Genomic DNA, 72,089 nt, shown 5'->3' on the forward strand with positions numbered 1-72,089 from the left:
TTGCAGCCATGGGGGTGTGAGGAAAGCCCCAGCACAACTAATATGGCCCAGCAGCACCTGAGAGGGCCTGGCTGTGACCACAAGTCTCCCAGGAAACGCTAATCAGCACCCTGTCTGTGGGTGGTGCGCCACGCTCCAGCTCCACCAGTAGCGGTCTGCCATCTCAGTAGAGCAGCAGAGCTTGGCGGTGAGAGGTCGTAGGGTTGTCTTTGGTCCTGGGTGAGTGCTTCCCACATGTCTCTTGCCACAGGCAGAGGTGACCAGGGTGACAAGTGAGTTACAGTGATGCAGCTTCAGCTCGTTTCTGGTTTAATTCAGCTGGTAAAGCTGTTAAGGATGAGGTGCCCCATCCCTGGATGGCCTGCAGCCTGGGTAACCCTCAAACTCACTGAGGGTGGCTGGGCCCCATGTGGCTCGCAGATTCCTCATTTTTTAGAAGGGAACTCTCACACATAGACTCTACAGGGCCAAAGCACAGGGCTTTTCCTTCATTAGGATCCCAAAGAAGCTTTCTTGTCTCCTGCTCCATGTGTTTGTCTACTGCGGACAACAGATTGGGGGGACAGGTCTAGAGCCCCTTCCTTGGCAAGCTACACCTTAATAATAGATTTCTCCAATTAAAATTGTCAAATATGACACAAGATCAAGACCCAAATCTATAAAGACTAATTATAGTTATTTTATTGACCTGTTCTCCTTCTGTTCCAAAGATCAAATCACACTGTCTTCAACAGAAACAGGAGTGGACAACCACAAGTCCAAGCTTTCTTTCAGTGGCAGTTCTATGATCAAAAACTGAAAGATTTGGCTCATTAATAGCTTAGTTTTACTCATATCAAATTGGGGGGGGGGGGGAATTGCATTAGTTTTAATGACAGACTGACCACCTCACTCCCCTCCCTTTCTCCTACTATATGTACATGCATTTCCATTTATACAACCAGCAATGCAACAGCCCCATTTTCTTTCTACCTGTCATGAATAGAATTTAAATGTGTCCTCATGTCATTCTGCTCTTTGTACTTCAAGCTTGGATTATTCTAATTGCTATTATTGTTCTTAATTTACAAGTTGCTACATAAGAAATTAAGAAAATACATTTTTTCTAACATTAGCTTTTCACAAGACACTCTGAGTGGTCTCTCTGTCAGTATTACAAAATAAAATTACTAATGTGAAATGTTGCACATAACATTCCTCCTTAGAAATATACCAGGTAATGTGGTTGGCACAGATGTATTATTCAACAGAAGAGTACTCTTTTTTTTTTTTTCAGTTTCATGCTAAGAACTGTATGACACTTTACGAAACACTAACAAAGTCACAATTAAATTTAAAACAGACATTCTACTAAAATATAAAACTAACTCCTTGTAATGTATTTGGACTGTTTCTTTTTCTTAGTCTGCATTGTGTACACTGCCAATTGATATATGAATGCTAGAGGACTAAATTGAACCGCATTTATAATATAAACTATTATGAAGTTAAAAAGAAAAGGTAATAAAAACTGAGAGAACTGGAAACATTTCTGGTACCTGGGTCTACACTGAGATGTATTATAGATTTCACAAACACCTGGAGAAATATATTTCCCACTTCATTTTGTTTATCGGCTTCAGCCTGATTTCTTCTGAATATTCAAAGAGAGATCTTTCCCTAGGCTCAACACAAAAGCAACCCACATAATATGGAGTATGCTTATTAACGTTTTATCAGTCTCAAGCTAGAGAGTTGTAATAGTTGCAGGATACAAGCTTGCTTACACAGTTTATTTTCTTAATCACGTAAGAAGGTTTGTAACTTGAACTTCTCAGGAAATGATTAGCCAGTTTTATATGCTGAATTCAAGTTCCCATAAGAAAATTAAAATGTTTATCTGACTAAAATAACTTTTAAATGAACTAATTTTTATCTGAATCTTTTATCTGTATTTTGAGCATTGTATACCCTAGCAATGATATTAGTTCTAGTGTGGGAAAATATTATAATTGAGGTCTGGTAAGTTATTTGCAGATTTCAAGTTTTTCTTTACACTGTGCTGACATTTACTACAGCCCCAGTGAGGAAAACAATACTGCCATTCATGGCTCTAGACACAGATTTCAATTGACTTAAGCAGGCACAATGAAACTTGGTCATTCACTGATTACTCATACTGTGTTCTCAAATTTTCTCTCGGCAAAAGTATAATGACTCAGTATCGTATGGTTGCATAGACAAGGGCTCAGAACAAGAGACAATAGTTTTGTCTGATAGTGTGAGAAAGTTGTGAAGGGATCTTTTCTTCCCGATGGTGTTAAATTCAGCTGCCTTTTTAACATTGGCCTTGCACAGCAATCTGCTGCTCCCTTTTCACAAAGAATAAGCCTGGATTCCTACTAGTTAACATGCATGCTCACGCAACCTGCAACTTCACTCCAGCTGTTTTACAATGGAGTGGTATGCTAAATAAACTTGATCTCATCTCTCCCAGTGCTAAAACTAGCCTTCAAAGGACTGTTCAACTGATATTTACACTTCTTTTTACTTAAAGATATATATTGTTTTATTTTTTTCAAGTTTTAAGGAAACAGCATCTATCTTACAGGTCGATAATTTCATAGAAAATTATTTTTGGTATGTGAGTCTCTTAAAGCATAAACTCGGAGGACATGCTACTACATTTTAACATACTCTCTTTTCCCAAGCCATATGTACAGGACAAAAGGGGGAAGAAATAGGAAATTTTGCTTCTAAGCTATGAAGGAATAATAATAACATAAAATGTATTTCATTGATTGATAGCCATGTAACATCGGTTATTATTATATTATTGATATATTTCTTCGGTGTTTTTCTTAACAAATTTGCATAAAAGACCAAGACACGAGCAAAAGTTTAAGTAAATTGTCTCCATTGAATGCCGAAGTAAACAATAGGTTTCCCCAGAAAACAGCTTATTGCCTTAATTGAAGGTCTTCGAGAAAGAAAACCACAAACTTTGTAATGTAAATGTTAATTGTAGTAAACACTGTCTCTAGGTAAATAGCACTCCTGGACACGCAGTAAATGAAAGGCATGCAGGCACTCAACAATGAAAGACTGGTCGCACGGTGGTTCAAATGTAAATAAATAAGGGTCTTCTCATCGGTCACTACAGTAGTAAAACTTTGGCACGTGTACAGCAGACAAAGTGGAAATTTATGTAAATGCAGTCTGGCTGGGGTACTAGATGAATCTCAGTAAAAAGCCAAAAGTAAAGTAAGCCCTTTAGACTGAAAATTCTGTACAATATTTTGCAACTACGTGGAAGATGAGATGACTTTGGAAGCTAATTCTTTATTTTAAATCAACAACGCTTGTGCTGTTTCTAGGACCTGTTTGCTGGTTCTCTGCTCCCTTCCTCTCAAAGTATGTAACACAAAGGTAAATATTTCCATTATAAACCTCCAAACAATATTTTGTGAGCCGTCCAATTCCGAAGTTAAAATCTAATATTAAAAAAATAAAAATCAGCCTGTACAAGGTTAGCCCCTCAATTTATGAAGAACGCTGAGAACTGTTCCTTTATCTCTGATCTTATTTTAATCTACCTTGGAAATGTTCGATTTCTAAGATAGTATTTCGATTCGATTTCTAAGATAGTATTATACACTAGTGTGCCTCTTAGGTCAAGTCCAAAGGAAAATGTTACCCTTAAAAAGTAATCCTGCTCAATTTCACTGTAAAAGGTGCCTAAACTGCAATCATTATAAACATGGACAACACCTAAAAAAGTGTTTATTAAAAAACGTGAAATGTTTGCAAGGCCAAAACATAATGTCTGCTATTTTTTTTCCATCAGGTAGGAGATGTACAGTCTCTATAGCTGCATCTCCCCTCTGTCTCGCCTCTCCTAAATCATCTGCGAGACTTGAGTCGCGGAAAAAATAAATAAATAAATAAATAAATAAAAGACGAAACTTGCTCCCGGGGAGCTTGCAGAATTAACAGAAAGCGACAGTGTGCAGCCAGAGCAGTTGGTGTTCTCATTTAGGAGATGGCTGTGGGTGGAAAACGCCTCCACTTACGAAGGCAATGAATACGGTTATGGTGTAGTGCACTTGATGGTTTTTTTTTTCATCCTCCAGCCCCCAGCAGGACTGTCTGTCATGGGCTGCCGGGGCATGGCATTGCCAATTGCCCCGAGCGTGGGAATGGGAGCGCCCAGCCGTTCACATGTCCTGCAAGCTGTTTAACGGAATCAATTAGGCAAGACAGACCGTCAGCATCCCCACCCCCTTTCCATTTCTGTCAGGTCTATATACGTCCTAATTATTTCAGTTTGGGAAGCCAAAGCTGTTTCCTGGATAGATCTGATCATCCTTAAACAAAAAGAGAGGAGGCGCACACGTGGATTTGGAGTAAATGTCACTTTCATTTCCAATGCTATGTGCAGAGTAAGACAAAACATTGTTAACACCTTGACAAGGGGAGAAGCGATCTCGTCTCCATCACGTCTTTCTGCTTCAATAGCTTCCTCAAGGAAACCTTCTCGGAACGGAGAAGCATCTGTGCTCGCGTTTTCAATAGAAGAATAAAAATTAACCATCATTTTATTTTCATCTTTGTGCAGCTCCACCGAGTTCTCAGTAGATATTAATTGTTAAGCTTGCCTACACTTCAGTGTAAACTTTTTGTTTTGAAATACTATCTTCGTATTGTTTGAAATACCACCAAGCTTTTCTAAGATGAACACAGACTGATTTTTTTTTCAGTTCAGTCCACACTGTATCATCATTACCACCACCATCAACCATCATTTTCATCATAACCAAATAAGAAATTTATTTTTAAGGCCATTTCATTGCAATGAAACATTTTGCAAAATGAAACAGCGTTTCAAAATAGGTTTCCAAAAATCGTCTAAGCCTGGTTACACATTAAGTGATCTGGGTTTCTCTTTATTTATTTAACAGTAATAGTCGCACATGTATTGTTTATCATCAGAACCATTTCCTAATTGCAACATTTAGCTATTCATTCTGTGGTATCTGATAACTTCATATTTTATAATAAGTATGTCATTTAATTCCCTCCACTCCCACCTTTACCTGTAAAAAACTGTAGATTTAATAAGCTTTTTTCTGACCTTTCTCGTTTTTCACTTTCTCTTGTAGCAGTCTTTCATTATCACACGCTGTACGATGATCTTGAAGGAGTTTTTACTTTCGGTTATCTAGCTTTATGAAGACCAAAACACTCATACAGCTAGATAACCAAAGATAACAACTCGCTTCGGTCAAAGCTGTTTCTTTTTTGCTTGCTAGAATCCAGATTTTTCTGATAAACAGACTTGTAGTGTCCTTCAAGAGTATTAGTACTGCTTTAAAATATTCATCCTTTTATGTAATTGTAATCTGATTTGTGTGTGCGCGCACAGCTAATAACATCAAAAGGAGATCTGTTGCCTTCAAAGTTTATTCCGAACTTTTTCTTTCAGCCAGTAATTTCCGGCAGCGATAGCCAACAATTCATCTGTTAATATAAGAAAATAAAATCAGCATTAAGGTGCATCAAGCTGCGATGACTGAAAAGAATCCACCCCTTCACAAGCTTCCATTTGCATTGTAAATTGCTTCATTCTCACGAAAGACTCTTTAGACTACATATTTGTAAAGCCATCGACAATTTCTAGTGTAGTATAAGGAGGGAAAAAAAAAATCCATTTCAGCAGAAAGTCACATAATTCGAGGATCCGATTCTTGATTCTTTTAGATTATGCATGGTATAGAGCTTTTTACCAAATGGTGGCAGCTTGACTGCAAATATTTTGCATGTGTGTGTGTTTTAGGGGGAAGATCCTCGATTTCTCAGTGCCGAGAAGAAGCGTTGGTCTGTCTAGCCTGTTGCTGCCTCCGGTCTGAAAGAAGACGAAAAAGGTGATCATTGGAGGGCTTTCAATACCAAAATGTGGACCAGCCCGGCAAGGTCAGAGGTCCTGGACTGCGGGAAGATGATGATGTCATGAGAAATTTCAAGTACGCACGGTTATTAATATGCATGAGTAGACCAGCGATCTGCCTCTGCCGCCAGCCCAGGACCAAGCCCAATATTGCTTCCAACATCACTTCCTCTAGCACTCCTGGCTGCAGGAAAATCCCCCCGTCGCCTACCTTCTTGATAGTACAGATGGCTCTAATATCCAAAGACTGGAAGAAATATCTCTCTAAGGATAAATAAAAAGTCTGGGGAATGTCTTTGCCTGCATTTCTCTTTTGGCAGATTGCTCATGCAATGAGATGTGAGACACTTTGCTGTATCTTAAACCCGGGTTTTACTTTCTGAGACTGAGAATCAGGTGCGTGATATGCAGTGAGTCGATGTGCCATTATACTGACAATTTGCTCTGCTGTGATGTTCTTAATGGCTTCGCATCTAGGTCACGTTCAGTGTCTATAGTGATTTACAGGTATTTACACCGGGAGGATTGTGCACTTTCCTATATATGTTTATTCGGAATGCTGCAATCAGCAGGCTCTGGCTTGGCTCCAATGTATTTTATGGCACCTATGCTTTCTCCCCCCCCCCGTTCCCTCCTTTTTTCCCAGCGTGGGTGGGGTGGAGTTTGTGTGTTAGAATGCAACGTAGGTGAGTAAACACCGCAACAAATGGCTAAATGCTTTAATAAACATATTAATGTATTATTTTTTATTAACTTCGTAGTTACAGTGAAAAAATACATGCTTACATTAATCAAGAAATGGATGAAAGTGAGTCTTTCTAAATTGTTACCATGCATTGTGTACAGTTTTAAGATTTAAGTCTTTCAATTCCCCCTCCCCCACATTATACTATAAATTATTTTAAAACTGATTTGTATAGAATTTTTCTAACTCTGAGGTGTAAACAATAAAGGTCTCTCGACTATATGTGATACAACGAATCTTCAGAGTGAGATATACAATATTTATTGTTGAAATTAATAAATACACTTCAGCAGTTCATACACACTGTGGTTGGTATAAGATGCATATTAAAAAAATCAGCACAGAAATGGACTGCTCTGCACTTCTAAAGGAATTATGACTGAATATATCATGCTTTATGTTCCTATACAGTTATAGGGAATACATCTCACTGCATTTAAATATATTTGTTTGTAAATTTACACTGTTTGCATATAGTAACATTTAAGGGGAAATATTTAAATGTATGGAGTTAAATTGAAATTATTTTTGTTCTATGCTGACTATATAGCCTGCTCCCATAATAAAGCATACGTGTGCTTGTGTGTACATAGGGGAACCATGTATATATGTGTAGGTCTAGAGTTGTGTGTGTAGATATTTGCATTTCATTATATATATGGTTACACTGTAAAATTGCAACTATATAAACCAGTCAATTTTTTATAAGTTACTATTACAAAAGTATAAAACTGTGACAGTAATATCACTTACTAGAGAAGGCCCAAAATTAATACTGCCACCAAGAAGTACCACAAACATGACACATGTGCCAAACTCTGAATTCAGTAGTGATATTATTAATGAGGTCAATCATTTGTGCTTTCAGCTTATCAGCCTCTGAAATTGCCATTTTAATTTTTTACTGCATGTTAGATACTTCTGGTATAAGGAAACACTGCAGTTTCCTACCAGTGCTTGGTATATGAGACATACGAGCTACTTGTGCCAGTGCTCTTTGCGGATTATACAGACTCTCATAAAATGGTTAGAATTCTTATAACACTATTATTAGTAACTATACTTCTTCATTACCTCTCAGGATTTTCAAACACAACAGGGATGACAAATGGTCATCTGATACATTTAAATGCACATGACAATTTTAGTATTATGTCAAATTCTACTGACCATCTCTGAACTGGCAGATAGGAAGATTTTTTTTCTTGCAATAACTAGAGGCAGCAGTAGTAGTGGTTAGGCATGTGTTACATACAACAGGACTGTGAGCTTATGCATTACATTCAAAGGCATGAAAATTCAGATATTCCTTGTGTATGTGTGTAGGTCTATAGTTATCTATACAATACAAACACAGACATAGGCATGGGTGTATGCAGGTAAAGCATGTTGTATTAAAGAATTTGTAATTAAAGCAAGGCATTTTATTGTAAATTATTATGTTTCAAAAATCCCAAGTATGCCTTTAAAACATCAAGCTTTGTTTTTAAGACCATCTTACTTACAGACTGGCTTAAGAAGTAACTGCAATACACTTGTCACATTTTGTGGATTAATCATTAGAGCACCAGAAAGTCAAGAGCCAATGTGACAATTATAATCTAGCTGTTCATTAGCCATATTACCAATTTATTTTTACAACTGTCATCTAGTAGGGCCTTGAAACAAGCAGGTATCCAGTAAGACTACACAAATATATTTTCTTATTGTGAATATCACAAAAAAAATATATATGCATCAGTTGTAATATATATTTCCAGGACTTTAGTGTTGTCTGGCATGTGAAAAGTTAAAACAATGTGTACGGAAAAGATACATAATCCAAACATTTATTCTTTCATCCTAACTCCCTAATGAGTTCATATTAATGGCCTTTAAATTAGTATATGTAGATAATGTAAATTATTAATGTATTAGATAATGTAAATTATCCTCCCTTTAAAAGAGGAATGCTTATGATTGTATAATTACTACAGAGACTTGTTCTAGTACCAGTATCCCTATCTTTTGTATGAAATACACACAGGAACCTTATTTAAACTACTATGAAATGTATAGTATAAAATTATATGAATCCTCTTTTCATACTAAATTAGAATAGAATTTGCATAGATGTAAAACATGTAATGGCAATACAATCCAAGCAAGTATTTCCTGCATAATATCAATTTCTTTACAGCCAGGTAAGTCATTTGATTGGCTTGCCTTATAATAAAGGTGTTATTTCTGTTGTAGCTACAATTTAATTTTAATTTTACAGGCAACTGAAGATTATAGTTCAATGTTGAACATATGGTATACAAAAGGTTATCTAATAGAAATCCAAATTACTAAATAAGTAAAGGCAGACTATTGAGTGTTGAATATCTTGAGGAGGGGAGGGAAAAAAAAGAAAACAGTAATTTCACATGGAAGCACTGTGTGCTGTTAAAGAAAATATTCTATTATCTGGCTTTTATTATTAAACAAAAGTAAATAAAAAAATTACCATTTCTTGTCATGATTGTAATTTCCCGTGGTATTCTTGCATTGACTGAAGCTGAAAAATAGCCACAAAAAAAGCAAAGCATGATAATTTAAACTTTCACTGTTTTATTTCTGTTACTATGTGAGTATATAAATGTATGTATTCAGAAGCTCCTGTGTATATGGACATTTAAAGTATATTCAATAAATTAATAAAATTATGTATTCCAGGGAAATAACTAGCCTCATTTCTTGCATGTGATCTAATGATATAAAACACATATGAGTGTTATATTCCAGCAGCTGCAGGGTTAAATGTGGTAATTAATACTTACAGAACATAATATGAATACTAAAAAACAAATTCCATAATTACTTCTGGAGATTTATGATAAAAACTAAAAATATTTAAGGATGCTGAATAGAGAGTCAGAAAGCTAGAGGCAGATGTAACGTTTGCATACTATAAACCGCAATTTACCTAATAAAGGATGGAGGCTCTACCTAGTATTCAGTGCAATACTTGTAAAACGTTAAGATAGTATTTGCCCGATAGAATTTCTGAGTCTTTCAAATCACACATGTTCTGAAATTAGGAAGACATGGCCTATATTTACAAAGCTGTTACTATATAAAGAATTGTATGTGAAAATAAATATAATCTACTCACTTTCTTTGCATCATATCGATTATATCAGCATTAGTTAAAAAGCATACTATTTCTTACAAAGTAACTGTGTTCTACTGTATGATAAGTTATTTCTCCCATTTCACGAATCCTGGGCTAAAGTCTCTCTTGTAGAGAACTACAAGAGTACGCTACTTTTTTTACTGGGTGAGTGAGAGAGAAGACTACAATATAAGCATTATTGCATAAATCCCTCGCTTCAATTATGCTTTCTGTCTACCGGCACCCTGGAGGGGCAGGCTCGTGCTAGGGACAGAGATAGCCCCCGCGGCGACCAGGACTATGCCATGCCGCGCCGCAGCGGCCCTTTCCGGGTTCCGGAGGCAGCAACACCTAGAGTCGCGGCGTGGCGTAGCCCTCCCCCGCCAATAAATAAATAAATAAATAAATAATAATAATAATAATAATAATAAAACTGCATTTGAGTCGGGCTGAGCCTACGCCAGATACATCGCAACTGCCCCTGCCGCCTCAGCCAAGATGAGAATAATTACAAATTATGAAACGTATAAAACACCCCCACCCAAAGGGATATCTATCTGCATTTTTCACAATCCAAGAAATGATGGTTGTTTGCTTGAAGTGACCCACTAAGCAAAAAGACAGATTTATTAACCGCGGCGTATAAACGTTGTCGATCTCAAAGAGAAAAAAAAAAAAAAAAAAAAAAAAAAAAAAAAAAAAGAAAAGAAGAAAAAGCTTGGCTTTTTCCTTTCCTTTCCTTTCCTTTCCTTTCCTTTCCTTTCCTTTCCTTTCCTCGAAAATGTAGAGTCAAGAGGAGTTAGTTTCATATGATAATTTAAAACCAGGTGAAAACCGTTGTTTCTATGTCTATATGGGTACCTAGGCACCGATAAATTTTCCTCTCTGCGTACTTAAACGTTATCACTGCTTTTACGTAATAAATAAATAAATAAATCTGCGTAATTAACAGTTCCCACGCCTAACCACCCGCAAGACTAAGAAGTTTAGCATCAGACATACAAAATCATCTAACAGTATAAGCCGCCGTGTTAAGTCATAAAATCTTGCCTTATCAATCAAATTGCGGTCTCCTGTGGAAGTTCTTGGAACCCTACCAAGACAACCTGTTCTGGCTGACACGGCGAGGCAGCCCCTACTCCTGAATCTGACACAGAGCCTCTAACTGAACTCAGATTCACACGCACCCACTCTCTCAATCAGAAAACACAAACGAGCAATGAAGTTCAGCTCTCTCCTTTTTATAAGGATTTCAGGTTCTGTATATGCTCCTCGAGATACTTACATTTATTCTTTATATAAAGATACATTTGCCCACAAATCTAAATGTTTAGATGAATCTCCAGTAGAAAACAGATTCCCCAACACGGTCAAGCCCCCTTTAAAGCACAGAAAGTGAGTTTTTTCATATCTTCAAAAATTCAAATCTTTTCTTTCGTCATCTCTATTTTAAAGTGCCGCTTAGTTCTATGGTGTAATTATTGTACGATTGGTTTTAAAATAGAAGGAAAGTTTCCACCACCACCCACAAAAGGCGGGGGGGGGGGGGTGAAGAGAGACAAAATGGTGCCTTTAAAAAGAAAAAAACTTTTTCCATATTGCATGCTAAGCCCCAAAGTAGAAAACGAAGTGTTGTATGTGAGGCTTTGCAAGTGTTTTTTTTTTTTTTTTTTTCTTAAAGGGGGTGTTGGTCAAGGTCTAGTCCAACCCTCTCTGCTGAGGAGGACGTGCTCTGAAATTCAACCAATTTTTCCAGTGCTTTTATTGCTGAGGAACTGAAGCTCTATTGTTCATCCATTGCCACGAGCTTTTTCAGTTTCTACTATACAATATGCGTTGCTAGAGATAATGATTTTGCGCCAAAACCTCTTAGTTCCATTTTGACAGACAGAACAAATAGAAATGCCTAGTGTAAAGAGCATTGACTGCATTTTCATAGAGAAGGAAAGCGCTCATTTCTTTGGAAACTTAGAAATGCACCAGGTTGTTGAATTTTCTAAGCTGTTTTCCTTCAGCTAACTTCTGAAGGAGAGTTTCTTCTGATTCCTCCTTTTGGGAGGCACTACCATTTTGTGTACATTTTGTCAAAATTAATCAACCGGTTAACAACATCAATAATAATACTGATAAAAAGAATCTCTTCCAATTTCTGTTATCATGCAGACTCATAGCGCGACTTCTCATCAACAGTGATCGCTGGTTTTCTTAAAGCTTGGTAGCATCCTTCTTTTCCTTATTCAACACTTCAGGTTCAAAAACAGTGGCACAGAAACATTTCATCCATGACGACGCTAGCTCGTTTTATTTAGGGCGCAGGAATCGGGAATAATTTCATGGAGCGTTTGGGTGTGTGCCTGGGCACGGGGGGGAGGTGATTCACGGCAAGGTAGGGAGGCAGGACGGCTCTTTGATATGTGCCCTTGCCCGAGAGGACGCAGCAGATGGGGGGGATCGCTGTTTGGGGTGGCTGCAGGGAAACAGCGCCAGCGGATGAGCCCCGGAGGTGGTTCGGTTAGGGGGTCTGCCAGCCATCCTGCCCCTGTCTGGGGCGACTTTGCACGACGTCCGCACATGGTGTTTTCCATAGGGTGCTATGTGGGCAAGTATCAAGGAGTATATGTGTGAAGCGTGTCAGGAGAGAGGGGGGGTTGCGAAGACTGTAAACGGGTGTTATTATACATAATAAAAAAAATGTATATCTATATATGTAATATTTGTATGCCGCATATATATATATATGTCATCTGGATGGCCCGTTCGGAGTACGGATCAAGGGAGAGGGGAAGCAGTCTGCAGTGGCACGGATTGCCCACCAACGACTACTGGGAACAATGGTCCGGCCACCCCATCCCGGCCGCGGCCCTTCACAGGGCCCCGTCGCAGCGCACAGCGTCCATGGGTCCCCCTGCTAACGCAGCCCTTGACAGACAGAGAGAAGTCTATAAGAATAACAATGTAATCTCTAAACTAACGAAAGTCAGGAAAACCCCGGCTACACAAAACTGCTGAAAGGATTTATAAAAGTCCGGATCAGTTTTTCAAACAGAAATACGCTTGTTTTTCCATTTCCTGGTTTGGCTATTTAAGTTTAGCTAAGATGTTTGACTAGAGAATCAGTGCGCATGTGTAGCTGTAGCTTGCAGCTGGTTTGCTCTAAGAGAGACACGTTCTAGAACGTATCAAAACAGACAAGCACGAGAAAAAAGAAAAACTTACATCCTAATAAAGAATACCCTTCATTTTCAAAATATCGATTGAGTTTAATTCTACAGCCTCACCAGTAAAATCCCCCTAGCGCTAAAAGTTCTCCAAATATAATTATAAACTGAAATGTTTCTAAAGGGAGAAAGGGTACAGGGAAAGATATAAAGGAGACAACTTTAGAAAACTGCTCACATTTACCCTTTTCTACCTCGGTACCAACAATGAAATACATCTTTCCGCAATCACATATCCGAGAACCCTTTAATACTGCTTTACTTTCCAAATGGGAGAAATCAGTACAAAGACAGGAGTGGTTTTGAGCTGCAGATCAGAGCAGCTGGAGGAACGACCAGCTGGGTTTGTAAGGTTTTCGACTACAGCCTAGTGATTTTTCCATTCTCTGCCTTTACTTCCTCAAACCGGCATTTTTTTTCTTCAAACCAGCGAATCCTTTATATCAAACCTCTAACACTGGATCGATAGAGTCATTTGAAATGATGATTTACCTGCATTTGGCGGGAGTGAGTGGACTTTGTTTTGCCGCCCTGAAGGGAGAGAGGGCGGGTGAACAGCGTTAATGTTTATTTTATTGGGCATAAAACAGCCAACACAGGTGTGGACGGTGCCTGCCGGCGGTCTGGCCCAGCTCGGTGCAGAGTGGCTCCGGCGCTGCGCCTCCGTGTCCCCCATCCTCGCTTCACGTTAAAAGTTTAACAACGAGGTCACGTCCATTGACGTCAGCTCGAGGTTTACTGTACGTCCAACTGTATTTACATACATCAAGGAAATGAGGGCATTTAAAAATATGCAAATATTGGAGAAAAGATTGTAAATTCCTGGAACGATCGCCCCTATTATTGAAGATTGTAATTAATGGAACAAATACTCCGGCCTCCTCCCAGCATTAACAATAACAACAACAAAGTAAAAAAAAAAAAAAAAAAAAAAACACACACCACGAAATAATAAATATCAGTTAGGCACGGTAAGTCTGCGGCGAACCGGCTCTGCATCGGCTGTGACGCGGCATGGAAAAGAACCCGACTCAGAGCAGGCTTCCTACGCATAATCAGAGCTTCACCGCTGCGCCATTCTTCTCTATTCCTCCTCTTCCTGTTGGTTCCACCATGTGTTATTTTTAATATTGATGCATATGTAAAGCTATATTTGCGTTTTTAAATTTACTGAAAGTTAGAAGCTATCGCATTTTCTCTGATCTTTCCTTCCTTTACCCCCCCCCCCCTTTCTCCCCGCCCCGCCCCTTTTGGCAAGACTATGCTGTATATGTGTTTTGCATAGTTTCCTCATTGCTTCTATTTGTATAAGGTTACCAAATATGCACAGTGCTAATAATACAAATAAAGGTGCACAACATGCTTATTGGTTCTTAAGAGGAGAGGCGTATACATCATTGCCATATCCAGTTCTAATACCAATAAGTTGAAACTAGAAATTTGGTCTCTTAATTACCTTAATTTTAGGAAAAAAATATCGTTTTAAGGTATAAGGCAACATAGGTGATGCGTGTAATAGGGACTGTTCCAAAGGATTTATATTTCATTGCAGAATTACCACCTTACAAATGCACTTATAATTCTATTGACTTCAGGAATCTTTTATTTCATAATATTCTCTCAAAATGCATAGACCCAGGTATGGAGAGCTTTCTTTAAGGAAGACATTTTGTAGGTTCTCTCTTAACTGCTACATTATAAAATGTATTAAATTTCATTTTAAGTTGTAATTTTAAATTGACTACCCAATTCTTTACTGAAAAGGCATTTTAGAGGTTATTTAAAACAATGCCGTTATCAATGCAGTTACTTTATCTAAAAATCCATAGACCTAAATTACATGAAAAGCAATGTTAGCTTATTTCGATTTACCTTAACGGGGAAATTCTTATACAAGAAAGAGTAGTTACAATCTGATTAAAAATAGACGATTATTCACTGTCTATATTCTAGAAATATAATATTTTAAAACTAGTAATGTTATTCCACAAAAACAATACCCACACATACACATTTTTTCTTAAAATGTGGAGAAACGCACAGAGGTGAGTACCTAGACCAGTTTCGGGTGTGTGCGCAAGTTAGCAGACGGCACAGAGGGAGTGATGTATGTGAGTATCGTAGGTGTTGGTGAGCAGGGGTATATGAATGTGTTATATAATGCCCCTCTCCCCGCGGCACACCACACGTGTCTGTCTCTCGTGGCAGCGTAGACCTAACCGCACCTCCTGTCCACCGGCCGCCTTCCTGCCCCCGGCTCCCTCGGTGGCGCAGGGCGATGACCCCACGCCCCTCCCCTCCCTGTGCTGCTGCTGCTTACCCCCACCGCTGCCTCGCTGCGCACCGCCGCTATCCCCAACAGCACCGCACCCGGCGGGAGAGCACCCGACGGGACAGGAAGTGCCGCTGCTGGTGCGCTCTGCCCCAGCTGGGCTGCCTCAGGAACAGTTCCTGAGCACCCCCCCAGCTCCCCTCTGCCTCTTCCCCCGCCGCCACAGCCATGCACCTGCCTACTCGCTCTGTATTACCATACGGAGGCCGAGTCCTCGCAAATCACAGCGGCAGCGGGCGGCATTTGAATAAACCTCGCAGCCGGCATTAGCACCGGCTCCTGCAGTGGCAATGCTCTGCTCGGACCGTTTCCGAAGACCGCCCGCCCGCCCGCCCCTCCCCCGCTCTGTGCTGCAAGCAGCGTGGGGACAGTTGTCTTATCTCAATTACTTCAACACTAACTTGCCGAATAGAATATTAACAATAAATACCTCCCCACCTCTCCAAACTCATTACTTAATACTCAGCCTTTTAAAGCTAAAATACAGGCGCGTATATCTCGCTGCACATCTGCACAGCTCACGTGTTTTTAAAATTCCACTGAAGTCACGATTTCACGGATTTTTTTTTTTTTTTTTAAAAAAAGCAAAACACATTAATAATACTTAGATTCGGGGTAATCGTTACAACCAGGGAAATAAGATAGGGCGTCGGGTTGAAAATAAATACAGGAAATAGATCCCCTCCCTCGTGTATTTTTTTTCCTAACGCTTTTAATAGAATCATCTAAGTATTCAACATGTTACACTTAGATTTTTCCCTCTTTATCTACGATTTAATCAAGCCATAAATAATCAGATCTGCACCGATATTCTCTAGCGTGAACATAAATGTTTTGGCATTACATACTATTTTAGAAGAAGGAAGATTCAGGTACAGAAAAAACATTTTTTTTTCCCCCCGCAAGACTTAAACCCTTGAACGAAACCATATATTTTTAGGTAGAATAACCGAAACTTGAAATAAGAAATATATATATATATATATATATATATATATATATTTGTAAGGAAAAGGCTGAATTTAGTGGTTTTTGCCTTCACAAAAATCATATTTTGGACTTCCTTAAACAACAGTTTCCAGTGTAAATACACCTCATAATGCACATTCTTTGAGGAAAAAAAAAATCGAAGGCACACCAATCCCTGATTAATAATGTCTACACTGATTCGAGGTATAAATGTAGAAACTTAGAGGAGCATCGGGGGAAGAAGGGGCTAGAATTTTAATATTCAGGAATTTGAAAAATATTTAAAATAATTGCTAAATTATTTCTAGGTAGGAGAACGAGGGGGTAATACACTCTGATAGAAACGTTTTAGTGAGCATTCAATACATCATATTCAGCATCAGTGTAGTTATCCTACACTAGTAGCCAGTGCCGTTGAGTTTCCATACAAGAGACATTTATGGCTTTTAGCACTGACGGAAATAGCCAAATTATCCCGATGATTTTTCTGCTGTTTTGTTTTCATAAACAAATTGTACCTTAGCATAAAATAACCTATCAGTAAACTGAGGCTTGAAACGAACCGCTATTATGCTGGTTTCCATAATGCTGGCTCACGGGGAGGACTAAACCTGTCGTTTTTTCTGTTTGGATTCTTTTTACCCTTTACATTAGCTTGGCTCTCCAGAGCCCACTCCTGATCTCCTGGAGATCAAATGGATCAAATAGAAAAGGTTGGCAGGGCATGGGCGTCCTTTAGCTCCATGACTCCTCGAAAGGGTGTTTCCGACCCAAAGTGCCCCCTTGGTACTGTTCTGTGGCGGCTCCACGGAAGTTTTGCGCGACGGTGAGATCAGGGTAGTGGTGCCGCCGCTCGAGGTCGACAGCCTGCTGTCCAAGCGGCCTGAACCTGGCCAGGGTGCCCCCGACGTCGCAGTGTTCCAACTTCTGCGGTGCTCGCGTCCGGCAGAGAGACAGCGTCACCTACCGGTGTCCCGTATGGTCCCGGCGGGCGATCGGCGGGGCTAGGGCGCGAGGAAGGGCCGCACTGTGCTTCGCTGTCCCGAATTAGCAAAATTCCTCTCAAAACCAAGTGCGATTTTTACTCATTGCAACACACCTTCCGAAATAAGTGGGACTGATGTCCTTGCCACCTCATTGGGACGATAGTCCCCAGCTACAGAGACCGAAATCCTGCTCTCCCCCACCCCGCCAGGTACGCACACGCTCTCGCCTTCAGATCTGGGCTGTATTTCACAAAAATTAGAGACATGACCACAATAATGATAAACGCCTCACTGCGGACAAAGTTTTCCCAAATAAACTGGTGAAGGATACGCTTTGCGCTGAGAGCAAAGAGCAGCACCTGTGCACTTTCTCTGTCGCTGGCGTCTCACCCCAGATTCTCTACCCTTAGCTGTATTGTCTTATACACCAGGAGGCAATATTCCATACACGCATTTCAGCAGGAACAATTGCCTCATCCTCCGCGCTTTGCATTTTAATCGCCGGAATTAAAATACGGGTTCACTTTGTGGATTCCTGATTGAAGAAAAGAATGGTTTACAAATAATGGAAGGGAGGACGACAATAACATCGTAAGCACTAAGTATAATTTTAATATTTGTCCCTACAGAATGGCTCCCTTCTTTATTTAATTTTGTATTGATACTGTGTGGAAAGAACTTTTTCTTCAGAACTCTTCCGAGCTGTTCTTATTACTCTTTAACTTATCCCTATTCTCCTTTCCTCTTTTTAATTTCTATTTTTATTTATCACTGAAATGAAAGGGCTAGATTTATGTTACAGAAAGGCGGTTTTTAAAAGTACAAATGGCAGCGAATAGCATTAATGTTAAATTTTTAGGAGGAAGACAACCAAATTGGAGGCTTCATTTGATTGGATTAACCACCACTTTCTGTTGTTGTTATTTTAGTAGTTTATTATCCAGGTGTGCTTTGATAATCGATTTCTGAAAATGAATGAGTTCATCACTAATAGCATCACAAGTCCAAGATTCCTTCTTAGAAAATGCACGTCTATTAAAAGAAGACAATATAACATCTGAACAACGATCTCGCTTAGAGTGAAGGAAAAAAAAAAGTATTTAAAAATTAAAAATCAGCTTGCATCCTCAAGTACTGAAATGTTCTCTGAAGTACTGGTTAATCACACCTAGTCCAATATCGAGAATAAGACACAGCACTAACATTTTCTGTCTCATTTTCTTTGAAAGGTATTGTTCTTTTGTTTTAGTAACTCCAGGACTTGGTGATGATGATTTTGACATTAAAATAATAGTAATAGGTCTCTCGTTTTTCCCTTGACACGCCGATGTCCTCCCATTCCATCCCACCCCGCCGCATCTCCAAACGCTAGAGATAGCAGTGGGCCGAGCTAGCGGACGCACACCTCCGTGCCGTGCCGGCAGGACATAGGGGCGGCCCTGTAGCTGACTAACACTGCTACTTAGACACGTTCTTACGCTCTAGGAGAATCACTTGAGAGAGAATTGCAGGACCTTCATTAAACCCTTGTCATTTTGTTGAGACCCATGCACATACCTATTTGGCAAAAAGTTTCAGACATCTCCTAATATATTTCTCTCTTGTGTCTGCTAACACAAAGACTACTTATTTAACAAAACACCACAGGGCATTAGACAGCCCAAATGCACAAAATCATTATAGTCCCTTGACCTCCAAAGCCCCCCCCCCCCCCGCCGCCCCGTTTTCTTTCCCAGCTTTTCAGTAACAATTAATGAATTAAGAACTAGAGCTACTGATAGATAGAACAGCATATTCAAATAAGAAAGAATCAGAATCAGGACATGCAAACCTATCGTCTTCGATCGTCAAGTTGTGCTGGCTGAAACAGCAGCCCACAGCAGTAGGCATACTGCAGAAATCCTGGGAATGGCTAACAAAGGAGTGCAGTTTGTAGCCAACTAATAGACTCATAGAGTGGGATAAAGGAAGGTCACTTACCTTTCCAGGGCGTGCCCCCAAATTAAACTCAGCAAGAATAGAAAGAAGTACATCTATGGATTTTAAAACCTGCATATTCAATATAAAATACTTTCTGAAGCTAACCTACCCTGCCAACCTAACTAAACAGGTCTTTTATTTATTTCCTTCTACCTGCCTCCCTCACATGGACTGTACTATTTGCCGAATAGCATTTCCATGTTTTCTAACTATGGGACAGAAAAACAATTGTCAGTCTTATACACCCAGAACAATCAACAAAACAAACCCTCATCCTAACCAGCAGCAAGCCCTAATTTATTTTGATTTTTTGTCGAAAGACACACAGCTGGGAACTTGACAATATGCTCGCATCCGATTGCTTGCTCGCTCACTCTCTCACACGCACACAAATGTGATGTGGAGCGAATGTGTGTGTACATATTGCTGTACCAGCTCTGCTTGAATCGACGTGAATACAAATTTCCCTACAGATGTTGCTGCTTCTTGCTCAATGAAGCCCCCGATAGATGTGTGTTTAACAAATCAATAGGTAAATCTCTATCAGATGATCAGGCTTGCAAATCAATAAGTTTTTGTTCGGTTAAATAAAATATGTCATTAACAGTAAAAAAAAAAAAAGGGGGGGGGGGGCAGGCAGGCGGGCAAAAGCTAGGGGGGGAAATCCCCTTCTTGCTCCGGAGACATGGTCTCGTCAGTTTGCTCTGCTGCCGTTTGAAGTTACTGCGCCCGTCGAAACCTACTCGGCTGAGCACTAAACTTTCGGGAGACTAAAGTGCCGTAAGAAGTCAACGAGGGATCCGAGGAATCATAAGGCAGCAGCCGGATGTAAGAAAGGTGGGAGGGGAGCTGTGCCTGCTGAGCTGCACCGTGGCTTCCCCTTTGCTTTCGTCCTGGCATTTTCCACCTACTTACCTCCTTCCTCCCGCTCAAAATAAGAAAGCCGCAGGGGGGGACATCGACACGTCGGCTTCACGCTGACCGCTGGGGCTCCGGCGGGAGCGCTTCTTCCGCACCGGGGAGCCGGTGCTGCCCCTTGATCTTGCCTCAGCGCCCCGAGGACTTTGCCTGTGAGATGCAGCACCTAGGGGAAAAAAGAGGGAGGAAAGGACTGGAGAGACCTCGAGATCGAGGAATCCGCCCAACTGTGGGTCCCACGCCACACTTCAGGCGTGCAGAGCCCCCTGTTTCGAGGCTACTGCCCAGAACACAAGTAGGCTGCCGGCTCCGATGGACACCGCCTTCCCTCCTTCCTGTCGTTGTTATTCATATAATTATTATTCCTAATGATACTAATAATTAATTTAAAACGTCTTTGCAAATGCAAACTGAAAGTAGGTGCTGAGGAGCAAGAGTAGCAGTTTTAAACAATAGATTAAGACACTAGAAAGTGTCTTCACAGGGAATGGAGACTTTTCACTTCGTCAAAAGTAGGCTTTGCACGACAAAAGCCCGCTCTAATAATTTGGTGGAGCCGCTTAAAAGGCTGTCTGCTTACCAACACAGTGACTCCGTCAGTTCCCGTATAAATACAATAACGCAGGGCCTCATGGTTAATTATGCAGGAAGGTTTATGAATTGTTTTCCCTCCCTCTTTCACAGACATACTTGCAGCACGCCTATGTCTACTTAGTCAGAAGTTTCAATATTGCAGACATATTTGTCTTGCCGATTTCTTTTGTAAAAGATTTATTTGTCGAATTGCATATTTTCCCAAAAGATTCATCGACACAGGAAAACGTGTTTGTATTTATATCTGCCGGAGATGATGCAGCTTAAAAATTCCTGAGTATACATCGTCTGAAATCAAATCCCCGCATTTGTATTTTTTACATATACCACAACTGGTTAGCAATTTGCACACCAGAGATGACATAGTTTTAAGCTTCCTTTCTTATGTAATGTAAATGATGGCAAAATATGATTTGCCATATAACTAGTCGGAGCAGAGTAAAGTAATATCCTAAAAACCAAAATATTTTAATGAGAGACCATGTTAATGGTATTGAAGTAAAATGAATAAGTAAGAATTAAATTATATTTTTAAAATGGATTGCACTAAAATAAACATGTCTTTGATGCTTTAGGATAAACAGCCTCCTCCCCCAAATATATTGTAAAAATCCTGTATTTTGTTTAGAAACATAAAGTTATCTTTAATGTTGTATCAATTTTTGGTGTTATATAAAATGATTAATAAAATAAATAGAAACAGTTGTGTCAAACTAAGTAGACAGTTGTTATTTAAATTATCAAAATAAAATCAATGTTTTCCATTCTACTGGGCATGGAAATATTTCTAATTTATTTATTTTCAAGATGCATTAAAACATGTAACTGATTTCCTTTCAAATCAGAATACTTAATATTAGAGCAATTGTCTGCATAATTCTTCTATAACATGGCATTACCTGAAACACATAAATACAAATACGCAAGTTCTGTAATTTGCATTTTGTTTTCTTATACTGTCTATAAACATTGCTACATGATTACATGTACTCACTTTCTTGTATGGACCATCCATTATGTGGTGTCTACATCTTTCAGAGTGTAATCACACTCAGGTTTGTTCTTCTTTAAAGCAGTTACTAGATATATGATAACAGAATCACAGAATCATCTAGGTTGGAAGAGACCTCAAAGATCACCTAGTCCAACCTCTGACCTAACACTAAGTCCTCCACTAAACCATATCACTAAGCTCTACATCTAAATGTCTTTTAAAGACCTCCAGGGATGGTGACTCAACCATACATAACGTCAACATACATATAACTTACACAAAAATTGCTTTCGACTTTCAAAAAACAACTTTGGGCAAGTGAGTTCTAGTGATATTAGGCAGGATTTGCTGTCAAGCTCTAATAATTCAAGCGGGAAAAATGTATTAAAAAGTATGGAATAATCACCAAATTGGTTCTAAAGCCATTGAAATCAGTGGAATTGATTTCCAAGAAGCAGGATTTGGCCCAGTTGATCAGGTTATAAGGGTTTATGGCTATTGGTATAAAAAATGTAGTTTTCAAGTCCATCTCTTGTTAAACTTACAGGCTTTATATATAAAGGTGAAGGCAAACTATTCAGTAGAGTTTTCACAGGAATTTAAGGAGAGAAAAATGCTGAATTTAAATTTGTTTACTCCTCAAATTCATTGGACTGTATAGCATCAACCTCTTGGCAATACTTTTTCTTCTGAATATTTTATACAATTTCTACTACTGGAAAAACAAATGGAGATTAAACAAATTAAATACTGTTTAATTATTCTGGCAATGTGTAATGCTTTAATGCCATTTCTATCTTTTCTTTATTGACTTTCTCTCCTTAGAACTCTCCCTGCAAATAATATACCTGAATTTGTGAGCAGAAAGTAGGCCACACTGAAAATAATCTGGCCAAACAGCGAAAGTACCAAACCCAGAATCACAGTCCTCAGTCAGTACATGCCTTGCCACAGGAACAACGTGTCTTCAGGACTCCCTATGGAAGCCACTGGAGAATTCAGCTTAAAGAAAAAAAAAAAAAAGACACAATTTTCCATCTCTTCATAAGACTAAACCACTTGAAGTACTTGAAGCATAAGATATATTGTTTAAGAATTAGTTATTTGAAAAAAATAAGAAAGACTTCAGCCCTGCAATTCATACTCACAAGAAATAGAATAGTCTCAAAAACCAAGATAGAAAGTTTAGCATGTTCTTCGGAGGTGTTTTTTTTTTTCTTTTTTCTTAAGTTTGAACGTGACATTATTATTAAAAAGGTATTTAAGTAATAAAATAAGATCTTTTGAGCATGTCTTGACTGTACATGTTTGATTTTCTTAAACTCTACAAAATTAAGTAAGTTAAGATTCTGTTGCCACTGATGTAAAATGCAAAATCCTATTGTTTTCCGTGATAGTAAGAAGGACACTTAAATTGCTTTTGTTTATACACAGACACAATTTGGATATCATCTGCATATCTCTCCAAGTCACACCTGAAAGCCAGGACTCTGATATGTGTACTGAGTCATGTGGGATCTCCACAGCAGAAAGGATGAAAGGATGTTATCTTTTTTTTTTTTTTTGTATGAACGAAGAAGTAATGAGCTTGACTAGCTTCAAAAATTAGCATGTTTTTCCAACTAAAATTGTATCAAAAAATTGATTCTAATAAAAAATGCAAGAAGAATCAAACGATTATTTCATGAGCTTCATCACTGTCTTATTTTAGCCGAGATTGTTATTCATATAGGAGGAAAACGAACAGTTATATGAAGTTAGTTATTTTTTTTTTTCCAGGGTGTACTGGAACATGCCTTTCCAGGCATGTATAAAGGGGATTGTTTTCCCCAAGTGGTGCAGAAACGACAGGATTAATTTTCAAAAGATAGCCTGCTGTTTTCCTACTTTTTTTTTCTTCCCTGTCCTGGTTTCAGTTAGAACAGAATTAATTTTCTTCCTAGTAGCTGGTGGAATGCTGTGTTTTGGCTTAGGATGAGAAGAGTGCTGATAACACCCCGATGTTTTAATTGTTGCAGAGCAGTGCTTATACCAAGCCAAGGACATCTCAGCTTCTTGCTCTGTCCTGCCAACGGGCAGGCTAGGGGTGCAGTAAGAGCTGGGAGGGGACAGACCCGGGACAGGTGACCCAAACTAGCCAAAGGGGTATTCCATACCATCTGACATCATGCTAAACAATATATAGGGGTGGCTAGCCGGGGGAGGGGGGCCGGACTGCTCGGGGTTAGGCTGGGCATCGGTCAGCGGGTGGTGAGCAATTGCATTGTGCATCACTTCTTTGTACACATTATTATTAGTAGTACTATTATCATCATTGTATTATTATAATTATTGTTATTGTTATTATTATTGTTATTTTCCTGTCTTATTAAACTGTCTTTATCTCAACTCACGGGCTTCACTTTCCATTTCTCTCCCCCGTCCCAGAGAGGGAGGGGGGAGGGTGAGCGAACGGCTGCGTGGTGTTTAGCTGCTGGCCGGGTTAAACCATGGCAGCCTTTTTGGCGCCCAACGTGGGGCTCGAAAGGTTGAGATAACGGCAGATCTGACCAGAGTGTGTTAAACTAAAATTGGTATAAGTATTAGACCTGCTTAATAGTCACTTGTAATAATGCTGATTGCTTTAATCTCAACTCTGCTGCGCCTGTTTTCCAAATTGAGTATTATAGCACATTATTTTCCGTATGTGCTCTCTGTCATGTTGTTTATCCTCTCCGGGCCCTGGTTTCAGACCATTATGGTACTGTGTGTTGTAACAGTGGCTTATGAGACAATGAAATATCTGGCCATGATTCTAACTTGTTATTTGTATTCAGTAACATCGTCGACTCTGTACTTTGGAAACCGTATCTTGGAAACTATTAGCAATTATACCTGTTGCCTTTTTTCATTAGGGAGTCAATCTGTGGAGGGGAAAGGGGAAGATATTTTTTCTTACTTGATCACTCTCCCTTTCTCCTTCACCACCCTCTTATCCTCCGAGCTTGTTACAATAGCTCTCCAAGATACTGAATATCCTTGGGATACTCAGACCAGCATAGTCTTGTTGTTATGCCTCCTGAATGTGCTTCAGGTTTTGCTTAAAGTTAAACAACTACTTAGGAAGTTCATCCAGAGATCTGCTCGGAGGCAGTATAGTTGTGGGTGGCAGGGAGTATGGGAGGATATGGGCAGGCATCTAGAGCAGTTGGCACCCCCAGTGTTTTGGAAATTCACCCCTGAACAACTGCAAAATCCTCAAAAACTGGCAGAATGCTTGAAAAAAAGGTGTCATGATTCTGGCAGTTCCAAAGTGACACAAATCATTGTAACGTGCTTGGGCCTGGCTCATGCCTATCGAGCTGCAATTGATACTGCTATCAACTTAGTGACAGACCCTGCGGCCACTCCAAGCCCTGTGACAGATCCAACGGCCACTGTGACCCCTATGGTGGACTCTGCAGTCGCTCCAGTTCCAGCTCCTGCAGCTGCTCCAGTTCCAGTTCCTGTAGCTGCTCCAGCTCCGGTTCCTGCAGCCGCTCCAGTTCCAGCTCCTGCAGCCGCTCCAGCTCATGCAGCCACTCCAGCTCCTGTGGCTGGGTCAGAGAAACGAGCTGTAGCAGTGCAGGTTGACCCTGCAGAGGGTATTCCAACCCCTGTGGCAGACCCTGTAATGGGGTCAGAGAAATGAGCTGTAGCAGTGCAAGTTGCCCCTGTAGAGAAGGTGAAAAAATGGTATAGAGATTCAGGTAGTTTAGAACACAGAGAGTCTTCTGCCAAATCTAGGTATAGAGACGACGACGATGCTGGGCCATCAGGGATTCAGGAGGAGGAAGATGAGGATGCCGAAAAATCAACAGTAACTACCCGAAACCTATACGAGCGTGAGCTACGAGATGTACGAAAAGATTTTGGTCGTTGTATAGGTGAGCAGCTTGTCACCTGGCTTCTCCAGTGCTGGGACTCTGGAGCCAATTGTGTGGAATTAGACGGCAGGGAAGCCAAGCGGCTGGGATCCCTTGCTAGAGACGCAGGCATTGACAAAGCAATTGCAGATGGAGCACAATCTCACAGCCTCTGGAGGCGTCTCCTCTCAGCTGTGAGGGAAAGGTATCCCTTCAAGGAAGAACTTTTATGTCTACCAGGCAAGTGGACCACTATGGAGAAAGGAATCCAGTACCTGAGGGAATTAGCCGTACGGGAAGTGATTTATGAGGATCCAGACCTTGGAAAAACATCCACAGATCCAGATGAAGTCAGGTGTACACGACCCATGTGGCGGAAGTTTGTACGGAGTGCACCATCATCATATGCCAGCTCATTGGCAATAATGGCCTGGAAAGAGGATGAGGAACCCACAGCGGATGAAGTGGCTAAACATTCCGGCAGTACAAAGAAAGTCTCTCCTCTTCCTTACAGGCCTGCATCTCAGCTGTGGAGAAACTTTCTGAAGAGTTCCACCAACTTAAAGAGAATCTATCTTCCTCCCCACCTGAACCAACCAGTGTCCAACAACCAAAAGAGAACACTTGGGAGAAACTTTCTGAAAAGGTTCACCAACTTGAAGAGAGATTATTCTCCTCCCCATCTGTACAAAGCAGTGTCTCAGCTATCAGGGGTAGGCGTTCATCCACACAAGGAAGACGATATGGTGGGTACTCACCCCGTGCCACCCTGCGATTTTATTTACGAGACCATGGAGAGGACATGAGAAAATGGGATGGAAAATCTACCGCGACCCTAGAGGCACGGGTACGTGAGTTGCAAAAGAAAACAATCGGAAAAAAGGGTTTCTCTGAAAAGTTTGATGCTCCGACTTCCAGCAGACAGTCCTTCAAACACAGAAACGAAGAAGATTCTGACCAGGATTAGGGGGGCCCTGCCTCCAGCCAGGGGGAGGAAAGGGACAATCGAGTTTATTGGACTGTGTGGATTCGATGGCCTGGCATGTCAGACACACAGAAGTATAAGGCTTTAGTAGACACCGGTGCACAATGTACTGTAATGCCATCGAGCTATAAAGGGCCAGAGCCCATCTGTATTTGTGGAGTGACAGGGGGATCTCACCAGTTGACTGTATTGGAGGCTGAAGTGAGTCTGACTGGGAATGAGTGGGAAAAGCACCGCATTGTGACTGGCCTGGATGCTCCATGTATCCTTGGCATAGACTATCTTAGAAGAGGATATTTCAAGGACCCAAAAGGGTTCCGGTGGGCCTTTGGTATAGCTGCCTTAAAGACAGAGGGCATTAAACAATTATCTACCTTGCCTGGTCTCTCAGAGGACCCCTCTGTTGTGGGGTTGCTGAGGGTCAAAGAACAGCAAGTGCCAATCGCTACCACAACTGTGCACCAGCGGCAATATCGCACCAATCGTGACTCCCTGATTCCCATCCATAAGCTAATTCGTCAATTGGAGAGCCAAGGAGTGATCAGCAAGACTCATTCACCTTTCAATAGTCTCATATGGCCAGTGCGAAAGTCTAATGGGGTGACACAGCAGAGGAAGTAGCCCTTGGGCCAGTTCGAACAGGACCAGATGTAAAGAATGTGCTCTACACTGCAGCCAGGGAGAATGGCCCCACCTGGAGCCTCTGGCAGAAAGAACCTGGGGAAACTTGAGGTCAGCCCCTGGGGTTTTGGAGTTGGGGATACAGAGGATCTGAGGCCCGCTATACTCCAACTGAAAAGGAGATATTGGCAGCATATGAAGGAGTTCGATCTGCTTCGGAGGTGGTCGGTACTGAAGCACAGCTCCTTCTAGCACCCCGATTGCCGGTACTAGGCTGGATGTTCAAAGGAAGGGTCTCTTCTACACATTATGCAACTGATGCTACATGGAGCAAGTGGGTTGCACTGATTACTCAGCGGGCTCGAATAGGAAACGCCAGTCGCCCAGGAATATTGGAAGTGATTATGGACTGGCCAGAAGGCAAATACTTTGGGATATCATCAGAGGAGGAGGTGGGTCGTGCTGAAGAAGCCCCACTGTACAACCAGCTACCAGAGAATGAGAAGAAATATGCAACCCATCTGGGCTGCTGCATTGTGGCAAGATATTGCTGCTCGGGTAGAGAACCTGGCTGTCAAGGTACGCCACGTAGATGCTCATGTGCCCAAGAATCGGGCTACCGAAGAATATCAAAACAACCAGCAGGTGGATCAGGCTGCTAAGATTGAAGTAGCTCAGGTGGACCTGGATTGGCAGCATAAAGGTGAATTATTTATAGCCTGATGGGCCCATGACACCTCAGGCCATCAAGGTAGAGATGCAACATACAGATGGGCTCGTGATCGAGGGGTGGACCTGACCATGGACGCTATAGCACAGGTTATTCATGACTGTGAAACATGTGCTGCAATCAAGCAAGCCAAACGGTCAAAGCCTCTTTGGTATGGAGGACGATGGCTGAAATATAAATATGGAGAGGCCTGGCAGATTGATTACATCACACTACCTCAAACTCGCAATGGCAAGCGCCACGTACTTACAATGGTGGAAGCAACCACCGGATGGCTGGAAACATATCCTGTGCCTCATGCCACCGCCCGGAACACTATCCTGGGCCTTGAAAAGCAAGTCCTATGGCGACATGGCACCCCAGAAAGAATAGAGTCAGACAATGGGACTCATTTCCGAAACAACCTTATAGACACTTGGGCCAAAGAGCATGGTATTCAGTGGGTGTATCACATCCCCTATCATGCACCAGCCTCCAGGAAAGTTGAACGATACAATGGACTGTTAAAGACTACATTGAATGCAATGGGCACTGGGACATTCAAAAAGTGGGATACGCATTTGGCAAAGGCCACCTGGTTAGTCAATACTAGGGGATCTGCCAACCGAGCTGTACCTGCCCAATCAAACCTGTTACGTACTGTAGATGGGGATAAAGTCCCTGTAGTGCATGTAAGAAATATTCTGGGTAAAACAGTCTGGGCTACTCCTGCCTCAGGAAAAGGCAAACCCATTCGTGGAATTGCTTTTGCTCAGGGACCTGGATACACTTGGTGGGTGATGCAAAAGAACGGAGAGGTCCGGTGTGTACCTCAAGGAGATTTAATACTGGGTGAGAATAGCCCATGAACTGAATTGTACCATGTTAATTACTATATAATACTGTATGTTATCACTACCATGACTACTATAGGTGACTAATTAGAATGTATGGAAAAGAGTGTAACCTGAGCATGACATAAATGGTATGGAATAAGGGGTGGATAGATGTCCTGGTTTCAGTTAGAACAGAGTTAATTTTCTTCCTAGGAGCTGGTAGAATGCTATGTTTTGGCTTAGGATGAGAAGAGTGCTGATAACACCCCGATGTTTTAATTGTTGCAGAGCAGTGCTTATACCAAGCCAAGGACATCTCAGCCTTTTGCTCTGCCCTGCCAACGGGCAGGCTGGGGGTGCAGTAAGAGCTGGGAGGGGACAGACCCAGGACAGGTGACCCAAACTAGCCAAAGGGGTATTCCATACCATCTGACATCATGCTTAACAATATATAGGGGTGGCTAGCCGGGGGAGGGGGGCCAGACTGCTTGGGGTTAGGCTGGGCATTGGTCAGCGGGTGGTGAGCAATTGCATTGTGCATCACTTCTTTGTACACATTATTATTAGTAGTACTATTATCATCATTGTATTGTTATTGTTATTGTTATTGTTATTGTTATTGTTATTGTTATTGTTATTGTTATTGTTATTGTTATTGTTATTGTTATTTTCCTGTCTTATTAAACTGTCTTTATCTCAACTCACAGGCTTCACTTTCCATTTCTCTCCCCTGTCCCAGAGAGGGAGGGGGGAGGGTGAGTGAACGGCTGTGTGGTGTTTAGCTGCCGGCCGGGTTAAACCACGACATTCCCCAAATGAACAACTAGACTTAATCTTAAAGAATATTTAAAGCCTTCGGGTGTATTGCACTTGGACCTGAGGGCAATGAGATACCTGGAGGATGCAATCAACAATTTGTTGGGTTTAGCCTGCAAACCCACATTTAGATTTTATATGATGCTGCATGAATTTTGTGTGTCTGTAAATCTACAGATACCCATATAACATGTAATATGCATATAATCTCTGTGATTATATATAATATGTATACGCTATTATAAAAACATGAAAATACGTAATAAAAACAGAGCACCTAGATTATAAAAAGCACAACTGTATTGAGAAAGGACTCAAGACACTTCTGTAAGGAAGTTCCTGCAAAGTAAGCTAACCCATACATTCTGCACTGTGTGCTTCTCTTGAGATACACTATATCAGAAGTCAGGAGAACTTGCTTATTTTCTCCTGGGCCAAGAAAAGGCCGTTTATCTTGTATACTTGTTCCCAAGAAACTCTGCTGGGAAGGATCACAGAACATACTGCTGAAAATGAGGTACGTAACTTCCAGGGTTGGTGGTATCATTTGTTTCATTTGGTAAGAGCTAGGAGTGGACTATCCAGGAGACAGCGCCTTCCAGAGCAGACATCTGTGCAAGAGAGTGGCCAGCTCCTTTCATGACTGACTTTCACTTGGATGTGTTGGGTCTACAAGGCATACCTGAAATGAAGAAAACACCATTTAACCAAATTACCCGTGCATATATGGTACATACATCTCCATACACACATGCTGCAAAGAGCCTCTTATGTGCTATTGTTAAACCGTTTATACCTACATGTTTATACCTCTATCTCATTGCCTCCAAACCTGAGAGGTAGAGGTATCAGTTAGACTTCGCTTTGGAAACTTTAGCAGAGCGAAAGGAATAAGGTTAAAGAAACGGAAAGAAAAAACAACAACAACAACAACAACAAAACATGACTCTCCACGCTCAGTTGTGAATCTGCCCTGTACTGAGCCTCTTTGCTGACCCTGAAGTACGGGCTGTTCCCGAGAAGGAGAAATGTCACGAAATGACCTGACCGGGTGTTTGAAGCGGCACCAGTCCGGGACTGTCATCCCAGGTAGCAGCTTGTTACCGTTTCCTCTACTCACACGGCCCCTACGCACAAGGTAGTCCAGACCAACTTTAAGACGCTTTTTGGACAGCTGGCTGAGGGAGCCCCCCGAGAACAAATGGATCAAACCTCTTCCAAACCCGCAGGAGCTCAAGAATTCCACAAATTCAGGCATATATCCACCGTACCGTACGCAGGCACGCAGAGAACCGTGCTCACTTTCCTTTGCTGTTCCGCCGGCCTGGCCTGTCCCACCGTTGCCCCTGGAGGGTTCTGGGCACCATGCCGAGCCGCGGGGACTCTGCACGGCGCCTGGAAGGCAGGAAGGGTAAGCTCCCCTGCCAGGGCCGGGGCCCGTGCAAATACCCGCACAGTAGCCGTGAGGAGCCATAGGCAAGCCACAACACTGTACCTTGCCCCGGTCGCTCAAGCGCGCGCCTCCCAGTTTACAGGGTATGACGGGCTGTAGACCGTGGAGTCTGCGGATGTATGCACACTGGAACCAACCAAGTTACATAAACCCAAGAACGGTCGCAGTCATGCTAATTTGAGCTAGAGGCGGTGAGCGTGCAGATGGAACGGTAGGGGGCTGCCAGGGAGTGGGGGGGAAGAGGGGTATCGCGGTGCTGCTGTCCCCTGGCGGAGCTTTGCCATGCCGTGCCCGGCTGTGCCGTGCCATGACATGCCATGCAGGACCTGCCCCGCACCCGCAGAGCCCCGCTGTACTGGCTGCAGTCTGTCGACGCGCTGTGCAAGGGGATAAGCAACCTGCAGAGCCCCGCAATGGACAACTCGAGCTGCGCAACCCCCACGGACTAGCATGCGGGGCCCTCAGCCCACAACACCAGTCAAAGTAATTTCTGCTCTAAGCTGCTGGCCTGAACCCCGCGGTGTGGGGATGGTGCTAAGGGCAGGGGTGGCCTTCAGCCCCCGCCTTCAGACTGGCCCGGGTCAGTCCAGGACGTTCATGTGTCCATGAGGGGGTACGGCTACTCCCGAGTCCTTTGCAGAGGGGAGCTGAGGCCCCCACTTCCTCCCCGTGGGGCCGGGAGACGTCCAGTGGCTGCCAGGGTGTCCTGGGACCTATACAGGACTAGAGAAATGTCTACAAAAAGGAAATCATAAGAGGCTTGTATTAATGGTTCTTTGGACATGTAAGCAAAACGGCATCTTTCTCCTTTTGCCTTTATTCAAGTTGTTTTACAAAGGTAAGTATCAAGCAGCTGTGGGACACAGTCAAAATTCATAGTTCGTTTAAAGCTAAGCCTACTTACCATCTCTTTCTAAATATTTAACATTGCCCAGATTTGTCTCTGGATTTTTTACAAGTTTTTTCCCCACTGCTTTTGGTGTCGTAGTGAAGGGATGCAAGACACAGACTTCTGATGGCTCTTGAACAGAAGGCCTTTATTGCCATTTTTCACCACTACATGTATTTTCCCCGTAGCCCCATGCGCTGACAATGCACCTAAATCTGTCATACAATTGGTTAGAGACCTTCAGACATGTGCCTCAAGCCAGCCAGCACTTGGCCACTGCCCAAAGCTCATCTTTAACACTGTAGCCATGTTAATTTATCTCGACCTTGCTCAAGTTTTTGTTTCTACCACTTATTTCCTCATTATTTCTAATTCAGGGACATGTGAAACAGCGCAAAGCCACCTGCGAATTCCTTTCCCACAATTCCCCCTTTTTTATTTTCAACCAATCAAACGCTTTTTCTTTTTTTTCGCTTGATAGATTTTTCTATCGAGCACCGCAGACATTGCAATAAGCAAGGTACAATAAGCAGCAGGGTGAAAATCACAAGTAGAATTACTTGCACCTTAGGCACCGGGGAAGTCAGGGTCATATTAGTTAGCTGGTCAGTGCTTGCGTTACCCTTTGTAAAAGTAGCGTGTCTACTAGAATCTACATCAGTCAACAAGCCACTAAACGCTAGGGATGTTGCTTCTCAGTGATGCTGCTTCTCACTCGCACAGCACAATCACACAATCACGCAAAGTGGCCTCTTGCACTTCTCATTCATACCACAGGAAAATATCACTTTAATTATGTTATAAATGGCTCAGGATTCAAATTAGGATTAAATAAAAATAGGATTTATTAAAAGAATATAAAGGAATAGAGGTAAGCAAACAGCGCTGGGTGCACCGGGAGTCTCCGCTCCACCAGGACGCACACCAGTTACATCAAGCAGTTGATTTTTATGCACCTAGACTAATACATATTCATTACTACTTCTAAAAAAAAATAGATTATTATAATTAGCTTCCGGGGTCCAGTTCCTCCTACTGGAGCATGCGCATCAGTCTCCTCTGGGGGTCTCTAGGGGTCTTTCATGCTGAAGGCTCGTAGTCTTCCTCTCACCCTTTGTATTTACTCGGCACTATTCCAAGTTTATGGAACACTCTCTGTACACTCTCCACAGGTCTTGTCTCCCAACCGTCCTTCAGCTTCTTTTTTCTTCCTCTTAATCTCTTGGCCCCCCTGGCCAGATACCAAGGATCTCATAACAGTCACCAGCAGTCACCAGTTATTATCAGTTGTTCTGAAACTCCCAAACAGGTTGACGACTCACGAGCAATTAAAACATTCTTTCCCAGCTATTTACAGTCATCTACATAACATCTATAGCAGTGTTAAATCAATCTCGAAGAAGACAGAAAAAAAACCTGTAACTGTTAGAACTAGAAGTCAGGAATAACAAAAGCAAACAGGTTCATAAATTTAAGGAGTGTTTTCTGAAGACATGATAAATTGACTGGAATGAGGGGGAGACTGGGGCACACTGCATCTGTGGTTCAAGAACTAAATTGCCAGTGCAGGGCCCAGAGGCAGACAGGATTCAAACAGAATTGTTCTTTATGGACACGAATTTATGGACACGAATTGGAATTGTTAAAACATTCCTCACAATCCCTTATCTTCTTTTTAATATCCCCAATTCGTGTCTCTTCTGTTATTAATAATTGGATTTCATCAGTTTGTTCTTGGAGGGTCCAATTCTTAAGCATCATAATTGACATATTCCCTTCTTTTTTTAATGAAGTTATTACCAATGTACTATTTATCACCCGGCGTATTAATAATGTAAGACAAAGTATCATACAAGGTATAAACAATAACATCTTTACACCACATCACAATAAAAAATAACACTCTTTTAACCCATGGTCCACCAGGCAGCCATGAAAATAAATCCCATTCCATATCCTTCCAGGTTTGTGTTTGCTTGCTCACCTCCCCCCCTCTCCTTCTCTGGGATGGGAGAGAGAAATGGGAAAGTGAAGCCTGTGAGTTGAGATAAAAACAAGAAAATAATAATAATAATAGCAATAATAATGATGATGATATTACTACTAGTAATAATGTGTACGAAACAAGTGATGCACAATGCAATTGCTCACCACCTGCTGTCCGATGCCCAACCTAACCCCGAGCAGTCCGGCCCTCCTCCGAGCCTGCCTGCTGGCAGGACAGTGAGAAGCTGAATTTGGCTTGGTCCTTAGCTTGGTGTAAGCACTGCTCTGTAACAATTAAAAACAATTAAAACATCAGCATATTATTAACATTCTTCTCATCCTAAACCAGAACATAACATTCTATCAGCTACTAGGAAGAAACACCCTTTTTATCAATCTTTAAACAGCAATTACTAAAGCTAAATTTTCCACAGACTTCTCCTTCTTGTGCTAGTAAATAATCCAAAGCTAGGCAATTTTGATACAAAGCAGTTCTCATCATTTATAACTATTTCTATTACAGCTAATAACCTAATTATTCTATTAAGTATGTATACTGGGGTCCTATAGTCCCAGGATCTGTCTTCTGCCCACGTATCTGGATCATAATAGGCAAACGCCTTGAGGGTCGATTCAGGCTTGTGTTACCGTTCGGCCTGTCAGGGTGATCCAGCTCCTGGAAAACGAATCACAATTTTATATAGGTTAAAAAAAAGGGTCTTATGTTATTTTCTCGGGACAACCTGGACAACCTGATCTTAGTGTGGGAGAAGTCTGGTCGAGGCCCTCTCACTCGGCAGTCAATACCCATAGGGGTTGCCTCCCTCGGTAGACCATACACACCGCAGTGGAGGGTCCTGCCCCGGTCTTGCCTTCTCCCTTTCCTCCCTTCAGGCTTGTCTCCTTTATTTGGCATCCTTAATTCATGCAGAGCCTCGTTGCCAGAATATTAGTTCTTCCTTAGCTCGAGTTTCAGTTTCCCAGGAGCGGTCTCAACCCTCCAAGTTTCGGTAGTTACTGGTCCTTTTATTCTGGATGCATGGGTCCCTTTCTGCGGTTCTCACAGCTGTTTCAGTAGTCAGTAAAACAAGGTACAGTCCCTCACATCGAGGGTTCAGTGATTCTTCCCTCCCGTGGCTGCTTGTTGAAACACTTTCTTTTTTATCTTCTGACAAGTTAAATAACAGTTATCTAATTTGCTTTGCCGTATGGCCCTTTCCAGGTTCCTGTAGCAGGATTCATCTGATAGCCTTTCAGGTTGATACAGATTTGACTACAGATACCAGGGTTTTGGCATTCATCACTAACTCCACAGTTTCCCAGCTGGACAGTCACATTCATTTATGTTGCATTCCTTCAGGGGCTCATCACCCCAGTCCTTGCAGTCTCTCTGCTGGTTACACACTTTATTGATATCTATGCATTCTCCACTTTTGCTCTTGAATTTGCCAGGTCCAGAGCACTGAATAACATCGTTACAGTTTGCTTCATCAGTGCCATCCAGACAGTCTCTCACACCACGGCACTGTCTACCCCCATGGACACAGTTCCCATCTTCACATTTGAACTGGTCCAGGAAGGGCAGTTAATTTCATCACTTCCACCCTTGCAATAAGGATCTCTGTCACATCGCCACTTCTTGTAGATACATTCACCTGAGCCGCACTGCACCTCACTCACAGAACACTTCACCAGAGGTGCAGGCTGGCAGCCACACTGCTCCAAAGATTCATCCGAGTGGTCAGAGCAGTCACCTTGACCATTGCAGACAAAGCTTTTGGAAATATTGTCCACTACTGCATGTGGACTCTGCTGCACTACAAGTCACATTGCCACAATTCTCTTCATCTTCTCCACTGTCACAGTCTCTTTCACCATCACATTTCCACGACACTGGGATACACTGGGTTGACTGAGGACCACAGCTGATTTCATTTACCCGACATGTTCTCATATGACACAGCTCAGCACTCTCGTCAGACCCATCTTCACAGTCCAGATCCCCATCACACTGCCATCTGTTTGGCACACACTGACCACTGTTGCACACAAAGTCAGATTCAGCACACATCTTCTTCACACAAGCACTCTCATCACTGCCATCTGAGCAGTCTTCACATTTTACTCTAGCACTGTCGGCAGCAGTGCACAGTCAGGTGAGGGCGAGCAGCAGGCAGAGTGCCCTGCACCGTCACCTGTGTCACTTATACTACTCCTATTACCCATGCTGTTAGTGTCAGTGGCATCCTCCTTTTCTTTCTGCCACTGACCATTCACCACAAATGGATAAGACACATGATTACTAGTTAGGAAAGAGAGTGTAACGTCTGCTATACGGCTGCAGGCAGTGCCAGCTGCAACCTTAGGTTTGTGAAAGCGCCTGCCGGTGGTCATTCAGCAGTGTAATCTGCGTCTCTGCACTCCTGCCCTGCAATAGAGCTAAGTCGTCATTAGTAATAGTTATAACACCGATCTGGGGACTAATAGTCTTTTTTACATTGCAAGATAAACCTTTTATAAAAAGAATGCTAGAGTGAAGCAGCACAGCCGCTGCTGCCGCTGCCTCCATGGTTATGTCAGACAGGCTGCAGGGTCCTGATGTCCGCCCCTCTGCGATGTGCCGACTCGCCACACGGTGAGGGTCAGCTACCGGTGTCCACTGATGCCTCTGGTCTCCCGTAGCAACTCGATCTCGGATGTTCCGCAATTACTTCAATTTCCCTGCGTTTTGCAGCTTCTGTCAGGTCTATTCTGTGTCTCTCAGAGCCATCCGTGGCTCTGAACCGTCTCAGGGCTCTCTCCGTCCAGCGGTAGTCCCTCCGTAGTGTCTCGGGTCTCTCGGCGCCGCTCCGGTCTCTCGGCCTGTTCAGGTCTCAGCAAGTCCAGGTCTCGGCCTGTGCGGGCCTCATATGTTGCAGGAAGCATGTCATATCATGCTCCTGCCTTTTTCTTGTCACAGTCAAAACATTTAAGAGCAGAAATAGGATACACAAGATACACAAGATACACCGGGCCCATATATTAGGCACCACCACTCAAAACTTGGATAAAACAGCACTTCTTTTCAGTCTGTCAAGCACTTCGTTCGTCTCTGCCCACTCCCCTTGCGGAGAGTACGGAACAACGGATCGGAACTCTGCACTCGCTTTGCAGCAACGCTGCGTCTCACTCACACAGCACAATCGCACACGGAGGCCTCCAGCACATCTCATTCATACCACAGGAATATAATTTAGAATGATAACCAACCAAACAAGTATTGTCTCTGACTGTGTTCTTCGTGAAGTGACTTGTAACACTTTGTTTCAAACCCTTACATTTACACAAATACTTTCAACACAAAATACATACATAAAAACACATACAATTATTAACACTCCAGTTAGTATCCCTCCAGCAGCCGAAAACATACTGTTTGTCTGCAGTTTCAGGAGATCCTTGCTCCTGCAGTGAGCAGCTGAGAGTGGAGTCCCCTCCGAGCAAAAACACTCAGGGTGCACCTAGGGGCGTCCACGCTGCAGCCGATCCCACAGCCGAGCAGAGTGTCTCCTGCCTGGCTCACAGAAAGCTGACTCCACAATCAGTAGGATTGTAAAGTAGGTATGTTTACTCAGTTCCGTGCAGCACGGGGCGGGTAGTCCCACCAAAGTCGTGCACGCCTAACGTGGCAAATTGCTTTAGTAAAAAGTTACATATACATGAACATTCCTATACATATGCATAACCTGTCCCTTTGTGAACAGTCCTCCTTATCTTAGACCCCTTTGTTAAAGTCTGAACCATGAGGTTGTTTTTGATCTGGTTCTCGGGGCCCGAGAGGCTCCTGTTATCTGGAAGTATAAGCGCAGCACAGCACAGTAGCACATATTCATTCTTAATCAATTGCTCTCTAATTTCTAATTCCAATGTTTCAGCTTGCTCTTTTCCAGATCCACGGGTATTCTACTATTAATGTTCAAAGCCTGACAGACCCCGTCCTCCGTGGATCAAAATACATGGGGTCTTAAGGGTTCTTTTGGTCATTCTATCAAATAATACTGGATCATTTTCAATTTACTCTTTAATTTTCTTGGGCCCCTATTGTTCCAATTTCTAATCATTATTCCTTAATGGACTTTCTGGTGGTATGTCTGGTAATTTGCTCCCTTTCTTCTGGTCCTTGGTCTTCAATTCTGTCTGAACCATCTAGGAATTTTACTATGGCAATTCCCACAGCCCTTGGTTACCTTAGTAAGAGTGTCTTGCAGGGGGTTTAGGACCTATCACCCACCCACGTATCCCTCTCTTCACTGGCCCAGCCCCCCCGACAGGAGATTAGAACCAGTGAGAAAACAAAAAGACCTCCACGCTGACTTTAGAAGTCTCAGTTACACTCTCACACACAAAAACTGGCAACCGCACCTTTACCCAACCGGACGGTATCTTACGAATCAGTCGTCTTCGTCCAGAATCCAATCGGACGGTATCCACCAGCGTCTCTGCTGTCTTCGTCTGGGATCGAACCAGACGGTATCCAAACGACTGTCGTCTTCGTCCGGTTTGATCCCGGACACCGGAATCCAACCAGACGGTATCCAAACGACCCTGTCGTCTTCGTCCGGATCTTCGCGCGCAGAATTACGGGCAAAAAACAGCCGGCAAGGGAACTCACAAAAAAAATCAAATTCTTTGCTTACCTTTATTCAGGTTCAGGATGGCATTAGTCCCGATCTGACTCAAACAGGAGCCACCAAATGGTGGGGCGCCTCTCCTAGATTAAATCAGAATTCAGGAACTATAGCCATCCCGGACGAGCCCCCAAATTGTTATAAATGGCTCAGGATTCAAATTAGGATTAAATAAAAATAGGATTTATTAAAAGAATATAAAGGAATAGAGGTAAGCAAACAGTGCTGGGTGCACCGGGAGTCTCCGCTCCACCAGGACGCACACCAGTTACATCAAGCAGTTGATTTTTATGCACCTAGACTAATACATATTCATTACTACTTCTAAAAAAAAATAGATTATTATAATTAGCTTCCGGGGTCCAGTTCCTCCTACTGGAGCATGCGCATCAGTCTCCTCTGGGGGTCTCTAGGGGTCTTTCATGCTGAAGGCTCATAGTCTTCCTCTCACCCTTTGTACTTACTTGGCACTATTCCAAGTTTATGGAACACTCTCTGTACACTCTCCACAGGTCTTGTCTCCCAACCGTCCTTCAGCTTCTTTTTTCTTCCTCTTAATCTCTTGGCCCCCCTGGCCAGATACCAAGGATCTCATAACAGTCACCAGCAGTCACCAGTTATTATCAGTTGTTCTGAAACTCCCAAACAGGTTGACGACTCACGAGCAATTAAAACATTCTTTCCCAGCTATTTACAGTCATCTACATAACATCTATAGCAGTGTTAAATCAATCTCGAAGAAGACAGAAAAAAAACCTGTAACTGTTAGAACTAGAAGTCAGGAATAACAAAAGCAAACAGGTTCATAAATTTAAGGAGTGTTTTCTGAAGACATGATAAATTGACTGGAATGAGGGGGAGACTGGGGCACACTGCATCTGTGGTTCAAGAACTAAATTGCCAGTGCAGGGCCCAGAGGCAGACAGGATTCAAACAGAATTGTTCTTTATGGACACGAATTTATGGACACGAATTGGAATTGTTAAAACATTCCTCACAATTAATTTGTTGGCTGCTTCAGGAGGTCCTTGTCTACTCCTGCAGTGAGCGGTTGAGAGTGGAGACCCCTCTGAGGAAAATGCTTGGGGTGCACCTAGGGGTGTCTGCTCCACAGTCGATCCCACAGCCGAGCAGAGTGGCTCCTGGCGCAAGGAATGATGCTATTATAGTTTTGTATAATGACACCAAAGAGATGCATTGTGATAAGGAGAAAGTGTGGCGTTAACCATTTGTTTCATGGTTTGGTTTTTGCCCGAGCAATTGAACCTTACACATGCTGTTGCTGTTACACTTCCCAGGATATATAATTCCTGTGGCTCTAGGGGTGCTTGCAGCAAGTAGACAGTCCAGTCTTTGTTATCTGCCGGGTTCCCCACCAGACATATCATTAATGGGTTGTTAGCACTAGCCAGGGACAGCCACATCGCTTCTTGTCCTGTCATGTTGGCGAGGGTGACGCAGATGTTGCAATGTGGTTGGATGGAGACCCAGGGCTGGCAATAAATGACGACAGAGGCGATGTCGGTGAGGAGGAGGCCAACCATGGCCTTACCCCCCTTGCTGGTACCCATCTTGGTCTGTGACCTGTGGAGACACAAGCATACCCTCGACCCCAAGTTATTAGAGGCTAAGGTCCCTCCCAAAGACCTGTATTTAATTTTTTTAATATTACTATGGCCTGCTCTGATTGTGGCACCCATGACAGCGTGGAATTCATACTTTCATAATGTTTTATTATGGGCGGTATCTCTTTGTGAGGAAAGGGTAATGATAGGTGATTCATTACGTGAAGTGCCTTTCCCAACCTTTTCTGTGGTGTTTCCTGGGTGTCTCCCCATTTTTGTTTATTTAGCAGTGCTTTCAAGGTATGATGTGTGCGCTCAACAATGGCTTGACCCTTGGGGGAATGAGGAATTCCTGTGATGTGTCAGATACCCCAAGTTTGAAAAAAGGTTTGAAGGGAGTGACTACCATAGGTGGGGCCATTGTCAGTTTTTATTTCCTTTGGGATGCCTAGAGCTGCGAAAGTGACACAGAAGTGAACCTGGACATGGTGACTGGTTTCACCCACTGTAGCTGTTGCCCAAATAGCATGAGAGAAAGTATCTACCGATACGTGAACATATTGGTAAAGCGACCAAATTCCGGAATATGCGTTATGTCGGTCTGCCATAACTGTAAGGACCGTAGACCTCTAGGGTTTACCGTTAAAGACAGGGCCGAAACATTCTGTTGACAGTCAGGACATGTTTAGAAATCAATTTGGCGTCAGTGATTGATATAGTGAATTGTTTTGCCAAGACTTTGGCGTACTGATGGAAAAAGGCATGGGATAACCATGCTTGCTCCAGCACCTTAGGCACCGGGGAAGTCAGGGTCATATTAGTTAGCTGGTCAGTGCTTGCATTACCCTCTGTAAAAATACCGGGTAACATGATGTGGCTTCGCATGTGAATAATACAATATGGGTGCACTCGCTGCTCTACCAAAAATAACAGCTCTTTAAATTTTAGAAACAAGTTTTCCTTTGGGATATGTCTTAAATGTGCCCTCTCAATTTGCTGAGTGACACCTACAGCATATTGCGAGTCTGATACAATATTCAAAGGTACTGTTCTTTTTGTGTTTTCTTTTTTCCTTTTTTTTTCTCTTTTTTCTTTTTTTTTTTTTTTTTTTTGGGTAGGAGGTTTGAAGAAACCAATCTTCTGGCAGTATTGGACAATAAATGGTACAGAAACTGTAGTAATGCTGAGTCGTACTGGAGCAAACAATTTGTGAATAGCATATGCCAACACAAATGTGCCTGTATCAGCAGCCCTTTTAGACTGCAGCAATGATTCACTGAAACCAAATTTGAAGAGAACTGCAGTCATATCCACACTACTTGACAAAGCCAGGTAGGAGATTCCTAGAGATACTGATGAAATTCCAGTGTGGAATGAAAACCCCTACAGCACCACGTTATTTGAAAACTTTTTTCAGCTGCTGGGATTTATTGAGTTTCTTGTTTTCACTGCTGAGATCTCTGGCTGCCTTTTCAGGGGATCCACCCACATCCTTGGCCGAGCTGCCGGCGGTGGCCCGCAGCGCCAGCTGAGGGGCCGGCTGGCAGAGGGCAGGCCGTCCCGGGGGTGGGGGGTATGGCGGGGGGGCAGCAGCGGCGGCGGCGGGCGGCGGGCCCGGGCGCAGCAGGAGGTGAAACATGGCAGCGCCCGATGTGTGCATGCAGGCGCTCAAACTGGAGAAACGCAGCAGCTGGCGGCGGGGCGGGCGGGTGCCTGGAGCTGACAGCGGGGTGGGCGGCGGCGCTGGCAGCGCTGATGGCCGCAATGGCATCGAGAGCAGAGTGGCCGCCAGAACGGAGAAAAGTGCAGGTTTCTTATTCCTTTTTTGTCCTTTGTTTGTTGAATTTTATTTTCTGTTCAATGCAAGCAGTTTCCATCAATTGGAGCAGAGATTTACCATGCACCTATGCCCCAGGAAGTTTCACGGAGGTCCAGGGTGATATTGCGGACTTTCTGCGGGACAGAGCAAGGCGAGGGAACTGCCAACCGATGCTCTTACAGCTCCTGTCGTGCGCTGCGGCACACAGCTCCCCGGGCTCCCATACCTATAGGTTCTGAACAATATCTGCTGCATTTCCTCTGCATCTGTGTTGTGGTTTAACCCGGACGGCAGCTAAACACCACACAGCTGTTCGCTCACCCTCCCCCCTCCCTCTCTGGGACGGGGGAGAGAAATGGAAAGTGAAGCCGGTGAGTTGAGATAAAGACAGTTTATTAAGACAGGAAAATAATAATAACAATAACAATAACAATAACAATAATAATAATGATGATGATAATAGTACTACTACTAATAATGTGTACAAAACAAGTGATGCACAATGCAATTGCTCACCACCCGCTGACCGATGCTCAGCCTATCCCCAAGCAGCCTGCTCCCCCACCCCAGCTAGCCACCCCTATATATTGTTTAGCATGACGTCAGATGGTATGGAATACCCCTTTGGCCAGTTTGGGTCAGCTGTCCTGGGTCTGTCCCCTCCCAGCTCTTGCACCCCCAGCCTACCTGTTGGCAGGACAGAGTGAGAAGCTGAAACGTCCTTGGCTTGGTGTAAGTACTGCTCTGCAACAATTAAAACATCGGGGTGTTATCAGCACTCTTCTCATCCTAAGCCAAAATATAGCACCCTATCAGCTCCTAGGAGGAAAATTAACTCTGTCCTAACTGAAACCAGGACAAGCTGTCGGTCTTCAGTAGATAAAACAAACTTGCACTGAACTACAGGAAGCAAAGAAGGGGACGGTCTCTCTGCCCGGGGCAGGGCGCGGAAGGCCGCGGAGCTGGGCGGCGCGCGGAGGGCGGCTGGGTCTGCCTGCCTGCCTGTCTTCCTGTGGGTGTACTATTGCGGCGCAACTTGTTTTTATTTCCCCTCCCACAGGACAAATAATATTAGGATATCGGGAACTGTTGGCACAGGAGTTTATGTGCGCGCTGATTCAGAGAAGTGAGACCGGCAGCTTTTAACGCGGACACGGGCAATGACCCGCAGAACAACAGGGCCCTGAGGTCGGGGCTCCCCGGGTCCTATTGCCGGTCTGGGCAGCTGTGTTGGGTCTGTCTGAGCTGGAGTCACCTTTTCCCTGCAGCAGCCCGCACAGTGCTGTGCTCTGCACTCGTAGCTGGAACAGCACTGATATCACTCCAGTGTTGTGTCTATTGCTGCGTAGTGCTGGCACAGCATCAGGACCTCTTCCAAGCCCCCAAGAGCCAGCAGGCAAGTGATGGGGAGGGGACATTGCTGGGGCAGCTGACCTAAACCAACCAAAGGGATATTCCATAACACCTGATGTCACACTCAGCAATAAAAGGGGGGGCTCTCGTGGGGGAGGGGGCTGTTCCTCCTGAACAACCACTACGCGTTTGAGGCCCTGCTTCCCAGGACGTGGCCGAACACCGCTCGCTGATGGGAAGTAGAGAATAATTTTTCTCTCTCTCTGTGCTTCCACGCGGACTGATTGTTTCTTTTGTATCTGTTTTTCCTCCCCATTCCCTTTCCCTTTAATTAAACCTTTCTCATCTCAAGCCTCAAGTTCTCTGTGTTGTATTTTCTCCCCCTTCCTTCTGAGGAGAGGGGGAGTGAGAGAGCGGTTGTGGTGGAGCTTGGCTGCCCACCTGAGTAAAACCACCACAGTCCTTTTTGGCGCCCAACGCGGGGCTCGAGGGTTGAGATAACAATAGCATTGATTGAAGTATTTACAACTAACATATTGATAGTCATAATGCTCGGTTTTCTGGCAATACTTTTCTGTGTGGATATGTTGCATGTAGCCTACTCTCTGTTTTCTTTTTTCCTTTACATCCGATCGGAGAAAGTGTTGAAGTCTGTGCTTGTTTTTTTTTATCGTGTCGTGCTGTAACATACTGGCCTTCAGTTTTGTTTGGTATTCAGGCCCGGCATGGTTATCCTCCTGGTCTCCTGGAGATTATCTTATTGAAAATATTAAGAATTACAGCGCCTTCTTTTTTGCCCCTAGCAGTCAATCAGTGAATAATATCGGGTGTGGTGCCTTCTACTTTTCTCCCTGTGGGCTAATTACAGCAGCCTTTCAGTATCTTGGATACCCTTGGTCAGATATTATCCTCCTATTACTAGGTCTTGTGTTTGTCTTCTTCCCCAAGGTAAAGCAATTTATTAAGAATATTATCCAAGGACCTGTCCCCAGACAAAGTTGTGGGTGGCAAGGTGTGTGTGGGGATTTGGGCAGGTACCTATCACGGTTTTCTCCTCCAATGGTTCTAAATTTCACCCCTGAACAAGTACAAAATCCAAGAAAACTGGTACAATGTTTGAAAGACGTATGCCCTGACCCTGGCAATACTAGAGAACTCCACCAGATTGCTGCACTCTGCTGGGGTCTGGCTTACGCCTATCAGATGTCAATTAACATTGCGCAGCACCCTCAAGGGGATAGGGAGGTTCTTGAATTTGATTATGAGACAGCACACACTGTGACCACCCCAGAGGACCGACCATCTATGGTATCAGTCGCCCCTGTAGTAAAGACGAAACAGTGGAAACGGAGATCAGGTCGTTTAGTACAGGAAGAAGCTCCTCCTACAGATGAGGGAGAAGAAGAAAAGGCAAGCAGCTCTAAAGCAGCGTTATCACGGCAACATCACAAAGAAGAGACTGAAATCATAGATGAATCAGAAACTACTCGGTCTCTATCCTTGAGTGAGCTGCGAGAACTACGAAAAGACTTCAGTCGCCATCCAGGTGAGCACATCCTCACCTGGCTGCTTCGATGCTGGGATAGTGGGGCCAATACCCAACAGCTAGAAGGCAATGAAGCCAAGCAGCTGGGATCCCTTTCCAGAGAACGGCTCATTGATAGAGTAATTGGAAGAGAGGCACAAGTTATCAGCCTCTGGAGGCGAATCCTAACAGCTGTGAAAGAAAGGTATCCCCATAAAGAGGATATTGTCTACCAAGTAAACAAATGGACCACTATGGATCAGGGCCTCCAGCAGCTGCGGGAATTAGCTGTGCTGGAGATGCTTTATAGTGATTTAAACAACGCCCAGGTACCTAAAGACCCCGATGAAGTTCAATGCACAACATCCATGTGGTGGAAGTTTGTACGGGCGGCACCCCTAACACATGCCAGCACACTGGCAGTAATGGGTTGGGAGGAGGGGATGGGGCCAACTGTGGACACCGTGTCCAATCAACTTCATAAATATGAAGAAAATCTCTCTGCCCCAGTACGGGGCTGCATTTCAGCTGTGGAGAGACTGTCCTAACGGCTAGATGAACACATAGCTTCGTCCTCACCTAAACGAAAAAATCTTTCGGCCATCAAGCGCCAGCAGTCCCCGGCTCAAACAAGGGAGAATCCGGGACGCACACCGCGAGGTACCTTGTGGTTTTATTTACGTGACCATGGGGAAGATATGAGGAAGTGGGATGGTGAACCGACCTCGGCCCTAGCTGCTCGGGTACGTGAGCTACGGAAAGATACAGCAGCAACAAAGAGGGCCCCTAAGAGGATTGCTGCTCCAGTTTCTGTTGAACAGTCCCCCAGAGGCAGTAGAAGGAATAGTATTACTCCTGACCCTGACAAAGAGACTTCTGCTTCACATTTGGAAGAATTAATTGATAGATACTCCGACCAAGACTAGTGGGGCCCTGCCTCTGGCCAGGTAGAGGAGAGGGACAACCGGATTTACTGGACTGTGTGGATTTGATGGCCTGGCACACCGGAACCGCAAAAATATAAAGCTTTAGTGGACACAGGCGCACAGTGTACCCTAATGCCATCAGGCCACCAAGGGGCAGAACCCATCTGTATTTATGGAGTGACAGGGGGATCCCAAGAGCTAACCATATTGGAAGCTGAAGTGAGTCTAACTTGGAAGGAGTGGCAAAAGCACCCCATCGTGACTGGCCCAGAGGCTCCGTGCATCCTCGGCATAGACTACCTCAGGAAAGGGTACTTCAAGGATCCAAAAGGGTACCGGTGGGCTTTTGGCATAGCTGCCTTGAGCACAGAGAAGATTAAGCAGCTGTCTACCCTGCCTGGTCTCTCACAAGACCCTTCTGCTGTAGGACTGCTGAGGATTGAAGAACAGCAAGTGCCAATTGCGACTACAACTGTGCACCGGCGGCAATATCGCACCAACCGAGACTCCCTGATTCCTATCCATGAGTTAGTTCACCATCTGGAGAGCCAAGGAGTGATCAGCAAGACTCATTCACCTTTTAACAGTCCTATATGGCCAGTGCGAAAGTCCAATGGCGAGTGGAGGCTAACAGTGGACTATCAGGGCCTGAATGAAGTCACACCACCACTAAGTGCAGCAGTGCCAGACATGCTAGAACTCCAGTACGAACTAGAGTCAAAGGCAGCCAAGTGGTATGCTACAATCGATATTGCTAATGCATTTTTCTCTATCCCTCTAGCAGCAGCATGCAGGCCACAATTTGCTTTCACTTGGAGGGGCATTCAGTATACTTGGAATCGACTGCCCCAGGGGTGGAAACACAGCCCTACCATTTGCCATGGACTGATCCAGACGACACTGGAACAGGGGAACGCTCCTGAACACCTGCAGTACATCGATGATATCATTGTATGGGGTAATACAGCAGAAGAAGTTTTTGAGAAAGGGAAGAAAATAATTCAAATTCTCTTGAAAGCTGGTTTTGCCATTAAACAGAATAAGGTCAAAGGACCTGCACAGGAAATCCAGTTCTTGGGGGTAAAATGGCAGGATGGACGTCGCCACATTCCGACAAATGTGATCAACAAAATAACAGTTATGTCTCCGCCAACTAGCAAAAAAGAAACACAAGCTTTCCTAGGTCTTGTGGGATTTTGGAGAATGCATGTGCCCGGCTATAGTCAGCTTGTGAGTCCTCTATATCGAGTGACTCAGAAGAGGAACTCGTTCGAGTGGGGCCCTGAGCAACAACAGGCCTTTGAACATCTCAAACAAGAAATAGCTCGTGCAGTAGCCCTTGGGCCTGTCCATACTGGACCAGCTGTGCAAAACATACTGTACACTGCAGCTGGGGAGCATGGCCTCACCTGGAGCCTCTGGCAGAAGACCCCAGGAGAAACTCGAGGCCGACCTTTGGGGTTCTGGAGCCGGGGCTATCGAGGATCAGAAGCCAATTACACCCCAACTGAAAAGGAAATATTAACAGCATATGAGGGGATTCGAGCCGCTTCAGAAGTTGTTGGTACAGAAGCACAACTTCTCTTGGCCCCACGGCTACCTGTGTTACATTGGATGTTCAAAGAGAAAATCCCCACTACACATCATGCAACCGATGCTACGTGGAGTAAATGGGTAGCGTTAATTACACAGCGGGCTCGAATGGGAAAACCCAACCGCCCGGGAATCCTGGAAGAGATTATGGACTGGCCAGAGGGCAGGGATTTCGGAGCACCAACAGAAGAAGTAACTCGTGCTGAAGAGGCACCACCATACAATGAGTTGCCAGAAGACAGAAAGCAGTATGTGTTGTTTACTGACGGATCCTGCCGTGTGGTAGGGAGCCATCGGAAGTGGAAAGCTGCTGTGTGGAGTCCCACACGACAAGTTGTGGAGGCCATGGAAGGGGAAGGTGAGTCGAGTCAGTATGCAGAAGTGAAAGCTATACAACCGGCCCTAGAAATTGCTGAAAGAGAAAAGTGGCCGGTACTGTATCTCTATACTGACTCATGGATGGTGGCAAATGCGCTGTGGGGGTGGCTGCAACAATGGAAAGAGAGCAACTGGCAGCGCAGAGGTAAACCTATCTGGGCTGCTACCCTGTGGCAAGATATTGCTGCCCGGGTAGAAAACCTGGCTGTAAAGGTAGATGTAGATGTAGATGCCCATATGCCTAAGAATCGTGCTACCGAAGAACATCAGAACAATGAAGAAGTAGACAGAGCTTCAAAAATTGAAATAGCTCAGGTGGACCTGGACTGGGGACGTAAGTGTGAGCTGTTTGTAGCTCGATGGGCCCATGAAACATCAGGACATCTGGGGAGGGATGCCACATACAGATGGGCTCGTGATCGAGGGGTGGACCTTACCATTGAGGCCATCACACAGGTTACCCATGAGTGTGCACATACCTGTGCTGCAATCAAACAAGCCATGAGGGTAAAGTCTCCCTGGAATAGGGGGAGATGGCTTGGATTTCGTTATGGTGAGGCCTGGCAGATTGACTACATCGGACCACTTCCACAAACCCGCCAAGGTAAACGTTACATACTCACCATGGTAGAAGCAACTACTGGGTGGCTGGAAACATATCCAGTAAACCATGCCACAGCCCGAAACACTATCTTGGGCCTGGAAAGACAAGTACTGTGGCGACATGGTACACCAGAAAGAATTGAGTCCGACAATGGGAGTCACTTCCGAAATAATTTGATCACTTCCTGGGCCAAGAGACATGGCATTGAATCGTGTACCACATCCCCTATCACCCACAAGCCTCTGGGAAGGTTGAGAGGTACAATGGACTGTTAAAAACTATGCTGCGAGCATTGGGTGCTGGGACATGGAAACATTGGGATATAAATCTACCAGAGGCCACTTGGCTAGTTAACAACAGGGGGTCTGAAAGCCGTCCTGGTCCTGCTAAAACAAAACCCCTACACACTGTGGGAGAAGCTAAAGTCCCTGTAGTGCATGTGGGGAAGTGGATGGGGAAGGCAGCGTGGGTTGCCCCTGCCATGGGAAAAGGCAAACCCACTCGTGGGATTGTCTTTGCCCAAGGACCAGGGTATACCTGGTGGGTAATGCAGAAAGATGGGGATATCAAGTGTGTGCCACAAGGAGATTTAACACTGGGAGAAAATTAATCTGTTATCCAAGTTATGTGTTGTAGGAGGACACTGCAGAACCAAGGACAGGTCAACTTTGCAAGGAACCGGGCAAGTGCAACAGTGATGTGACCTAAGCTGGTGCTGGTGTCAAGAAAACCAACTTCGCCTGCCCTGAGTGACCACTTTGACAGATGAAGCTGAAACCATCAACAGTTTTTATGAGCATTTTGGGAAAAGACCTATAGAATAAAGAGAAGTACAGACATAAAATGCTTCAATGGACAGAAAACAATGGTGATGAGAACATCTATATACTAAACTGTACCTGATTGTGACACAAATGTTATGGAATAAGGGGTGGAAGTTGTGTTGGGTCTGTCTGAGCTGGAGTCACCTTTTCCCTGCAGCAGCCCGCACAGTGCTGTGCTCTGCACTCGTAGCTGGAACAGCACTGATATCACTCCAGTGTTGTGTCTATTGCTGCGTAGTGCTGGCACAGCATCAGGACCTCTTCCAAGCCCCCAAGAGCCAGCAGGCTGGGGGTGGGCAAGTGATGGGGAGGGGACATTGCCGGGGCAGCTGACCTAAACCAACCAAAGGGATATTCCATAACACCTGATGTCACACTCAGCAATAAAAGGGGGGGCTCTCGTGGGGGAGGGGGCTGTTCCTCCTGAACAACCACTACGCGTTTGAGGCCCTGCTTCCCAGGACGTGGCCGAACACTGCTTGCTGATGGGAAGTAGAGAATAATTTTTCTCTCTCTCTGTGCTTCCACGCGGACTGATTGTTTCTTTTGTATCTGTTTTTCCTCCCCATTCCCTTTCCCTTTAATTAAACCTTTCTCATCTCAAACCTCAAGTTCTCTGTGTTGTATTTTCTCCCCCTTCCTTCTGAGGAGAGGGGGAGTGAGAGAGCGGTTGTGGTGGAGCTTGGCTGCCCACCTGAGTAAAACCACCACGGCAGCAGGCACTGCCGGAGCCTTGCCTGCCAGAAAGGCTGTGCGGGATCAAATAACCCTACACTTAGAGGGCAGCTGTGCTAGGATTGAATTTTAATGTGGACAAGGACCGGAATTTATATTTTCCTCAAGCATTTGCTTGATTTGTTGCAATGGCAGTGCACATTTTGTTGAAATTTTTGTGGAAAAAAATGAGGTTAAGAAACTAATTGAATGTAGCTCTCAAAAATTTGTACAGCAGTTTGAAAAAGTGGGACTCAAAAGAAAAGTTGAATGCCTTGACTAGGAAGATCTTCAAATGTAATTGCTAACAACTCAAAATGTCAATTTAATCTAGTCCATGTAATTACTAACAACTCAAAATGTCAATTTAATCTAGTCTGCTCTATAATCCCATAAATTCTGTAGCACCCCTGTGGTGTAATTGCCTGAAGTAACTACGAAAACTAGCATTCACATTTTTAAGGAAAAGGTACAGGCTTTCAGGGTAGGGCATAACTGCATTACCTGAGCATTCCCTAGGCTTCCAACCTTAGATGCTATTGCGCTGGGGAAACTTGATTTGCTAGCTCTAAGGAACAGCACGGAGCATAGAGTGGAGTGGAGACACCATGGCTAGGCTCTGTAACCAGGTGGGGCCTCGATTGTTCTTGTGCACAAAGCTGCACTTTTTGCCACCCTGAGCCAAAGACCTGTCATGTTTTGACAAATGCTGTACCCTAGTGTACTTTTTGCTCATTATAATATCATTATAATACCAAAACACACCTCCATCCCAAAAGCTACCCGCCTCCAAGGTGCAACCACCCCTCACTGAGCATGCGCCCTGAATTTCTCGGAGCCTATTACTTTAAATGGAGACGGGAGAACTTTTCACCAATCATAACTAAGATATGCTTGACTAGAATCACTCAAGGTCCACCTAAAAGATAGAAAATAATATAAATTGGCCCAAGAGAGAGGGGATGTTAGGGAAGATACCACCGTCAGGGGAGATACCATCCCGAGGAAATACAACATCCGTAGGACCTCCTGACTCCTGGGACCAGTTGACGGGCTGAGCCTCTCTTCCCCCCCCCATTGGGACGCCTTTGGGTGAGATCTGAATACTTGCTTATAAATCTCTATAGAGTCTTTGATCCTTTTAACGGGTTTATTTCTAGGCTGCACACCTGTAACACCTGTAACATCTGTAACACCTGTAACACCTATAACACCTGTGTATTTCATGCATACTAGCTTGCTTTTGCAGACAGTCACTATCGCTGGCAATCCAAAAGAACCTGATTATCTGTTGCTGTAATAAACCATACTTGATTGCATTGTGATAGCTCTCATTAAGTGCAACTAGGGTAAGGGTGGTTATCCGTGATAGTTCAGTGTTCTGAATCCAACCAGACCCCCAGATGGTTAATGCGTTTTTGGTGAATGTCTGACTGGACCCCCAGATGGTTAACGCGTTTTTGGTGAATGTCCAACTGGTTCAATACCCTGAATCCGATGGGGCCCGTAACAGTTAATCAGCTACACCCCTTAACGCGACAACCCCATACAACTTCCAAGCACAAGGCTTTATTGCAACCTTAATTTATGAAGCAATACTCCACACCCAATTTTTCACCCATTTGAGGTAGGGAGGACCAAGGTTTGGAAAAAACAATGCCAGGAGATATTTCACAATAAAAAATTGCTACTTAAATCCCTAGACCCAGTGCTCTCCAAACAGAGAGGTGAGACTTTGAAGATTCAGCTCTCAATATATTAGAGAGGTATAGTTTTTAATCTTTGGTCATTGATTTTCCAGAATGTAGCTCTTTAAACAAAACTTCCTGGGTAAATTCCTTTCACCCATTGCTTTTGTCACTGGCCACCTACTCCTAATTTGATCAGAAAACACAAGGAAAACTAATAATTTCCCTTTATGTGAAATCCATATATACTAATGGGCTGAGTTTAACTATACAAAACATAGCAGGCCCCTCAGTGACAGTTTTACTTCTATTGAGAATAAACCAGTTTGTGATATTAGCAAAAAGCAGCAGCTATTTCAGATGGCATATGAAGTTGTTCTTCATTATTACTGTGATTATGTATCAGGGATCTTGTTTCTGCTACCAGGTCCCTGCCTCCCACACCACCATTCTACCTCTTTCCTTGTGATTACTAATTCCAAAAGATGGGATTTTTTTTTTCTTCATAAATATATATATTCTTTTTTTTTTCTACATTTTCAGTAGAAATGACTTTTCTTCATAACTTTAAACTATGAAAAACATTTTCTCTTGTATTTAGCAACTGAAATTGAGAAGACAAAATAAAAAGGAAGCTCTAAATTACTGAAAAACAAATCTTTCATTTGCTCAAGTATTGCTGCAATCAAGATCATTTTCTCAACTAAACTCTTCTTCCTCCACACGTATGGGTACATGTTGTAGTTTAACCTGGTAGGCAGCTAAGCACCATGCAGCCATTTGCTCACTCCCCCTTGCAGTGGGATGGGACAGAGAATAGAAAAAGGAGGACAGTTTAATAAGAAAGAAAGAAGCAAACAAACAAACAAGCAAAAAAATATGAAACAAACAAGTGATGCACAATGCAATTGCTCACCATCAGCTAATCAGTGCCCAACCAGTCCCTGAGCAGCCAGGTAGCCCCCCTGGCTACCTCCCTCCAGTTTTATGAGTGAGCGTGACGTCATATGGTACAGAATATTCCTTTGGCCACTTTGGGTCACCTGTTCTGGTTGTGTCCTCTCCCAGCTTCTTGTGTGCCCTCAGCCTCCTTGCTGGCAGGGCAGTATGAGAAGCAGAAAAAGTCCTTGACTTAGTGCAAGTACTGCTCAGCAGTGTGTTATCATCATTATTCTCATCCTGAATCAAAAACACAGCACCATGCCAGCTACTAGGAAGAAATTAACTCTATCCCATCCGAAAACAGGACCATTTGTTCTCAGACCTTTCTTACTGAGATCCAGAAAGAACCCTGAACCTTCTCTTTCTCTCTCTCTCTCTCTCCCCCCCTGCCCCATCCCAGTGCAGTGCAGTTATCAACCCTGTTTGAGCCACAAATCCAAAACACAGCAACATATGGGCTGCTATGAAGAAATGTAACTCCATCCCAGCCAGACCCAGTAGAGTTGTACATAAAAGCAAAATGGTCTTCCTGTACACATTGACTAATTCCTTCTAGAAAAGTTTAGTCTTTTTTCATCAGTCTCAAGATGAGACAATGTTGAGTTGCTTGTACATTTTGAACCTCTACAGGATTAGTGCTTTCCAAAATAACCACCATTTCATATGTATGGTGTACAATATTTGTCCCTAGATGCATGAATTTGCATTTAACTTGCACATACTATGAAATATTTTGACTGACCCAAATTAGCTACAAATCTAGGATATGCTGTATGACTGCTATATAGCCATCATTATTTCTCTTACGTCCAAAGTTTATATCATGAGAAAATAATACCAGTTGTGATTTTATATTTACTTTTAGGTAGTTAATAAAATGTTGAAAAAAAGTCATTAATTAGTCAATAAGAATCCTGTTAGAAATGCACTTATATGATAATTGATACCTATTTTTTGAGGTTTACCAGTCAGCCAGTTCTTAACCCATAATAATGTGTACTTTACTGATATCCTGATAATCTATAGTCTGAATGTCATGCATTGCTAAATCAAACAGCACATTGTAGTACTATGCAGTTACTCTTATCAATCCAGTTATCTCATAAAAATGAATATTTGCTTGATTAAAACCATTTTCCATAAAACTATGTGAAATGGCACTAACTGCAACACTGTCCTTCAATTTCTTATTGGTTAATCATACAGAAGTTTCTTCATTATACTGTCTCAGACTGATATAAAATTTGTTAGCTAAGTTGTCCTGAATAATATCACATTCTAAAAAACTTAGGATTACACAGAAAAATAGAAACTTCAGAACTATTATTGGTACTTTGATTAGTACAAAGAAGGTTGTTAGTGGAAGTAATGTATGCCTTTCTAGAAATGAAAATTAATTCTGGTTCTACAAAAAATCAAGATCTTGGTGAAAAAGTCCTGACTAGCTTCAATCACACACCTGATAGACATTCAGAAAAACAAATGATCACAGGAAGAACGCTGAACTTTCTAATGGCCACTGTTCTGCTATTAGTAGTTAGCATCAACCTTGTTCTGAAGCTGGAAAGACCAGAAAGATCATATATAAAATCAAATAGTTTCCACAGCAAAGCATCAACTTTTGGTCACGGAAAGCATGATGCTTTCATAGGAAATTACTCATTTCAAAATGTGAGAAACAAAGTTGTGTTTTTGCAATAGAAGGTGTTTGTGCAGTGGAAAATTCCACTAACCCTGCCTATTCAAAAGTGATTGTGCGGCATAGCACTGGGGAGTATGTTAAGCAGATAAGGGGAAGGTCCCACAGTCCCAAAATAAAGATAGTTAAGAAAAACAGGATGAGCACTAGGAAATTAGTAAAAACAAAAATCACGGGCTCTCTAGTCACGAGAGGAGAAGGAAAAGAAAAAGGATCCTCTGTATCACTGAATCCAAAACCCAAGGGGTCATCCTTGAGTTTCCCAGTGCTCTTTCTGCCAGAGGCTCCAGGTGGGGCCATTCTCCCCAACTGCGGCGTAGAGCACATTCTTTACATCTGGTCCTGCTTGTACAGGCCCAAGGGCTACTGCATGAACTATCTTCCATTTAATTTGTTCAAAGGCTAGTCGTTGCTAGGGGCTCCATTTCAAATCATTCTTTTTACGGGTTACTTGATTAACTGGGTTTACAATCAGACTGTAATTTGGAATGTTCATTCTCCTAAACCACACGACACCTAGGAAAGATTGTGTTTATTTTTGCTAGTTGGTGGAGAAATCCATTGGGATTTGATGATGTCCATCTTGCCATTTTATTCCTAAAAACTGGATCCCTTGTGAAGGTCCTTTGACTTGATGATGTTTTATGGCAAAAACAGCCTTCAGAAGGATTTGGACTATTTTCTTCCCTTTCTCAAAAACTTGCTCTGCTGTGTCACCCCACACAATAATGTCATCAATGTACTGCAGGTGTTCAGGAGCTTCCCCCCAGGGAAGTGGTGACTTCCAGGTCAACTGCATGAAGTTCAACAAGGTCAGGTGCCGGGTCCTGCACCTGGGGCGCAATAACCCCAAGCAGAGCTACAGGCTGGGAGATGAGTGGTTGGAGAGCTGCCAGGCAGAGAAAGACCTGGGAGTGATGGTGGACAGTCAGCTGAATATGAGCCAGCAGTGTGCTCAGGTGGCCAAGAAGGCCAACAGCATCCTGGCTTGCATAAGAAACAGTGTAGCCAGCAGGGCTAGGGAGGTGATCGTCCCCCTGTACTCGGCTCTGGTGAGGCCGCACCTCGAGTACTGTGTTCGGTTTTGGGCCCCTCGCTACAAGAAGGACATGGAGGTGCTTGAGCGAGTCCACAGAAGGGCGACGAAGCTGGTGAGGGGTCTGGAGAACAAGTCCTACGAGGAGCGTCTGGGGGAGCTGGGCTTGTTCAGCCTGGAGAAGAGGAGGCTCAGGGGCGACCTTATCGCTCTCTACAGGTACCTTAAAGGAGGCTGTAGTGAGGTGGGTGTTGGTTTGTTGTCCCATGTGCCTGGTGACAGGATGAGGTGGAATGGGCTAAAGTTGCACGAGGGGTGTTTTAGGTTGGATGTTAGAAAAAACTTCTTTACCGAAAGGGTTGTTAGACATTGGAACAGGCTGCCCAGGGAAGTGGTGGAGTCACCATCCCTGGAGGTCTTTAAAAGACGTTTAGATGTAGAGCTTAGGGATATGGTTTAGAGGGGACTGTTAGCGTTAGGTCAGAGGTTGGACTCGATGATCTTGAGGTCTCTTCCAACCTAGAAATTCAGTGATTCTGTGATTCTGTGAAGTAGGAAAAAAAAAGAAAGAAGGGGGGTATATTAATCCCCACCAGAAGAATCCTTATTAGTTTGTTCAATTTATTTGGGCAAGTTCTAGAACTTGCATTAGCGATATCAATTGTGGTGTACTACTTGGCTGCCTTTGATTCTGGTTTGTACTGGAGTTCTAGCATGTCCGGCACTGCAACATTCAGCAGTGGTGTGACTTCATTCAGGCCATGATAGTCCACTGTTAGTGTCCACTCACCATGAGACTTTTGCACTGGCCGTTTGGGAATATTAAAGGGTGAGTGGCGCAATATTGCTGCCACTGCACAGTTGTGGAAGTGATTGGTACTCCTCTTGGGAGCTGGGATTGGTACTCCTCTTGGGAGTCATCATGCCTCTTGGGAGTCATCATGCGGCGCTTGAAGGGCAAGCAGGCGATCAGGCCCAGCCAGCATGGGTTTATGAAAGGCAGGTCCTGCTTGACGAACTTGATCTCCTTCTATGACAAAGTGACGCGCTGGGTGGACGAGGGAAAGGCTGTGGATGTGGTCTACCTTGACTTCAGCAAGGCTTTTGACACCATCTCCCACAGCATTCTCCTCAAGAAACTGGCTGCTCTTGGCTTGGAGTGGCGCACGCTTCGTTGGGTTAGAAACTGGCTGGATAGCCGGGCCCAAAGAGTCGTGGTAAATGGAGTCAAGTCCAGCTGGAGGCCAGTCACTAGTGGCATCCCCCAGGGCTCGGTGCTGGGGCCAGTCCTCTTTAATATCTTCATCAATGATCTGGACGAGGGCATTGAGTGCACCCTCAGTAAGTTCGCAGATGACACCAAGTTAGGTGCGTGTGTCGATCTGCTCGAGGGTAGGAAAGCTCTGCAGGAGGATCTGGATAGGCTGGACCGATGGGCTGAGGTCAACTGCATGAAGTTCAACAAGGTCAGGTGCCGGGTCCTGCACCTGGGGCACAATAACCCCAAGCAGAGCTACAGGCTGGGAGATGAGTGGTTGGAGAGCTGCCAGGCAGAGAAGGACCTGGGAGTGATGGTGGACAGTCGGCTGAATATGAGCCAGCAGTGTGCTCAGGTGGCCAAGAAGGCCAACGGCATCCTGGCTTGCATAAGAAGCAGTGTAGCCAGCAGGGCTAGGGAAGTGATCGTCCCCCTGTACTCGGCTCTGGTGAGGCCGCACCTCGAGTACTGTGTTCGGTTTTGGGCCCCTCGCTACAAGAAGGACATGGAGGTGCTTGAGCGAGTCCACAGAAGGGCAACGAAGCTGGTGAGGGGTCTGGAGAACAAGTCCTACGAGGAGTGGCTGAAGGAGCTGGGCTTGTTCAGCCTGGAGAAGAGGAGGCTCAGGGGCGACCTTATCGCTCTCTACAGGTACCTTAAAGGAGGCTGTAGTGAGGTGGGGGATGGCCTGTTCTCCCACGTGCCTGGTGACAGGATGAGGTGGAATGGGCTAAAGTTGCACGAGGGGTGTTTTAGGTTGGATGTTAGGAAGAACTTCTTTACTGAAAGGGTTGTTAGGCACTGGAACAGGCTGCCCAGGGAGGTGGTGGAGTCACCATCCCTGGAGGTCTTCAAAAGACGTTTAGATGTAGAGCTTAGGGATATGGTTTAGAGGGGACTGTTAGCGTTAGGTCAGAGGTTGGACTCGATGATCTTGAGGTCTCTTCCAACCTAGAAATTCTGTGATTCTGTGATTCTGTGGTACTTGCTGTTCTTCGACCCTCAGCAACCCCTCAACAGAAGCGTCCTCCGAGAGACTGGGCAAAGTAGACAACTGTTTAATGTCCTCTGTCTCTAAGGCAGCTATACTGAAAGCCCACCGGTACCTTTTTCAGTCCTTTGAAGATCCTCTCCTGAGACAGTCTATGCCAAGGATGCACGGAGCATCTGGGCCAGTCACAATACAAATACAGATGGGTTCTGTCCCTTTATAGATTGATGGCAGTCCAGTACACTGTGCACCGGTGTCTACTAAAGCCTTATACTTCTGTCTGTCTGACGTACCTGGCCATCAAATCCACACAGTCCAATAAACCCGCTTTTCTCTTTTCTCCCCCTGGCTGGAGGCAGGGCCCCTGGTCATAATATTCATGTCTGTGTCTGGAGGAATGCCTGCTGGAAGTTGGAGCAGCAAGCTTCTTAGAGAACCCCCGTTTTGTGACTGTTTTTCCTTGCAACTCATGCACCCACGCCTCTAGGGTCGAGGTAGATTTTCCATCCCATTTTCTCATGTCCTCTCCATGGTCATGTCAGTAAAACCACAGGGTGGCACGGGGTGTGGACCGCTATATCTTCTTTCGTGCATGGAAGGATGCTTACTCCTGACAGCTGAGGCACTGGTTTGTACAGCTGGGGAGGGAGATAAACTCTCTTTAAGTTAGTGGACCTCTTCAGAAAGTTTCTCTAAAGTATTCTCTTTTAGTTGGTGGAACTCTTGAGAATGTTTTTCCACAGAAAACTGTGGAAACTGCGGAACTGTGGGGAAGAGGAGAAACTTTCTTTGTACTGCCGGAGTTGTTTAGCCAATTCATCCACCATGGGTTCCTCATGGTCTTTCCAGGTCATTACTGCCAATGAGTTGGCACGTGATGATGGTGCACTCAGTACAAACTTCTGCCACATGGGTCATGTACACTTGACTTCAACTGGATCTGTGGGTATTTGTTCGTTGTTTAAGTCCCTATAAATCACCTCCCGTACGGCTAATTCCCTCAGGTACTGGATTCCCATCTTGTCCTTCTTTCGGCAAGGATAGAGTTAATTTTCCTCCTACTAGGTGGTATGGTGCTGTGTTTGGGATTTAGGATGAGAATAATGTTGGTATCACACTTATCTTTTAATTGTTGCAGAGCAGTGCTTACATTAAGCCAAGGACTTTTCAGCTTCTCACTCTTTCCTTCAAGCAGGAAGGCTAGGGAGCTGGGAGGGACAGACCCAGGACAGCTGACCCAAACTGGCCAAAGGGGTATTCCATACCATCTGACGTCATGCTGAACAATTAATATGGGCAGGCTGGCCAGGGTGGGTGGGCTGGCTGCTCGGGGATAGGCTGGTCATTGGTCAGCGGGTGGTGAGCAATTGCATTGTGCATCGTTTGTACACATTATTATTAGTAGTACTATTATCATTGATATTATTTTCCTTTCATTTCTGTCCTAACTGTCTTTATCTCAACCCACAGGTTTTCCACAGCCTTTTTTTTTTTTTTTTTGATTCTCTCCCCCATCCCAGAGGGACTAGCAGAACAATCAGTGTCAATCTTGAGTATATTATTCACTGGAGAAGAATGCTTAGGAGGGGAATGATTTGGCAGGCAGCTATGCAAGAATGATGAAGAACTAACCCTCCAGAACAAGAGTAATTCCGATAGAGCAAAAATATCCGCTTATTCAACTGGGATAATAACAACCCACAACACAAAAATCATATGAGAGACTCAGGGCCAGAATAGAAAGTACTTGGGGATGAATCCTGAGGACACGGTAGCCCAAGGGCTCTTGAAAGTTCATTTTGTGATTAAAGCCTGGCCAGATATGCAGAAAAAGCTCCAGAAGGTGGGAGGATGGAGTGAACAGTGTAGGTAGTATAAAGGTGTATGCTAGGAGGGGAGATGAGAAGGAAAAGCAGAGAGCGAAACAAATGGTATTCACAGCGTACTGGGTAGTGAGGCAGAGGGTTGGAGATAGAGGGACTTTTGGGAGGAGTCAGACCCAGGATGGGAAGGAGAGGAAGAGTGATGAAGGAATGGCAGGCAAGGAAAGCTAACTGTGTTGTAGTCTAAATCCTAGCAGGGACAGGCTATGAGAAGATAAGTGTGGCCAGGCTGGCTTAATAGGAGTATCCGGAGTGGAAGAAAGAGGAGAGATTGCAATTGAGATGACTCAATTGTAAATATGTGAACTTAGGGATTTCTTACTTTCAATCCTTTCAAGTTTTTTATAAATACAAATATTGAGACCCTGCCAGAGACAGTAAGACAGCATAACTAAATAAATTACTAAGTCACACAGAATCACAGAATCACAGAATCACAGAATTGTAGGGGTTGGAAGGGACCTCAAGAGATCATCGGGTCCAACCCCCCTGCCAAAGCAGGTTCCCTAGAGCAGGCTGCCCAGGTAGGCGTCCAGACGGGCCTTGAACATCTCCAGAGAAGGAGACTCCACAACCTCCCTGGGCAGCCTGTTCCAGTGCTCCGTCACCCGCACCGTGAAGAAGTTCTTTCGCATGTCGGTGCGGAACTTCCTGTGCTCAGTTTTTTGACCGTTGCCCCTTGTCCTGTCCCCGCAAACCACAGAAAAGAGGCTGGCCAAATCCCACTGTCTCCCACACTTAAGATATTTGTAAACATTGATAGGATCCCCTCTCAGTCTTCTTTTCTCCAGGCTGAACAGACCCAGGTCTCTCAGCCTTTCTTCATAGGGAAGATGCTCCAGGCTCCGTATCATCTTTGTGGCCCTCCGCTGGACTCTTTCCAGGAGATCCCTGTCTTTCTTGTACTGGGGAGCCCCGAACTGGACACAGTACTCCAGGTGAGGCCTGACCAGGGCAGAGTAGAGGGGGAGGATCACCTCCCTTGACCTGCTGGCCATGCTCCTTTTAATGCACACCAGGATCCCATTGGCCTTCTTGGCCACCAGGGCGCACTGCTGGCTCGTGGTCAACCTGTCGTCCACCAGGACCCCCAGGTCCTTCTCCTCAGAGCTCTTCTCCAGCAGGTCATCCCCCAGCCTGTACTGATACATGCGGTTGTTCCTTCCCAGGTGCAGGACTCTACACTTGCTCTTGTTAAACTTCATTTGGTTTCTTCCCGCCCAGCTCTCCAGCCCGCCCAGGTCTTGCTGAATGGCAGCACAGCCTTCTGGCATGTCGGCCACTCCTCCCAGCTTTGTATCATCGGCTTACTTGCTGAGGGTGGACATTATTCCCTCCTCAAGGTCGTCGATGAAGATGTTGAAAAAGACCAGATCAGCACTGACCCCTGGGGAATACCGCTAGTCACAGGCCTCCATCCGGACTCTGCACCGCCAGTCACCACCCTCTGAGCTCGGCCAGTCAGCCAGTTCTCAACCCACCTTACTTTTGTGAGAAACTAATTTGTGTCTTTGCAGTAGAAAACTAACCTTCTGTATTCAAAGGTAGTTCTGTAGTCATAACAAGGAGAAATGCTAAGTAGATAAGTGGACAATAGAAGGCCTCAATGATCCTAAATAAGGTAGAAGACTGAGAAAAACAGGATGAGCAGTGTGGGAACTGTTAGCTCAAACTCCACCCTTGAAAGCCCTGATCCACCCGTTCCGAGCAGGAGATTGGGATCTGCTGCGGACATGGAGAGAATCAAAGCTGCAACCTGAGTGGGATGGACTGTTCTAAATGGGCATTCGAGTAGTAATTTGTTAGACTGGAATAATGGTGTTATTAATGGAGTGCTCTCAGACCCTGGGAACAAAGACATATTTGCCTTTGAGTGGAAAGACCCTGAAATGGGGCGGAAGCAGCAATACAGATGGACAATTTTACTTCAGGGTTTTACAGGGCCACCAATTTATTTGGGCAAGTTCTAGAACAAATTTTGGAGCAATTCCAACCTCCAAAGGAGGTATTACTGTTACAATATGTGGATGATGATCTTTTATTGTCAGGACAGGAGAAAACAGTTGTGAAGGAAGCCACTAACACGCTATTCGACTTTCTGGGAAAACAGGGCTTGAAAGTATCGGAAAATAAATTACATTACGTAGAACGAGAAGTCAAATATTTAGGGCACCTAGTGTCTGAGGGGGAACGAAGAATAAATCCGGAGGGGATTCAGGGAATTGTTGAGCTACCCCTACCCAAAACTAAAAAGAAGTAAAAAGTTTTAAGAGAAAGAGGTTTTTAAGGAATTAGGAGTCACAAAGTCCAAAGGAAAATACATACTCCCTGGTGAAAGGAAAATGCTGAATAAAGTGCTAATGAGGGAAATATTAACTGTTTTGCATCAAGAGGGTCACTGGGGAATTCAAGCAATGTGTAACGCTGTGCTATGGAAATATGTATGTGTAGGAATATATATATATACTCTAACCGAACAAGTATGCAGGAGTTGTGTAGTATGTCAAAAGGTAAATAGGAAAATTATCCGCGGTCAGCCCAAAGGGGGGTGAGAACCAGGAATTCAATGCTTCCAAAATGTACAGGGAGATTTTACAGAACTCCTTAGAGTAGATAGATTTACATACTTATTAGTCTTGGTCGATCATTTGTCAGGGTGGGTGGAAGCTTTCCCTTCAGTATCTGCAAATGTGGTAGCTAAGGTAATTCTAGAACAAATAACTCACAGGTATGGAATTGTTGAAAATATTGACTCTGATCAAGGAAATCACTTTATGTCAGACATATTGCAAGGGCTAATGTGTCTCTAGGAATCAAGTGGAAATTTCACACTCCTTGGCATCCTTCCTCTTCTGGAAGGGATCAGACAATAAAGAAGTTCTGGAAACTCGGCTCCCCTGAACAAAGTGCTTAGCTTTGGCACTTCTCCAAATTCAAACTGCATAAAGAAAGGATGTGGGAGTTTCACCATAAAAAAATATTTGGATTGCTGTACCTGGACAAAGGGAATTAATTACCTCAATTTGAGACAAAAGATGCTTTTCTTAAGAACTATATATACTGGGGCTGTTGTCCTCTTTGTCATCTCTCAGGGCCCGTGGACTGTTAGCTCAAACTCCACCCTTGAAAGCCCTGATCCATCCATTCCGAGCAGGAGATTGGGATCTGCTGCGGACATGGAGAGAATCAAAGCTGCAACCTGAGTGGGGCGGACTGTTATAAGTGCTCCTGATTACTGAGATGACAGTGAGAACGGCTTAGAAAGGGTAGACACAGACCTGGGTAAAAGCATCAGTTAACCCTGATACCTGAGAGACTGCATTAACAAAGACTTTTAAGGTTAAAACAGTTGAAACTATCTACTGTAAACCTTTAACTTCTCCTTAGAAGAATTCTTAATGAATTAATGAGTAAAAGGGATTGAATTACACCGAATCGGAGTGTTTCCAGGGAACACTCCCTGGAAGTGGGAAAAAAAAAGAAAGAAGGGGGGTATATTAATCCCCACCAGAAGAATCCTTATTAGTTTGTGATTTTTATTGTTTGTTTTTTTTTTTTTTCTTCCTTAATTATTATTTATTAATTATTATAGAGGTGTATATATATTTAGAAATTATGTATTTTGAGTTTATTTTAGTAATATCTGTTCTCAATGGATGGAAGGAAAAATCAGCATTTCCAATTAATCCAGAACATTTCTTGAGTTCTCTCTCGAAATAATTGTTGGATTTGCACCCAGATGCCTAGAAAGACTGAAAAGGCCTTGTCCCTGATTGCTATTTCCAGCAGCAACTGAGTCTGGATTCTCTAGATTTCTAAAAATGACAGATCATACTCAGTCCCGGGAAGGAATAGATTTTGAAGTTGAGCTCCCTACACGTAGTCCTGGCTACAATATACTGTGTTATCAAAGGTGCCTTTTAAACAACAATGATAGAAAACTCAGGGGGCAATAGTACTGACCCTGGGTGTGGAAATATTATCCATGAAGTAGGGAATAATCCATACTGTACTGAATATGGTAGCTACAGGAATGCTAATATACATAACGCACACCAGATACAACAGGAGAATCCTGTAACCGGATGGCCTGTCCCAAATGGCAAGGGGTGGTACTGGCTGTGTGGCCATGTGGTGGTTTTACTCAGGTGGGCAGCCGAGCTCCACCACAACCGCTCTCTCACTCCCCCTCTCCTCAAAGAGGAAGGGGAAGAAAATACAACACAGAGAACTTGAGGTTTGAGATGAGAAAGGTTTAATTAAAGGGAAAGGGATTGGGGAGGAAAAAAAAGAAACAAAAGAAACAATGAGTCCACGCGGAAGCACAGAGAGAGGAAAAAAAATTATTCTCTACTTCCCATCAACGAGCGATGTTCGGCCACGTCCTGGGAAGCAGGGCCTCAAAACGCGTAGTGGTTGTTCAGGAGGAACAGCCCCCTCCCCCACGAGAGCCCCCCTTTTTATTGCTGAGTGTGACATCAGATGTTATGGAATATCCCTTTGGTTGGTTTAGGTCAGCTGCCCCGGCAATGTCCCCTCCCCATCACTTGCCTGCTGGCTCTTGGGGGCTTGGAAGAGGTCCTGATGCTGTGCCAGCACTACGCAGCAATAGACACAACACTGGAGTGATATCAGTGCTGTTCCAGCTACGAGTGCAGAGCACAGCACTGTGCGGGCTGCTGCAGGGAAAAGGTGACTCCAGCTCAGACAGACCCAACACAGGCCATCAAGCCAGGAAGGTGTTGCCCCTAGGATGGAAGGGAGCTTGCACCCTGAGGGCAATAATTCCAAATGTAAATATTATTGAAGACCCACAAAGCCAAAGCCCCCTTGAGACCACACGCAGAATTAAGCAGGATTCCAGATAATCCTCTAGGAAAATTCTCTAGCATTTCACAGGTGGTTTAGGGGTGAGTGAATTAGAAAAAAGCTATTGTAAATATCTCAGATGTTTCTAGAAGATCTAGAAAGTAACGGTCTGGATGCAAGAAAAAGGAGATAAGTTGGCAAAAATAGTACTCTAGAATTGAATGGTATTAGATTTATTAATAACCTCATAAGGAGGAATGTGCACTGTAATTATACTAGTTGCTCTATGTATGTAGATCAAATGGGACGAATTTGACTGATCTCAAAAATATATGGGGGAAAACAAAAACAAGATCCTACATAGAGTAGCTCAAGATGCCACTTCCTGGGGATTTAGAAACATTTCTGAGAAAGTAACTTTGTGGTGACCCGAATAGAATTGGCTCAAACCACTATTTGTTGGTATTGTAATAATAATGGCATTGTATATCTGTCATCCCCCGTGACATCTGAAGATTGTACCTTAATGTTGGAAAAACTCCAGAGTGCGGTATGTGAAGAGGTACAGAAACAACAATAGGAGTAAGAAAAGAAGAGGGGGGAACTGTGAGAAACTCAGTTGTGTTTTTGCAGTACAAAACTAACCTTCTGTATTCAAAGGTAGTTGTGTAGTCATAACAAGGAGAAATGCTAAGTAGATAAGTGGACAGTAGAAGGCCTCACTGTTCCAAAATAAGGTAGAAGACTGAGAAAAACAGGATGAGCAGTATGGGAACAGTAAAAAAACAAAGATCACAAGTTCTCAAAACATAAGAAAGGAGAAAGAAAAAAAAAAGGAAAAAGGAGAAATTAAAGGGTTGATCAAAAAAAATTGTACATATATGGTATAGAGGTGCGTCGAGTAGCTTGTGAACCTGTAGTACTCAGCCAATGAGGAAATGGGAGAGGTGATCAGGTGTCGGGTAATAGCGAATAAAAGGTTATTATATATTTACTATGATGCACTCCTAATTGGCTGGACGCCCGCCACTGCAATCACGAATAAAATAGCTTCACAGAATACCCTGTCTGAAGAAAATTATTGAGATTTTTCTCACAATTTGGGGGCTTATCCGGGATCTTGTCTCCTACTGAAGGGTTCTTGCCACCACAGACAGGAAGGTGCACCCCGCTGATTTCAGCGGTCTCGTCGGGGGTGGTGGGTTCTCTTGGTACATGTATGGCCAGCAAATGACCAAGACTGTTAATCTGAAGACAGGCTCTGCGAAGCTCTGGGGAGAAGGCAGGCCAGCACTGACATACCACAGACACAGCACAGACACAGCACGGACACAGCACAGACACAGACAGGCACAGGGATTACTGCTGATAACCTAGACTGGGAAGCCGTGCACGGACCAAGGTAAGGGAAACTTTACCATATCTTGCCCCGGGGTGGGTTTGGGGAGACTCTTGTGTGGAGTGTGAATGAGACGCACTTATAGTGTGAAACGAGTGTGGAGTCCCAATCAGTGAGGTTCTGTAGTCCTGCGAGGGAACAAACAAATTCCCCTCAGCCAGAGACGGACGAAGCGAAAGATAGACGAGCAAAAGAGAGTCTCGGGAGTTTGGGCCCTTAGGTGCACGGTACCCTGAGCATGGTGAAGTGAGGTGCTCAGCAGTACACCCCACCTCTGTCCTAATCCTAGGTGAAGGCATGTGGTACCCTGTGGGTGGTAGCTACAGGAATGCTAATATACATAACGCACACCAGATACAACAGGAGAATTCTGTATCCGGATGGCCTGTCCCAAATGGCAAGGGGTGGTATTGAAATTTTTCTCACAGTTATGTACTGTGAGCAAGATATTTGTGTATTGATTGATAATGTGGTGGTTTCACACTGATGTGCAGCTCAGCTCCACCACACTGCTCTCTCACTCCCCCTCCTCAAAAGGACAGAGGGACAAAATACGATGAAAAAAAGGTTCATGGGTTGAGATGAAAACTCACCAATTTCTCTCACGGGCAAAACATGCGCGGGCAGATTCATGTAATTTACTGCCTATTTCTCCTGGTTTTGGCTGGGATAGAATTAATTTTCTTCAGAGTAGCCGATATGGTGTTGTTTTGGATAATGGTGATAACACACTGATATTTTAGTTGTTGCAGAGCAGTGATTACACAGAGTTAAGGATGTTTCAGCTTCTCATACTGCCCTGCCATTGAGGAAGCTGGGGGTGTACAAGGAGCTGGGAAGGGACAGAACCAGAGCAGATGACCCAAAGTGGCCAAAGGGATATTCCATATCATGTGATGTCATGTCGAACAATTAATATGGGGTGTCTGGCTGGGGTGGGGGCACCGCTTGGGGACTATCCAGGCATCAGTCAGCAGGTGGTGAACAACTGCATTGGGCATCACTTGCTTTGTATATTTTATTATTATTGTTGTTCTTGTTGTTGTTATCATTTTCTCCCTTCCTTTTCTGTCTTATTAAATTGTCTTTATCTCAACTCATGAGTTTTTACCATTTTTTCTCCCGATTCTTTCCCCATCCCACAGTGGGGAGGTGTGAGTGACCGTCTGTTTCGTGCTTAGCTGCCTACTAGGTTAAACCACAACATTATTGCTAACAACAGACTAGAGCAGTGAGAACTAAAAGCATACTAAAAACACCTTCCTCTCATCCACCCTCTTCTTACTCCACCCCCTGAGCAGCGCAGGGGAATGTGGGTTATGGTTCCAAAGAACTTCGTCTCTGCCAATCCTTCATCTTCACTCTTTTCCCCTACTCAGTTTAGGGACCCTTTCACAGGATGCAGTCCTTCATGAACTGGTCTTATGTCGGCTTCCCATAGACATTAGTTCTTCAAGAACTGCTCCAACATGGGACCATATCATGGGATGCAGTCCTTCAGGAACAGACTGATGAAGAATGGGAAAGGTTGGGCATCGGTCAGCAGGTGGTGAGCAATTGCGTTGTGCATCACTTGTTTTGTACACGTTATTATTAGTAGTAATATTATCATTATTATTATTATTTTCCCTTATTTTCTGTCCTAATGAACCATCTTTATCTCAAACCACAGGCTTCATTTTCCTGATTCTCTCCCCCATCCCAGAGAGGGAGGGGGGAGGGTGAGCGAACGGCTGTGTGGTGTTTAGCTGCCGGCCGGGTTAAACCACAACAGTCCTTTTTGTGCGCAACGAGGGGCTCAAAGGGTTGAGATAACGACAGATCTGACCAGAGTGTGTTAAACCAAAATTGTTGTAAGCATTAGATCTGCTTAATAGTTGCTAGTCACAATGTTGATTGCTTTGATCTCAGGTCTGCTGTGCCTGTTTTCCAAATTGAGTTATATAGCACGTTACTTACTGTATGTGTTCCCTGTCATGCTGTTTATCCTTTCTGGGGGCTGGTTCAAGATGATTATTTTACTGTGTGGTGTAACAATGGCTTATGATATGATAAAATTTCTGGTCATGAGACTAATCTGGTATTTGTACTCAGCACTGCTGTCGACTCTATACTTTGGAAACCATATCTCAGAAACTATTAACAATTACACCTATTGCCTTTTTTTCTTCAAGGAAACAATCTGTGGAGGGGACAGGGGAAGATATTTTTTCCTACTTGTTCACTCTCCCTTTCTCCTTCACCGCCCTCTTATCCTCCGGGCTAGTTATGAGAGCTCTTCAAGATGTTGAATATCCCTGGGATGTTCAGACCAGCATGTTCTTATTGTTATGTCTCCTGAATGTGCTTCAGGTTTTGTTTAAGGTTAAACAACTACTTAGGAATGCCATCCAGAGATCTGTCCTGAGGCAGGATAATTATTAATGCCAGGATAAGTGGGAGGATATGGGCAGGCATCTAGAGCAGTGGGCACCTCTAGCGCTTTGGAAATTCACCCCTGAACAAGTGCAAAATCCTAAAAAACTGGTTGAGTGTTAGAAAAAGGTGTGTCATCACCCTGGCAATACCAGAGATACACAAATCACTGCAACATGTTGGGGCTTGACCTATGCTTACCGAGCTGCAATCAATTGGATTGTGCCTAAAGATAGTCATTTGGGGAGAATGATAAGGATTTGGAAAAACAACCCAAAAACTAGGGAAAAAAGATTTAAAAAATAATAATAAAAAGGTTAGATACTGTGTAATTGTCTGGCCTAAAAAGCCAATAAAAGGAACTTCAGTATTTTGGCCAAAATATGGGTCTGATGAAAATTCAGGCTTTGAATTTATGTGTAAACAATAAGACTCTTTTTTCAGAGGAGGAATCACGTTATACTCCCTATAATCCTAATATTGCACCAGAGGCAGCAGCTGCTCCAGGAGGGGAGACAGGGACTGCAATGGACGCTGTCCCTGGAGAAGTCGCGCCGAGGAGCACGGAGCAGCGGGAGTTGAGGCGGGGATCCCGGTGGGCCTCAGGACCGTGCAGGGGCGCCGCAGTGCCAGTGCCACTCCTCCCCTTACCAGCAGAGAGGTTATCAGTTTTAAGAAGGAAATGAAGTCTTTAATTGAGGGCCTACGAGAACAGTCAAATCCATTTCTAAGGACTAATTGGTATTCCTAGGGGGAAATGTCAATCTTGAGTATGCTATTCCCTGGAGAAGAATGTGTAGGGGGGAATGGTTTGGCAGGCAGCTATGCAAGAATGATGAAGAACTAACACCAACACCCTGCCCCGGACCGAGAGTAATTCCGATAGAGCAGAAATATCTGCTTATCCAACTGGAATAATAGCAACCCACAACACAGAAATCATATGAGAGACTTGGGGTCAGAAAAGAAAGTACTTGGGGATGAATCCTGAGGACACGGTAGCCCAAGGGCTCTTGAAAGTTCATTTTGTGATTGAAGCCTGGCCAGATATGCAGAAAAAGCTCCAGAAGGTGGGAGGATGGAGTGAACAGTGTAGGTAGTATGAAGGTGCATGCCAGGAGGGGAGATGAGAAGGAAAAGCAGAGAGCAAAACAAATGGTATTCACAGCGTACTGGGTAGTGAGGCAGAGGGTTGAAGATAGAGGGACTTTTGGGAGGAGTCGGGCCCAGGATGGGAAGGAGAGGAAGAGTGATGAAGGAATGGCAGGCAAGGAAAGCTACCTGTGTGGCAGCCTAAATCCTAGCAGGGACAGGCTTTGAGAAGATGTTTTAAGTGTGGCCAGGAATATCTGGAGTGGAAGGAGGAGAGATTGCTGTTATAAATTCAGAGTAGGGGACTCGGGGCTTCTCAGAAAGCTAGTTTATAAATAAGATTTATAAATCTTATAAATAAGATTTATTACCTATTGCTGACGGGCTGATGCGGTGAGAAACAAAGAAACAAGCTGGGGGCACCTTCCCCCATCCACTCTCTTCTACCTCTTCCCTGCCCTGAGTGGTGTGGGGGTGGGTTGGGAGTGGGGGCTGCAGTCAGTCCATGGTGCTTCATTTCCAATGCACCTTCACAGTCACTCTCTCCCCTGCTCAGCTGTGGGGTCCCTCTCGTGGGGTGCTGACCTTCCTGGTCTGGTCCTGTGTGGCTTTCTCCATGGGCAGTGGCTCTTTGGGAGCTGCTCCAGGTGTAGGTCTGTGCCGCAGGGTCTATTTGTCAGGAGCGGGTTGGTCCGGCTTGGGACCCCCTGGGGTCCACCCCCCTCCCAGTCACCTGCTCCTGAATAGGCTCCTCTCCACGGGCTGCAGCATGGAGATCTGCTCCACTGTGGTACACCATGGTCTGCTAGGGGTCTGCCTCTCCTGGAGCACCTCCTCCCCCTCCTCTGCACTGACCTTGGTGTCTGTAGGGAGGTTTCTCACTCCTCACTCTCCCAGCTGCTCTTGTGCAGCATTTTTTTTTTCCTTTTTTTTGGATGTGCTCTCACAGAGGCACAAACTGCTTTGCTCATGGCTCGGCCTGTGTGGTGCCAGGAGTTGGACTCGATGATCCATATGGGTCCCTTCCAACTCAGGATATTCTATAATTCTATGATTCTATGACTCCTTTTGCGTAGGAGGAGTCAAGTTATCCAGCTTGTTGGGTGCAGGGGGTAAATAAGTTTTTACTGAAAAAGGGTCAGAACCAGAAGAAAGAAGAGTCAGAGAGAAGGACAGGTCAATGGGAACCCTTGGATAATTTACCGCCTCCCTTTAATCCTAATATTACACTGGTGGCATCAGCAGCAACTCCAGGGAGGGAGGAAGGGACTGCAATTAATGCTGTCCCTAGAGAAGGAGTGCATTCTAGGCTCTGGCAAGAATTAGAACAATGTAGGTATTAAGAACTTCCCCTTCCCTGGTGGTAGTGGGTTTATGTGGCAAGGTTTTGGGGGAAGAGGGGGGGAGGGGGACATAGGGGTGGCTTCTGAAAGAAGAATCCAGAAGCTGCCCCATGTTAGGTAAGGGCCCCGCCACCGGCCAAAGCTGGGCTAATAAGCGATGCTGTTTGCACCTCTGTGAGAGCATATTTATGAAAGAAAAAACAAACAAACAAACAAACAAAAAAAAAAACTGCTGGGGAACAGCAGCTGGGAGAGAGAGAGGAGTGAGAAACAACTTTGCACATGCCAAAGTCGGTGAAGAAGGAGGGGGCGAGGTGCTCCAGGCACAGGAGCAGAAGCTCCCCTGTGGCCTGTGGTGAGGACCATGGTGAAGCAGGTTGTTCTTCTGCTACCCATGGTGTACCATGGTGGAGCAGGGTTCCACGCTGCAGCCCATAGAGGACACCACGGTGGAGCAGATGGACCTGCACAGGTGGAGGCTGCGGCCTGTGGAGGACCCCCATCGGAACAGATTCCAGGCCATACCTGTAGCCCATGAAGAAGAGACAAAACAGGAGCAGGTGACCTGGCAGGACCTGCTGCCCATGGGGGACCCAGGTTGGAGCAGTGTGCTCCTGATGGATGGACCCTGTGGTATGGACCCATATCTGGAACAGTTCTTGAAGAGCTGCTGCCTGTGGGAAGCCCATGCAGGATCAATTTGGGAAGGACTGCATCAAAATGGGAGGGACCCCACGTTGGAGCAGGGGAAGAGAGTGACCGAGAAGGAGCAGTGGAGATGAAGTGCTATAGACTGACTGCAAACCCCATGCCCCCATTCCCCTTTGCCGCTCGAGGGGAGGAGGTGGAAGAGGGTGAATGGGGTAAGGAGTTCTTGGTTTCTTTCCTTTGTTTCTCGCTTCTCTAGCTTGTTAGTAATAGGCAATAAATCTTACCATCTCCCTACTCTGAGTCTGTTTTGCCCATCACGATAATTGTTGAGTGATCTCCCCATCCTTATCTCAACCCTTGAGCCCTTTGTGTCATATTTTCTCCTTCTTCCCCTGTGAGGAGGCAGAGTGAGAGAGCGACCATGGTGGAGCTCATCTGCCCACCCGAGTAATACCACCACACTCATACTAACAGGACTAACACCAACTGTAGAGAGGCCCTTAGAGAGGGCCTCTTAGAGAGGACCCAGTGAGGCAAGGACAAAGAGGTTATGTGCACGGCCCCTTTATCAGAAGAGAGGTTAGTAGTTTTAAGAAGGAAATGAAGTATTTAATTGAGGACCCTTTAGGACTAGCAGAACAGTTAGATCAGTTAGATCAGTTTCTAAGGCCTAATTTGTATTCCTGGCTGGGGGTGGGGGCGTGATGTCGATCTTGAGTATGTTTTTCACTGGAGAAGAATTTTTAGGAGGGGAATGATTAGATAGGCAGCTATGCAAGAATGGGAAAGAACCAACCCACCCCCCCACACACCCCCCGACCAGGAGTAATTCTGATCGAGCAGAAATATCTGCTTATCTAACTGCGATAATAACAACCCACAACATAGAAATCATATGAGAGACTTGGGGTCAGAATGAGAAAGTACTCAGAGATGAA

This window comes from Anas platyrhynchos, chromosome W (assembly GCF_047663525.1).
Source record: "Anas platyrhynchos isolate ZD024472 breed Pekin duck chromosome W, IASCAAS_PekinDuck_T2T, whole genome shotgun sequence".
Taxonomy (NCBI): domain Eukaryota; kingdom Metazoa; phylum Chordata; class Aves; order Anseriformes; family Anatidae; genus Anas; species Anas platyrhynchos.